At 49.2% G+C, this 60,948-nt stretch overlaps 2 protein-coding genes and 1 long non-coding RNA gene across 3 annotated transcripts in view; 1 reads left to right on the top strand and 2 right to left on the bottom strand.

Moving 5' to 3' along the window:
• The window catches only part of LRMDA (leucine rich melanocyte differentiation associated), a 1,038,561-nt gene extending 1,013,746 nt beyond the window's left edge, over positions 1–24,815 (bottom strand). The window contains exons 1-2 of the mRNA XM_045568897.1: positions 24,712–24,815; positions 18,003–18,103 (exon numbers count right to left, since the gene is read on the bottom strand). Coding sequence (XP_045424853.1) covers positions 18,003–18,103; positions 24,712–24,741 — 131 coding nt within the window. The 5' untranslated portion in view covers positions 24,742–24,815. The remainder of the gene's footprint in view (positions 1–18,002; positions 18,104–24,711) is intronic.
• Positions 24,816–30,878: 6,063 nt separating this feature from the next.
• Positions 30,879–48,130, bottom strand: LOC123649827. The gene is made up of 3 exons (XR_006739154.1): positions 47,935–48,130; positions 41,804–41,854; positions 30,879–31,581 (listed from the first exon to the last, which is right to left on the bottom strand). It is a non-coding gene; the product is annotated as an uncharacterized LOC123649827 (long non-coding RNA).
• A 1,968-nt stretch (positions 48,131–50,098) lies between these two features.
• On the top strand, positions 50,099–54,082 carry ZNF503 (zinc finger protein 503). The gene is made up of 2 exons (XM_045568030.1): positions 50,099–50,860; positions 51,562–54,082. Exons 1-2 carry the CDS (start codon positions 50,549–50,551, stop codon positions 53,185–53,187), a joined length of 1,938 nt encoding a protein of 645 aa, XP_045423986.1. The 5' UTR covers positions 50,099–50,548; the 3' UTR covers positions 53,188–54,082.
• Positions 54,083–60,948: the final 6,866 nt, after the last annotated feature.

Genomic DNA, 60,948 nt, shown 5'->3' on the forward strand with positions numbered 1-60,948 from the left:
ACTCAAAATCATTAAATAAGATATGGAATTTTACTGTGGCATTTGGCTTTCTTAAAATCTTGCTGTAATTACATACTCTATTTAATATTCTAACAACGCTAATAATAATCATGCTTATTTTTTTGCTATGGAAGATTCTGCTTGCTCCCCCCTCCCTTTTAAAACATAATTGAATTGGAAAATGTTATACAGTCTCAGTTGTCCTTGCCCAAGGGAAACCTGGCCACTCAGCCCCAAGGCCATAACCTTGCAATCTACAGCCTGGCAGGAGGCAGACCTCTTGAGAGCCCTAACTCCACAAAACCAAATCTATAAACAACAAATGCCACAGGACCCCAAGCAAAATAATCCTAAAGATAATTCTGCTCGAAAACAAACAAAAGAATCAAAAATGAAATAAACTGCTTTTGGGATATCTGCTTTTTTGGTTCATCTTCTACAGGAACAAAACTCTTTTACATTTAGTATGTCAACTGATCTTCATCATGCTGGTAGGTGAGTGCCCTTATCCCCCATTCAGAAAATGACAACAGATTCAATGGCCGGCCCACTATTCCCACAGATAATTCCTGATGGAACAAAGACTAACACTCAACACTCAAGCATCCTGCTTCATGATCTACTTGCTTTGCCACCAGATCATCCTCCAGCCAGAGCTCCCCTGGTTTCTTGGTCTCCAACAATGACACTGAGCTTCAAGCTAGCAAGAGTTCAATCTCTCATTTAAAAGCAAAAAAATATATAATGACAATAATGTATTAGGGTTATATAGTACTTAGTGATTTATAGAGCATTCGCATTCAAATAAACCTTCTCCTCTGCAACCCAGAGACACCCTGAGGCGTGAGAAAGTAGACAATATTCTTTGTAACTGATGGAAAATGGAGACTTGGGCCTCCTAAGCGTTGTCCAGATAAATAGCAGCAGCATCAGGACATACCCCAGGTGGAACCAGAAACAGTGGTGCATAAGGGAACAGCACAATAAAAGTTAACCCAACCTAATTTTCTACAGACTTTTAAAATACTAACATTTAATGTAAAGCCTCACTGCCTATGGTTTTTATCACCTCCTTGAAAAAAAGAGGAGGTCAAATATAAGTTTGGGAAGAAAACAAAACAACAGCATCCTTGAAGGGGGCAGGTGTCCCCTTTTCATGGGGCTAGAACACAGAATTTTCCTCTTCTCCACCACGTAGTTACTTACCTACACCAGTTTGCCAGATAAAAATCTGAGAGTGCAGGCTTCCCGCTGATCAGCTGCGTGCCCCTGGGAAAGTCACTTAACCTCTGCACACTTTCATTCCCTGTCTTTAAACTGGAAAAGAACATCATGCTTACCATAAAGATTTAAGAAGGTAATCGGGGGAAACGGATGGATGAATGGTAGTTACCAGTACTGCTACCTCTTCTAAAGCAAGCAATTACCATGTTTTTAAAAATCCATTTTGGCAAATGAGAATTTCCCAGATTAGATTGTGTCTTCCTATTAAGGGGCACCTACGTCATGCATAACCCTGCCCTGGGCACTCCTGAAGGAGAAGATGTCAACCAGTCCTGGAAAAGCTTACATTTCATTGGGAGACAGAGTTCCTGCAAAGGCCCTAAGGCATTCACAGAACCAATAATGGACAAATTCTCCCCCGGGGAGAATACACCCCTAAGTGCCGGCCCTGCAGAAACACTGGCATGAAAGAGCGATAATAAATGCATTTTCTGAAAGATGAGGTTTGCCATTTTGGCTCCTCCCCTTCTGAACGAGCACAGGGCCTTGCTGGGTGTGAAGAGGCTCGGCGCGCTCGTAGCAGGAGTCGTGGAAGAACTGCATTAACCGTGACCCTGCTAACAGCGTAATTGCTGCGTATACGTGTCAGCGCCGACACATGGGCCTGATCAGCCTGAGAACGGGCTGCCCTCCACCAGCAGAAGGTGGCCTGTGTCCCCCTCAGTGCCTGTCACTCCGGGGCAAAGGTTTGAGGGGGAGAACCCCCACCTCCTTTAAGTCCTTACGTGACCGGCCTCCCCAGAAGACTCTGGCCTGGCCCACTTCTTCGTCCCAGAACCACCCTTACTCCGCACAGCCGAGGGGTTTGTGTCTCCGTGTGTGGGGAGAAACTTACCCCGTTCTCCAGTTCCTCTCCTCCTGGACTCCAACCAACCGCTGAGGGCACACAGATCAGGGTCTCACCATCCCCATCATTGTGCCAGCCCAGAAATCTTGACACAGCAGCGCAAATCCTGCCTTCCCTCCGGGGTGTGGCTCAAGTCTCAATCTCTTCATGAAGTTTCCTCTGAAGAAGTCCTCCTTTCTGAGAGCTTCTTGGGCATGAGACTCTACTGTCTATTATACTCCTGACACTTAACTGGACTACGCCATCCTGTATTTCACCTGTATTAGCCTTTTCTCCACATTGAGCATGTGAGCTTTTGAATGGGGAAACACCCATTTGGCAGTTCCAGGTGTTGGCCAATATCGAGGCCTTTGCAGGAACTCTGCCTCCCACTGTCTGAAGGTACACAACAGCTATACATCCATAATGCACAGGAGCAGACCTGCAAAGAACAATGGTCCAAGTTCTCAGCCTTTGAGGACATCTCCAGGCAGCTTTGGGGAAAGCATGCTATTCTGAGCAGTCCCCACACTCACTTAGGTTTAAGTGATTAATCTATTGTCATGCCTGTAGGAGCCATTACAAGACCTTGAAGACAGGCTACCAATCCCCTAGGGGCACCCATGGGGGGATCCAGCTGTACATTGCAGCTAGAAAGACCGCTGTAACCCTACTGGCACCCTCCAAGACATAAGTGGCCCCAGGCCTGACTTCTATCCACCAGTTAAAGAGGAAGAAGATAAGAAAAACCTTAAAGTACATGGTTAAATCCCCGTCGTCGTCATTCTTCAGGGCCTTCATGCCAGGAGCTGAACAGTACTCTTCAGAGGCAGAGCACTAAAGAAAATGACCTTCAGGAGCCACTGCCAAGCTCCATGTTTCTGTACCCCAGAGGTCAGCCTGCTTTTTCTCACCAAAGCCCTGCCTCAAAGAACAGAATCCAGGGTATTGGTTTGCTATATCCAATTACAACGGGAAGGATGATCAGGGCTCCAAAATGTGTGCCCAGCTCAGGCATCTGGGAAGGATTCACAAGAGCCAATCAGGGCAGAACCGTGATCCAACTGTCAGCACAGGGGAAGACAGCTGCCCTCCCAGGCTCCATCTCAGGGTCCTGGATCACCTGCTGCTCTTAGGAGGGGCCGAATCCTAAGGAAGCCCTTGGAAAGGACAGGGAATACATTCTGAAAAATAAGCCACTGAAATAAAACTAGCACCCCACCAGGCAATTCCAATGTACCCCCTTAAAGACTGTGCGGGGAATCAGAAAATGATACCCCAAAGTATGGCGCTTTGGCATGCGGAGTGCTTTGAACTAAAGGAGATTTGGAAGGCCTCAGAAGCGGACTCTCTCTGACCTCTCCTGCCTTCCTGTCTCTCACTACTCTTTCTCTCTCAAAGAGAGACATAGAAGCTAGAATTCCTCTTTCCCAAGGGAGATCCACAGAAACTAAAACCCCCTCTCCCCCCAAAACAAGCCATAAAACCTAAAAGTATTACCATAACCTTCCCTCCCACCTTTCTGTGCAGGAGCTGCCCGTAAAGAAATTCTCTGACCTACCTTGTCCTGCCCTGTACCGGGGGGAAGGAACGCTACACAGAGAGGCCAGGAAGAATGCAGACAGAGAGGCCTTGCTGGGCTTCCCTGCCCCTCTCAGTCTATTACCATGAAACCATTCCCTTCTGCCCAATCGCATTTCTACATGGCTGTCCATTCTTCATCGAACCTTAGCATAGAAATAGACAGTTTTCCCTGGGGTTTGGGGTCTTCATTTCGGAAGGCTTCCATGTCACATAAAACTTTGACTGAATAAATCTGTTATGTTTTTCTCTTGCTAAGCTGTCTGTTGTTATACAGGTGTCAGCCATGACCCCTGTGATGGGTGAGGAAAGGGATCCACCCTTTCACCCCTGTAACTGACATGCACATGGGCGATGCCCACCTATCCAGCTCCTCAGAAGGTAGACAGACGGCCAAAGCTCTTACCTCACTCCTTCCCTCCTCACCTTCTGCTCCACCAACCCCACAAATGCATTTTAATAGCTTCAATCAACAGAGCTGATGCAGAACAAATATTAAAAAAACAAAAACCACCAGAACTTCTGAGCAACAAAGCACATCAAAACTCACATATTTAAACCTCTACACGCGTGTATGTCTAAAGTGAAACAGAAAAAAGTCTTAGAAAAAAATGGCACCTTTACAAACATCTTATTTTAAAAGAATACATCTAATTAGTACCCCATGCTCATTTCTTTAGCAGAATAGGGACAAAATAAAGTGAGCTCCAATTGATGCAACTTTACTTTTAAAATAATAAAAATGAAAAGAGGCTTCCCTTGCCATCGTCCTATGTTTTCCCCACTCAGATCTGCTATATATCCTAGTGCCATTCAAGAGAAAAGGCAGCAGCTAGGTAGAGACTACAGACGGGGACAAAACTACTACAAATGTCACATTTTGGTAACAGACAATAGCCAAACAATTTTTCTTCACAAATTTTCTCTTTCTCTCTCTCTCTCTGCCTGTCTCTCCTCCTCTTCCTGCCTCTCACAGGCATCCACGAAGGATGCCCCCTCTGGAGGTATACAATACCTAGAATCTATCTTTTTCTGGGTAAACAAAGCTACATATATGAATCATCCAATTTCTCTTCGACCCTTATCAAACTAAATCAGGCTGAAGTTCCAGTATCATTTCCCCCCTCCAAATACAAAAGCTTTTTCCTCTCATTTACTAAAATAATTTGAGACTTCATCAAAAAGACCATTATGCTTGTAAACTTTAAATAATTTAAATGATTCCTTGTATATAAATATTTCATATCAGAAATTGATTTCCAAATGAAGTGCACACAAAGAATGACCACACTAAACAGTGTCCGAGTACATCCTGGTATTCTAAGATACAGTCAGCCTTTTAATTCCACACGAGGTCATGAAATGATTACATGCACTATATAGAATTAAAATTGCTGCCTCTAACTCCCTTCGAGTCAGACTAGAAACCCACCCAGTGGAATCTTCAGGAAGAAGAGCTAAACAAATGTTTGCTTTGCTAAACTGCTGAATTTTCAGAGGAATAACCTGGGGTTTTGAGAAGGTTGAGAATGGATGCTAGATACTTTAAGAAAAAAAAAAACTGTCATGTCCTGAAAGCATTGAGTTTTAACCTTGGGTAAGATGAGGGTAAGATTTTAAGCAACCGATCCAAAAAAAGGCTCTGTCCACTAGCCCTTACCCTGTGTCAAGAAAAAAAAAAATCCCGTTTCTAAAACTTGTGAGAAAAAAACAGGGCTATGATGCGACCCCAAGTCTCAAAACATGCAGTTTCTCCCGGAGCAGCAGGAACAGCAGTCACGTTGAAAAGGGTGAACAAAGAACAGAGACGCGCGATAAACACCATTAACCAGGGCTCCAGGCAGCGCAGAATAAACCAGCTCGAAATAAATGGGCACTGAGACCCCAACAAAAACTTTCCAGGCAGCCTCAGGAATGTGACAGCCCAGGACCCGGGGCAGCCCTTGAAGTATGGCAAAGAAGGAAAGTGGGCCGAGGGTCCACGCTGGAGCCCCTGCCTCCCCTGCCCTCTCCAACAACACTGACCACTTCTTTCCTACATCTCTTCCTTGGGTACCGAAGGAAAAAGGCGTAACAAGACCAAGTGGGACTGACCGAGTAAAACATGCCCACCTCTTACGCCAAGCCAACAGCACAAAACCGAGAAAATCAGCATGCACACATAACACCCAAATGTACTACACAGTACAGCACCACCTTGCTGATGGAGACTTAGAACATACACACACACACCCCACCAAAAATACTCTTTTTTTTTACCAGAGCAATATCTGAGAAGAAAAAATTATAACTCCTCGAGCCGTAGTGAAAGCTAAATCCTGTCTCGCCTTAGCTGCAGCATTTGGCTTGATGCAGCTAAATTAACAAAATGTTCCCTTGGCATTTAAATTCTCTTTTTCTTTTTTCCCCTTGTAAGCAGAGTGGGGCGGGGGGTGAAGTGTAATAAGTCAAAAGACAAAGCAACTTCAAAACAAAATCAGTTATTTGTAAACAATCCTTGTGGGGATTTTTTTTTCCCTCCTCTCCCCCCACCCCAAGAAAAACAGCCCTGCCAGTTGTAATAGAAAGCTGAGTAAAGATAAATCAATTAGCTTGCTAATTTCTCCCCTCTCATTTATTTAGCTCTGCACTGTATTTGTCGTAATTGACTACAATTATGTTAATTACTAACTCCAGTATAATTACTATATTTATTGTCATTGAGCACGCGATGTACCCACAGCAAAGCTGGCATTTGTCGGGCATCAAGAGAGCAAACTGTCGAGAGGTGATTCTCGGCAAACTGGCGGATGTGGCTTCAGCAAATGAAAGGGCAAAAGAGATTTCATGCAATGTTAGTTTGAAAGCACCGGTTCATTAAGGATATTAATTTTCTGATAACTACACATTTAAGCATGACACACTCAACGCGGTATCTACAGGATTTCGCAATTATTAATGCGTGACAGTTTCAAATGCTAAGTGAATCAATTAAACAGCAGCATTCACAATTTGAGAAGAGATAACTGCTTCATAACTACCTAAGACTACAATTTTCACATGACAAAAAAGAGCCATTGAGGCGCCTTCAAAACCTGACAGGTCAAGAAAGAAGTTTGAAACAAAAGCACCTTACAACCATCATCTCTCCTCTTTACTTGTCAGATCAACTTTGCTAGTGTCTCCCCAGAAACGGCATCACATGCCAGCTGCCACAAGGTGATTTTTCATGTCTTGTCAAAGAAATCTTTTATTCTATTTGCTCTGCATTAACATGTTACATTTATTGATCAAGGGCCTGTTCGGCAGCCACAGCAGGGCACTGAGCTCTCCATGCCTACGGGGCTTTGATGTCCCAGTGACATTCGAGCCCGAATAATGCACATACTAAATGGATTTAATGCAGAAATGTGTTTGGGCCTGACAGTTACATTAATAACAGCCCCTCACACTGATAAATATGCAATTGCTACTATTAAGAGTTACCCAATTATGGGGAAAATATTTCTCTACCTTATAAATAAATCCATCAAGGAAAAAAAAGTTTTAACAATGGTGCATTTTCTTAAAACACTTCTCCAGCTGCAGAAAATGGGGTGGGGGGCAGTGGAGGGAGGGGGCCGTGTGGGGGTTAACACCCCCTCTTTTCTGCCCTCCCCTCCAATTGTTTTTAATAAGTCTTGCTTTATCTCAAGAATGGTTTTGGGGATTTTTTTTTTCTTTTAAACCTCTTTTGTTGGTCTTCCCTGTTCTACGCGTTTCTTATTTCTTCAGAACCAGAGAAAAAGCAGACACCCAGGAGACTGAAAAATTGGGTTCTGTATTAACTCAGAGAGGAGCTTAGGGGAGATGGTGCAGAGGTGGGGGACACGGAGCTGATCTCCGTAATGATGGGTCTAGAGGAGGAGCTTTTTAAAAAGAAAAACAAAACTCTAAACGAAACCTGAACATGTGTGTGTGTCTCTCATTTAAAACCCTAAGTGACCTTGTGCTATGGCAGTGATGGGGGTGGGGGTTCAAAGGGGAAGACAAAGCAGCTGGGATGGGAAAGACCTTTTATTAGAAAAGTCTCAGCCAGGGAGAATTTGTAGTTATTATATCCCTGCAATTAAACACAGACACCCAGCAAAAAGCATAATCGCTCCCCTTTCATCATAAAGGAACAGGGCACAGCTGAAATTACCAACACTAGGGTCCCCAAGGAGAGGAAAGAGGCTTTTCAGACGGCGGCTGTGTGCGTGTGAGTGAGTCCATGTGCAAACGCACACACACCCTACCACCTCTTCTTTCCCCTTCAGACTCAAAACTCAAACACGCAGTTATCTGTCTCGAGGTCCTCCAGTCCCAAGGCTGGGACAACAGTCTGGCCACAGCCATTGCTCAGCCATTTCTCCCCACGTGACCTTGGATCTGAACCACACCTCACAGCCCAAGGGGTGAAGAAAGAAGAGGATGAGTTCTCTGGGAATCACCCCTCCTCCAAGCCGGGCCCGGCCTGCTCCTGAGGTCCTGCCTCGCCAAACTTTCCAAATCAGAAAGGTTTTAGAGAAACAGAAGGGAGGGGGGAATGCAACATATGGGACTCTGAGGCCTCCAGGGTCTTGAACTTGAAGCTGCAGGATCTGCTTGGACCTTACTATAGTGATTTGCACACTTTTTAGTGATTTAAAAAGAAAAAAGAAACTCTTCTCCCACAAGAAAATACAGGCTTAGAAGTGGGGGGGGTCTGTCTTCTCCCACAAAGGAAGCAACAATTTATACCACGAAAAGCAGTTTAGAATAACTTTAAAGTTGAGGCTAGACCACCAGGGCCATCCCAGCTCTTCTATTTAATCATCAGGGTAGTCTTGGGCAAATTACTTCACTTCTCTGGGCCTCAGTTGCTTCATCTGTAAAATGTGGGTAATAATTCCATTCTCAAAATGCTGCTGGGACGAGTAAAAGAGATAACATATCAAGTATTCTGCCCCATCTTGACATGTAGTTAAGTACTCGATAATACTTTATTTCTTAATAAGAAGACAAACATGACTATTAATGTCATTTGACTCTCTGTCCTTGGACTCCTCTGGAGAGTAGAGCCAGTTACCTCTCGCTATTATTGGCAGGTGTGCTTTACCATGATGCTCATCAACAGAACCATTCTGCAAGCTGTCTCCAACAGGGCTCCAGAGGGCTTCCTCAACAAGGTGCAGCTGGCATGGGGGAGGGAGGAGCCTTCTTCTCCAAGGCTGTCCTCTGCCCTGAAAACATTTAGCATCCCTGGCCTCATCCAGCAAATGCCAGTAAAGCCCCCACCCGCAACACTGTGACAACAACATGCCCCCTAAGGTGGCAGAATTTCATAGCTGAGAACTTGGAGGTCCAGCAAGTAGAAAATAAATGGTTAAGTTCTCCAGTTTCCCTCCCTACCCACCCCAACAGCCACCCTGACAACTCAGAAGGCAACATCACCCACATGCACAATGACGTCCTCGAAACAGGGCAGAGGGAAAGGGTGGAGCAGTGGGGCCCAAGTTCCAAACAGCTCTGGGAGAGAGACTTCACAAAGGTAGAAAAATAAACCCCAAGATTCTAGGGGAGTAAAATGGGTAAGATGGGGAATGAAAGGCATTATTAAAAAGTCTAGGAATTTCTCATCCTGGAGGCAAAGGCTGCAGAAAATATGGAGACAATGTTTATGAAAACACTTTATAAATTACACTGCAAGCTATAGGATCATCGTCCATGAGAAGGTGAACCTCAGGAAAGCCCCGTGGCCCCTTAGCAACTCTCTCCAATTGCCTGCCACTTCCTGGCCCAGTCTTGCCAGCCTCCCGCAGTCAGCCAGACTGTTCTGGTGCTTCCACAGTCATGGAGGGCACTCCAGAAAGCATTTTAAGTAAAGGGAATCAGTCTTGCTATGGAGACACTATATATTTCCTGCCACTTCCCACTTCACCTTCTGACTGTATGTTCTGCTGGTAGCTGGAAACACTGGAATGGCCAATGATATTCTTGGAATAAAAGAGGTATTTTTTGTTTGTTTGCAGCATTGCCCAGCTTAGTGAGAACACTGATTCCAACACACCTAGAACCTTGCCGCCTCTGAAGCATTCAGGATTTATCAATGCCCTAGAACTGTAACTGAGAACTCACTGACAGTTTATCTTTCTAAAGCCTGTCTGTTCTACCATTACCTCTTCCTCTCAAGGCTTACTGACACGAGCTCTCTGGCCTCCCTCACCCCAATATCAGCATGCTCCCCAAATAAGACCACTAAGTCTGGGGGTTGAAACAAGTGTGAACAAGGCCCTTGACTGCAAAGACACTGTTTAATGAAGACCCACTGCCAACAGAACATGTCCTTTGAGCTGTTCTCCCGAGAGCCTGCATGGGAAATTTTCTGTCACCCAGACCCACTGGAATATGACCAAATGTATGCTCCTAACTGGCAGGGATGAAAAATACATATTAGATGAGCGGGTTTAGCCTATGAAATATCAGGGACAGTTGGAAAACTAAGTAATTTATATCAGTTAGGATAGGCTAGGTTATGCTGCATTAACAAGTAACTCCAAAATCTTATAACACATTTATTTTCATTCAAAATCTATGTCCAAAATAGATCAGTAGAGGGTTCTGATCATTTGTGGTCAGAATCCAAGACTGACAAAGATAGTAGTAGAAGCCAAAGTGGCAAATCATGCATTGGCTCTTAAAGTTTCTGCCCAGTGGTCATCCCAAAAGGTGCAGAGATATGCAAACATACCATGCGCTGAAAGAGAAGAAATCCTGACTATCTCTGAAGAGCCCCAGTGACTACCAGAGAGTGAAATAACTCCTATGGAGAGTCGAGTCTGGGCTCTTAGCCTCACTAGCACATGTTCTAAGCACTAATAATAACTAACTATGCTCACTGAAGACCTATCATGCACCAGTTAATTTATTAATAGTAGTTACATTATTCACAGCACTCAACATTTCTGCAATTAGCCCAAGGCCAGTTAATCAACCGGTGAGCAACAGAAGCAAGACTTCAAGCTAGGGTGGTCCAACCCCCAAGCTTTGGTTCTTTTCATTACACTGCCCATCTTCCCAAACTGAGCAGCAAGTTAGCAGCCCAGTTATCTCCAGCAGTTCATCACAGAGACACAGAAAGTGTGACATGTCTGTCCTTGAAGCAGCTCTGACAGTGTGCTCGGTGTCTGCCTCACCATCTGCAGCTGGGGAGAGAGGGCAGAGCCACCGTTTCTTTACTGAAGCTGCACGAGCTCCCCGGTCCTTCATCCTCATCCTGGCCAAAGCCAAGGAAGCAACAAGCAAGCTCCCACCTAAGAAATTTTCTTCTGAGCAATTCTCCATCCAGTGCATTTATCAGAGTGATGCTAAATAAGATGTGACTGCAAATAATTTAATTTTTAAAACATAAGCTTCCTGTTGCCATAGATCAATTAAACCCTTTTGCTTTTATTGCCAGATTGACATGGGCATATTTATCACTGTTTGCCATGGGAGCTCTGCTCTGCCCGCTGTGTTCAACAAGCTGAGCAGGCAACCCACTCAAACCACGCAGGGCCTTGGGGGAGAGGAATGGGACCACCACGGAGAACTCTGCCCCGGCCCAATCTGGGGACAGGGTAAACTGAAGCTGGAACAGCTCATTAAAAAGCTCTCTTTGCCTTGAGCAGATGAAGGAACTAACACTGGCTGAAGCATAGGATTCTCTTTACTAGTCTGCAAAGTAAAGCTAAAATATGAACAAGCTCAAGGAAGAATTTGAGACAATGAACATTCAAATACTTTTGGTAGAATAAACTGGTGTAATCTCTCTAGAGGGCAATCTGATATCTGTACCAAAGCACCCCCTCACAATTTTGTCTCCAGGAACTCGTCAAAGCAGCTAATAAGAGACATACTCATCAAGGAGTATTATAAGGATATTTATAATAGAATTACTCATAACAGTAAAAATCTAAAAATAACCTGAATGTCCAACACTAAGAAATTACTTGAGAAACCATTAAAAATTATGAGGTAGTACTTACTGGTATGGGAAAATGCTTCCAACACAATGTGAACAACAGCATCATTTAAAAAAGTATTTGGCATTATAAAAGAGTAGGAAGACAATACAATGTTAATAATGGTGATTTCTGGTTGTTAAGATCATCAGTGATTTGAGAGGAAGACAGTTTCCTTCATACCTTTCTAAGTTTTCTAATATTTCTATATTGATTTTCTCTTATTATAAGAAACATTATCTTCAAAAATAAAGATTGTAAGTACAATTTCATGCAGATGTAGACACTAGATGCATGATCATTAATATAGTCAAGCTCAAGGAGCAAAATGTCACTCCTCCTGGCTGTTTCTTGATTAACTCCCTAAGCCCTCTATCCTCATTCCAGGGTGGATGACCCTGGGAATTGAGTCCAGAGAGCTCATTCCAGTTCACAGTCACTATCACTGACCTGGTTCCCATCCAGTCACTACAGAAAGAATCAGATCTGGGCTGAAAGGGCAAAGAGAGGAATGTTTGATCCTTTTAAGAGAGCCAGAAATTTTATTTGGGCCTGTTTTCTTGCTTCCCTTTCCAACTTCTAACCTGAGAAGGTACACACTGGCTCCAGTAACTTGAATGAAGAGTCATAAAAATAACAGTCTGAAATCCATAACCTTCTTTTTTTTTTTTTTTTTGAGACAGAGTCTCGCTTTGTTGCCCGGGCTAGAGTGAGTGCCGGGGCGTCAGCCTAGCTCACAGCAACCTCAAACTCCTGGGCTTCAGCGATCCTACTGCCTCAGCCTCCCGGGTAGCTGGGACTACAGGCATGCGCCACCATGCCCGGCTAATTTTTTCTATATATATTTTAGTTGGCCAGATTATTTCTTTCTATTTTTAGTAGAGACGGGGTCTCGCTCTTGGTCAGGCTGGTCTCAAACTCCTGACCTTGAGCAATCCACCCGCCTCGGCCTCCCAGAGTGCTAGGATTACGGGCGTGAGCCACCGTGCCCGGCCTGAAATCCATAACCTTCTGCATGGAGAGGTAACTTGTTTACTGTTGGACAATCCAGCTGAGGCAGAGATGGATTCACCATAGTTAATGCAACAGAGAAGATCCTAAAGTGTAATGGGAAGAAAAAAAAAATACATACAGTAACTTCAAACAAAAGTTCAGAACTTATAAATCTATAACCACCTTTCCCTCCATCATGGACAGGTGGCCATAGGACAATCAGCAGAACTATCTCTTTTATGAATGAGAGTAACAATGGTGATGATGTATGGCTAAAAATGAGTGATAAGACAACAAAGAAGGATGTTCCTAAGATAAGTGGTTGAAGTCTTGTACCTCCCTTTTAACTAATATCTTGGCAAGAAGTAAATACAAACCTGGCCACATAAGAAGAAATTCAACATGAACAGATCCATAACAAGTAGGGAGATTAAATAAGTAAAAATCCCCAACAAAGAAAAGCCCAGGACCTCATGGCTTCACTAGTGAATTCTATCAAACACTTAAAGAATTAACATTGATCCTTCTCAAACTCTTCCCAAAAATTGAAGAGGAAGGAATGCTTCTACACTCATTTAACAAGGCCAGCATTACCCTGATACCAAAGCTAGACAAGGATACCACAAGAAAAGAAAATTTCAGGCAAATATCCCTGATGAACACAGACGTAAAAATCTTTAACCATACTAGCAAACCAAATTCAATAGCATATTAAAAGGATTGTGATCAAGTGGGATTTATCTCTGAGATGCAAAAAGAGTTCCACATATCCAAATAAATGTGATATATCACATTAACAGAATGAAGAATAAAAACTATATGATCATCTCAATAGATACAGAAAAAGCATTTGACAAAATTCAACATCCTTTCATGGTTAAAAACTCTCAAAAATTTAGGTACAGAAGAATTTACCTCAAAATAATGAAGGCCATCTATGACAAGCCCCCAGTTATCATCACACTCAACAATAAGAAGCTGAAAGTTTTTCCTCTAAGATCAAGACAAGGGAGCTCATTCTTGCAACTTCTATTCAATATAGTACTAGAAATGCTAACCAGAGCAGTTAAGCAAGAAAAAGAAATAGAAAACATCCAAATTGGAAAGGAAGAAGTAAAATTATCTTTGTTTGTAGATGACATGATCTCACACATCAAAAACCATAAAGACTCCATCAAAAAACTGTTAGAATAAAGAAATTTAGTAAAGTTGCAGGATATAAAATAAACATACGAAAATCAGTTTCATCCTTATATGCTTAAAGAACTACCCAAAAAAGAAATGAAGAAAACAATCCCATTTACAATAGCATCAAAAAATAAAATACTTGGGAATAAATTTAAGCAAGGAGGTGAAAGACAAATACAGTGAAAACTATAAAACACTGATGAAAGAAATTAAAGTATACACAAATAAATAGAAAGATATCCCATATTATCTAAAGCAATCAAGATTCAATGCAATCCCTATCAAAATTCCAATGGAATTTTTCACAGAAATAGAAAACAGTCCTAAAATTCATATGACCACAGAAGACCCCAAATAGCCAAAGCAATCTTGAACAAAATATAAAAAGAACAAAGCTGGAGGCATCATTCTACCTGGTTTCAAACTATACTACAAAGCTATAGTTATTAATACCAAAACTGTAAGGTACTGACATAAAAACAGACATACAGATCAAGAGGATAAAAAAGAGAGCCCAGAAATAAATCCACATATTTGCAGTCAATTAATCAACAAAGGTGCCAAGAGCATACAAAGGGGAAAGGACAGTCTCTTCAATAAATTACGTTGGGAAAACTGTATATCCATATGCAGAAGAATAAAATTGGACCCTTACCTCACACCATATACAAAAATCAACTCAGAATGGATTAAAGCCTTAAATATACATGTAATGTATAGCATGGTGGCTCTAGTTCATATTACCATACTACATACTTGAAATATGCTAAGACAGTAGATTTTTAATGTTCTCACCACAAAAAATGAGGTAATGGTGTGAGCTGATGGATATGTTAATTAGCTTGAGTGTGGCAATCATCTCACAGTGTATACATATATCAAAACATCACATTGTACAGCACAAATATACACAATTATTAATTGCTAATTACACTTCAGTCAAGCTGGAAAATAAGAAATTCACATTAGTATATGCATGGAATATCTCTGGAAAACTACACAAAAACTGAGTAACAGTACTTACTTAGCACAGAAGGGAACTGAGTGGCTAAAGCACAGGTGTAAAGGAGACTTTCTTTGCACTGTTTGTGCTTTTTCCTTCTAAAGGTTGTGCCATGTTCATTTATTAGCTACTTAAAAAAGGAATAAACATAACCCCTTGTCTAAAAGCAAACTGTGGCCTAAAACACAGACCGTCACCGATCTTGCAACCTCGAGGAGTAGAAAAATTTTTATTAGGGGGTATTGTTCTATTTAAAGCAATACCCTGATACGGCTCTTTAGAAGTGAATAGGAAACCTGTAGAGATCTTCTAAAAAGGAGGGGAGAGGGTTGATTTTTCTGTATATAATAAAGGGAAAAGAATTTTATATTTCTGAGGGCAGCTCTGGAAAGAGGGTAAGTGACATGGGAAAGAGAGAAACAGGCCAGGAGAAAGAGGTGCCAGGTCACATGTAGGTCTGACCCTAAAAGATGCACCACCAGAGAGAAATTCTCCATGGTGGGGAGTATCCAAAAAATCTCCAGAAGCAGTGCTATCCCAAACTTGTCTCCTGCTGTGTGCCACAATTACCACCCCCCACACACTCCATACTTTCAAGCAGCAATTCAAATCTATAACACAGAATATTGTAATGGGCTTTGGAGAAATGAAGGGAGTGTCCCAAGGCAGGCTGCTAAGAGGGAGAAAAACAGCAACAGAGCTCAGAGATGGTCAGAGCAGGAGTGAATACAGGCACAGACTGACTAGGACATACGCTCCCCACAATCCCATGGAAATAGTAACAGGGGCCTAGGGAGAAACTTTCTACAGAACATAGGATGCGGACTCAAAATATTTCATTTGGATATCATGACCCCTGAAGCCTAGTGGGCTTGGGTCATCTGTTACATACCCATTTATTTGGAAGGTAGTAAGTTTATGATCTCCTATCTCTTCCCTCCTTCCTATTTCCCCCCTCCCCGTTTATTTTTTTAAGAGGAATTAACTAAACATCTAAAACATCCTCAATTTTGATTCTGCTCAAAGAAGGCAGCGACAGAGACCAGTGCCCGAGTATGCTCAAATCTTCCTCTTAACACCCAAGAGAAATAGTGCCGCCTCTCCTCGTCCCCCAATTAGGTGAATAAAGGAGGTCAAAGGTGATCCAATGCCCAGCATTCCCAAGTCAAGTCACCCCTTCTGAACCCGAGACCTCCATCTCTCATCCCTGCCCAAACTCAGCTGCAACCCGGTGTGGAGCTCACACACCGGCCACAACGTGGCCAATGAGAACAGGCTCCCGGCCAGGTGTGAAAGCTCCTCAAACTCAACACTACAGAATCTCCCTCCTCTCAAAAAAGGAAAATACAAATCTTAACTTCTTCTGAATCCACTTTACAGACCCTCTCACTAAATATTCCTGCATCCAGGGCCTGTCGTTTCCTATGACAAATCCGTACAGATCCAGCCCCTCAGAGCCCACGGCCCCTTCTTGCCTCACATACACCCACCCCCACAAGGTCCTGTCCCTCCTCTGTCAAAGGGAGGCAGGGCCCCTGGGCATGACAAAGGTGGCTCTGTGTCCTCAGACCTGACAGCCCAGGCCCATGACCGTACCCACTGACACCCTCCCTCGCAGGACCCAGCCTCCTCACACCTACATCTGGGCTCCCACCACCCATGTACAAGGCAATCATAACCCCGAGCCATGATGCCCCAACCCCTGAAGGCCAGGGACACAGGAGGATCTCCTTCCAGTGCCCGGACAAAGGAGCCTTCTGCCCGAGTCTGTGCTGGGGAGCTATTCAAGGTGCATACACAACCCAGGCACAGTCCACTCCAGGCCCTGCACTCCGTCCTCTCCTTTTGGGACCAAAACCCATCCTTCATTTCTCTAAGTCAGCATTTGTTTATTTGACTCCTCTCGTCCCTGTGCATTACTTTGTGACTTTTCAGTTTCACATCTCCCCAGATGCATACAAACCCTTTGGGAGTCAGGAAGAGCATGTGGACATTGTTCCCTCTTTACACCACAACCTTCTGGACGCCCTTTTCCTGGAGAGGCGCAGCTCAGTGTGGCCATGTGCCCCTGAGCACCAGCCTGAGAAGCTCTGCTAGCTTAGCTTAAAATTAAATTCTCCTCTACCCCATGGCGCGCCATATTGCCCTGAGTTTTGTCCATTTTCCCTCCAATTCTTCATTCCCAAACATCCTGACTCAGGGGTTGGAAATGAAAAGACTCCAAAAGCCGGAAGCAGGAAAGTGCCTGAGCCCTGGAATGGGATTCAGGCTCCTCATCTCTCCTTCTACCCCATGACAATTTGTCCCAGTCAGAGGACAGCACAGCTCTCACGGAGGGCACTCAGGAAGAAGCCCTTCACGGAACCAGCTTGTCAGGAGGAAAAGCCACCACCCTGACCCTACTCACTTACCCCACTGATAACCTGCTTTCCAAGTACCTCCCTCTTCCCTCCTCCAAGCCCCCAAACCAGTCGTAATTCATAACCTTCTAGGGAGAAACGAAACAACTGCCTGTATCCTCCGTTGGAATAATATACAAGATCACACTTGCCTTTTGCCAAGACTGGAACATTTGTCAGAGAATTTCCCTCCCATCCACCCCACATCAACAGTGTCTGAATTCCTTTGAAACACCATCTGGGGTAAATCATCAGCACAAATATTTAAAGCTCCAATTCATAAAAAGGCAACAGAAAGAAAACACACACATACACCCAGCCTACCTGTGACTCGGCAAATGCTTTGGGAGATGGGTTTATCCAAAAAAGCACACCTAAATGGCCCAAAACACTCTTGTGGGCTCCATCTCAGTCCTTTCCCAAGAGTATTCTGACTTGTCTGCACCAATATCAGTGAGAAAGGGAAAGAACACAGTGAAACTACGACGTCCCCTCCTAGAACTCCTGTGAGATGGATGATGCTCAAATGCTCACTGCCTCTTCAGTGGCACAAAAAGGCCAACCAAGGAATCACTTGAAGCACAGTCCAACCTTTGGGGTGTGATTCCACGTGTCTCAGGGCCCTGCACTGAATAAGAGGACACCCAAAGCAAAGCCGGAATGTTTGACTTTTATCTGCCGCCCCTTAAGTACCCAGAGGAGCTGGGCCTCCCAGGCCTGGCCCGCGTCTCTCGAAGGTTACATACCTCAGGAGGTTAAAGCTCAGATCAAGCCTCTTTGCGAAATGTCCACAGTCCCTGCCAAGGTGCTCTGGAATTTCTCTGCAGTCCTGGCCTATGTAGGACACCTGGAAATTAAATGGAACAGAAAAAATGTGGCAAACAGAAATCACCCAGCTGCTCCCAAACCTGCGTCATTGATCCGATGATTGCTTCCGCAACTTTAAACGCATGTTTCTTGCACACAAAAAGGCCACATTTGTGACTGTTTTCCTGGTCAAATCAGCTTTGGGGGCTTCAGGGACTCCGCCAATAACTCCCTTTTCCTGGTACAGTTAGCATGATGGAGACTAATCCCAGCACAATGGAAATTGGACTAAAATTGACCAGGTTCAGGTATCCCAAAGAAACCCCAGTGTCAGAGCACAAATATAATTGCAACAATCAGCTTCCCGCTTGGGGACCTTTGCAACAGCTGCCCTCTGCCTCTCCTCCACTGCACCCCCTTCCCCTGTTATGCACATAACCTCATAAAACACACAGCAGATGCACTTACCAGCATTCACCGTTCAGGGGCTGGACAAAACAGCCTCCCCAAACCACCAATCCCATCCCATTACCACTGTGTATACAATACCCTCCACACTCTGAAAAAGCTGATTCAAAAGCAACAGAGCAATGACATGTGGCCAGAACTTCCAAACTTCCCTCCTCCAGAGGGCCTTTGCCAATCAACCCCACTCTGTGTACAGAGCTGCCTCCTTGGGCATTCTTCTATTTATTATTAAGTACCAAAAATGTGCCCAAATATTAAATGGTCAAACTGAAATTTGATCCTAGAACTTCTGACTGTAAGAAGGTCAGTGGGCTTTCTCCCTACCCCAACCGCTCAATGTTTGGAACCGTTTTTACAAATAACACCCTGAGGGCAGATTGATCACTAATTCCAAAACCCATAAAAGAAACCCGTAGGTCTGAGTTGGCCAGTGGGCCACAGACATGATGTTTCCCTAAAAGACAACACAGTCAACCCCCAGGTAGAAATTCAGGTCTGTCACCCAGCTATAGCCTTAATCCGGTCTCCCTGCAAATCCACATTCTCCTACACATACACACAAAGATGTCTTGGAATGAGAGAGAGATTTCCATGGGGGTTATGTTTCCTAAGGGGGAAGAGAATATGGTGGCCATCTCACCTCCTTAGATATCAGGTTGAACCATGAGTTACCAATATCAACCATTTTAAAACTATAAAACAGCACTTCCACATGGTTCTACCTAACCCAAGCCACACGGAAGCTTAGCACCCTCAATATCACAAGTCATCACTCAACCTTCTAGCCAGTGGGAACAAACAAGTGACAATACAACATCCTGTATTCACTCTCGTTCTATTTACTGTCCTTCAGTAACTTCATTCCAAGAGGACAGAAGGAACAGAAAGTCACTGACTCCAATAAAATAATTTTGACTCCTGAAGATACAGGCTGCAAAATAAAAGACTCTAAGCTCAATCTAGCAATCTCTCCCCTTTCTCCATGGGATTCACCTCTCTTCACAGCTCCTTGTGTAGTACATAAAATTCTGCTGCCAAGTGGAGATGGAAATCATACACCAAGGAAAGACTGGGGATATGGGGCCCCAGTCAATCTGGGGACTTCGATTTCCCTTGGGACAGCCACTCAATCACAGCAGCATCTTCTGTGTTGTAAGTTCTCATTGACCCCCATGACCATGGTGCTCACTAGAAGGCCCATCCCGTTCACCCCAGCCTGCACCACCATCTTGCACGTATCATCATCATTCAAGACTTCTGCGATATTATATAGCAGAGAGGTTGAACTTTAGATGTAGAAAATGAGCTCTTTCCTCATAGACTAGCCGAGGGCTCAATCTAGTAAGGACTCAGTTTGTCAAAACCCTTCATGTTTTATACAAGGAACCTAAGACTCCAGAGTCCTGCCCAGCATAGCACAGCTCCTTAATCACAGAGCTTGGACCAAGTCCTGCACCACGAATAAGGACTTCCAACATGGGGGCCATAAAGTGCTTACAAATCCACATGTGGATGTGGATTTTCTTGATCAACAAATGCCAATGGTGCACCTATCATCATGTTTTGACATAAAAATGAGTCTTCCTAGCTGTACGGGTGAGAACTGCCCCATGATACCACACTGAAGAAGGCCCAAGAAGAGTGTTAGAGCCTGTGGAAAGAGAGGGACATTTGCTCCCCTTTTCCTTCTGTAGGATTCCCCTTCAGAGGAAATAGCAGCACCAAGAAGAGCTATCGCCAGAAAGCATTCAGATACTCAGAATCTGTCTGATAAGACTTTCATCAGCCTGTTTTATTACATTGTCTTAACTGCACAACATCTCAGGAAAACTAAACACTTGTTCTCATTTCACAGAGATGAAGATCAAGTCTCCAAAATTTAGCATGAGAACCAATTTGATAAGCAATCTGCGTGCTTAGGCCACCTCTGCAGTAAACTGGAAGCTTTTAGAGATGTAAGTTAAGCCAACCAGGCTGAGGGGCTCAACTCGACTAGAGAAGACATAAGAGCAGCAAGCAACCGCGGCCAGGCATTGCAACCAACACTCACAACTAGAAGAGAGACTTAAGAAGTGCTGCTGAGTGGAAGACATTGCCTCTCAGGATGTCAGGAAGCTTCTTAGAGCACAGGACCACCTAATGTAAGATACAAGGCAAGAACAAGACCAAAAATACTTTGCTTCTTCAGCAAATGGGAGAAGGGGTATAGAGATTAATAGATCTTTGGAGGCACAGAAGCAAGGGCATGTCTAGAACTAGAAGTCATTGCATTTAGTCAATTATCTTGATTTAGACTGAACTGAACAAAGATTTGAACTTTTAGCTTTCCTACCTTACATAATTTGTACCCTATGACTTCCACTCTGTGTGGAATGATAATAGGAAGGGACACCATTACCAGGCAAATGAAAACATAGCAAGTTGAAGACCTCTATGAGAGGAACACCAGAAAGGGAAAGGAGAATCGGAGGGATCCTCACTCACGTACACACCCAACCCTCTGAGCAGAAGCTGCAGGAAACAACCAAACTGCTGGTTTCTCTTTGCGTTGGGACTGCCTGGCTCCCAGGGCATTTCTGAGAATGGTGGGTTTACCAGTAGTCAAACTGAGAGGAGATTGTTTTATGATGCCTGCCCCTAACCAGGGGTGGGGGATCCTCGATTTTAAATGTGTAGTACTAGAAGCTCTGTCGGAGCAGAAACAACCCTAGGTACAAGTTTGAGTCCCTGGGCTGCTACTTACTAGCTGCCATTGTCTTGGATGAGTCACAATCTCTCAAAGTCTCTGTTTCCTCTTCTGTAACTAATCTAACACTAACTGCCTCCAAAGGTGCTAAAAATAATATAACAACTAACATTTATTAAATGCCCACCATGTGCTTGTTATCTATTCAATCCTCCTATACAGCCCCATGAGCCACATATTATCCATGTTGTATTTATAGGAATGAGATAACATATTAAAAGCACATAGCACTGTCCTTGTCACCTGTGGCCACACAGTTAAATAGTTGTTGAATCAGATGAATATCCCTACAGAAGGGATTTGTGAATCTTGAGTGCAAGATTTCAGTGCCAGAATCCCAAGTTTGCATCTGTGTCTATAACCATATTGATGCCACTAAGCTAGTGGAAAAAGAAAGAGGACTTAATGCTGAACATCAATGATGTATTCAAGCCACGAGAAGCCAAATGAAGTCAGACTCACGTCAAAGGAAAAGATTTTACAGAGAGCAGTGATGGGAAGACTGCAATGTCCCCAAGCACAGCGGTGCCACAGGCCTATAGAGCTCCTAAAGACCAGTTGAATAGCAGCCAGTCCACAATGGAGTTCAAAGCAGTGACCTGGCTTCAGCCGAACATCACCCGTCTCATTAAATTAATTTTATTGGGTTTTTGCTTTGCACTTAAACCATCCCTTCAATAAAGACTTATAGGTTTCTAAATATGAGAAAGTTATATCTGGTTTTATGTTTTCTACATTTGAATAACACTATAATAAAAACTATATCAACACCCTGGGTTCGTGGGAAGTCCCCAACTCTTTTAAGGCAGCTCTACCAAAATTTTAAAAGTACCGTGCTACACACATGCAAGGTGCTACTTCTTGTAACAGCTGGCATTAGAAACGGCCTGGGGCAGAGTGCTAACAGATACCCTAAGGCAGGAGGGGAGCGGAGCAGGCACTCAAATCCACCGGCCTAGCCGGTTTAGGAAACGGGGCACTAACACCCCATGGGCGTTTTCCCAGCCGGCCTTCTTAGCTCCTCCTCCCCAGGCAGCTAATCTTTGTCAACAGTCCCCAGGGCCCAAAATGTCTGACCTACACTTCAGCAAATGCCTCTGGGCTGTTTGGAGTAGGCCAAGAACCAGGAGTGTAGGAAAAATCAAGTTTGGGAAATGAGGGAAGAGAAAAGGAAAAAGAGGCCCACAAAAGTTCTCAGCCCCCTCCCAAGTCCTCCATGAATGTGGAAGAAGCTACATCCAGAAAATGCTGGATCTGAAAATGCAGAGACTTTGCGTCTAGGGGGAAGGGGATCCTCCTTCTTGAGCAGATATTCCAAGACAGGGCAGAGATCCTCTCATCCAGACCCTCCCTCTAGGCAGTCATGCTAATTCCCAGAAGCCCCTTTTCCCTGATAAGTCCTTTTTATTTTTGATTTTTATTTTTTTTTTAGAAGCAGGGTCACCCAGAGCTGGAGTGGAGTAGCATGATCATAGCTCACTACAACCTCAAACACCTGAGTTCAAGCCATCCTCCTGCCTCAGCCTTCCAAGTAGCTGGGACTACACGTGTGCACCACCATGCCTGGCTAAAATTTTTTAAGAGATGGGATCTCACTATGTTGCCCAGGCTGGTCTCAAATTCCTGGGCTCAAGAGATCCTCCTGCCTCAACCTCCCAAAGTGCTGGCATTATAGGCATAAGCCACCACACTCAGCCCAACAGTCATCATTTTTAACCTCTCCCAAAGGCCAGTACCTCCCGGGCCCATTCATATCTGAATTCTGGACCTTCTTCTAGCTCTCTCCTCACAGGCTGTGACTCTAAGGACAGAACCAGAATTCCCAGGCAACAAAATTCTGTTAAATGGTGGGTACAGAGACAATGGAAGGGCTAATTTCCAACACGAGGCACATTGCCTGGCACATAGTAGGCACTCAATAAGCATGTATAATTGATGAAATGACAGGATTCTGGAAAAGAAACAGGCAGCGGCCAGTTGGATGGGATGCACAGTTTGCCCTCATCACATCTATAGAAGTTATAAAACCCCTAGAACCTCCTCTAAGGGGGAATCATTCCCTTTAGCCCAAAGTAATCTCAAAATCCAATTGCACCTGACATTACCTGCCTTAGGCAATCCAAGGGGAGAGCTTGAAAAACTCAGAACTGTTTCTCCAGGGTGTGCAGGAAAAGGTAGGAAGTAGGAGGGTTGGCTTAATCAGAGAGAAGAGGTTAAAGATAGAGACTTGGCTTTTCCAGCAGGTAAGACACCTGGTCCCAGTGTGGCTGAGTTCATCCCTCCAGCAATGACTAAAAATACCTGAGGCTTCACTATAGGGCTGAAAGCTTGTGAAGCAGGATGCCTATCACCCAGGGTGGAAATCGGAGTGTTGCCATGCCCTACAGACACCTGTTCAAGAAATCAAGTGCAGGTGGCACAGTGGCTCATGCCTATAATCTCAACGACTCAGGAGGCTGAGGTGGGAGGGCCAGGAGTTCGAGACCAGCCTGATCAATATAGCGAGACCCGTCTCTAAAAAAAAAAATAAGGAAAATTAGCCAGGTGTTGTGGCAAGTGCCTATAGTCCCAGCTACTGGGAGGATCACTTGAGCCCAGAAGTTCGAGGCTGCAGTGAGCTATGACCGTGCCACTGTACTCCAGCCTGGGCAACAGAGATTAGTTTCATGTAAGTTTACTATGGAACCAGCAAGGAAACAATGTAAGCAATATGAGTTCAAGAGGACAAATGACCATATTTTTCTATTTAGTGCTTCCATTTGTTTTTCTTAGAGTCACACCCAAAGCATAGTATAGTCTGTGCAAAGTAATGAATATACCAAAGTCCAGAACCACTTAATCTTTTACAAGGTTTTTATACCTCGTAGGTATAGGTTTTATTTGCTAAAAAATAAATAAGAAATCAGATGTGGAAATCAAACTGTAGAGACAGTGGCCCTCCACCAGCCTTGGGTAAAGGAGCCAGCCCATGGTCATGACAGAGCCCAACACCACCCTCCCCGCAGGGATACACTGTGACTTTGGTGGCCCTAGGCACTTCTGCCTTCATGGGTCCCTTCCTTCATTTGCAAATAAATTTATATTTTAAAACTGCATTGGCATAAAGACAACTATACTAATGTTATATATTAAAACGTTTTAACAAAAAGTTCTTTTTAAATCCGGATGACGAAAGAAATTAAAACATTTTCTGTGGGCTCTCAAAAGCCCAGTGAAGAAGTTGCCCAGCGGGTCCTGCTCAGTGAAGCGCTCCGGACACAGGGAAGTGGAGGGGACCGAGGGACCTGGGGGTCTTTTCTTCCCACACGGCCAAGAGGTGTGCCAGGCCCGAAACGGGGTCTGTCCTCACCAAACTAGGGCAAGCCTGGGCACCTGCCACGCACCACCTGCAGACCGTGCCCGGGGCGGGGCGGGACTGGCTGGGGCGGACTTACTTGAGTTCCACTGACCACGAGCCCGGCCATGGCGGCCGGGGCGGGGCGGGCGCGGCGCGGGGAACTGGCGCGGGGCACCGGGCGCGGGGTGGCGGCGGCGGGGCGCGCGGGCCGGGCGTGCAGTTCCGCACTGGGCGGTCAGCTGACCTGGCGGAAGCCGGAGGCGCGGGCGGCCGCTCGGCCCTGGGTTCAGCTGCGCGCCGCCCCCGCCCGCGCTCGGCCCGGCCCCGGGGCAGGTGAGCCCGGACCACCCGCACCGCCCGCCGCTACAGGTGGCCCCCGCACGCAGCGCCCCCGTGACTCCGTGACTCCCGCGCCGGGCGGCCCGGAGTCCCTTCGCCCCACGAGACTCCACAACGCCATGCCCACAACTTGATCGCGTTAGTCGGGGCCAGGCTTGGGAGGGGGCGCTCCTATGGGGCGCCCCATCTAAGCTGTTAGCCGGGGTGTAGAGAGCGGGGCCTTTCCTACATTTCGCAATCTCGGTTACATAACTTGTCCTTAACTGCAGGGGGGATGGGCCTCTTGGCCCGAACTCCCCTACCCAGCTTTGGTGGGGAGCGGGGAAGTCAGAAGGTTGAAAGACTCCTGGGGCAGCAGAGGTTTCCATTTGTAGAGGGGAAGGTGGGGGGAGTTGGATTTCTCTATAAATAAAGTGCTGCCTTGGCTGAGAGCCCCCCCCCACCCTCTCCATGTGGCCTCCAGAAGTTACCAGTAATAAGCCATGTGGAAGTAGAATTGGATGGTGTCCCCAAATTTCAGGCTTCCGTATTCTCCCCCTCCACAGAGGGCAAAGATATTTGTGATACTTAAAGTTATCAGTGGGGTCAGTCACTGCCCCCACCCCCCACCCCCATCTGGAAGTAAGAGGCGGCCATTGCTGCCCCTGTCTGGATGAACTCAGGCCCAGTGGGCAAGTAACTCCCTAAGCTCATGCCTGTTCTGCTCTGGAAGGATCCGAATTCTCTCCCTGCCTATTCTTGCCTTCCCACCCTCCGCCCCCAGGATGCACAAAGCTGCTACCAAATGGTTGTCATCACTCACTCCCCATTGCAGCTAAGAGCCAGCCCAGCCTTAACTGGCCTCTCCACCCTGCGCCTTTCATACCAATGGGTATAGGCACCAGTCAAATGGAGAAGGGGAAATTGAGTCCTAACATGCCAGATTCCTGGTCTCACACACATTGCGATTACCTCAACTCAGTGGGCCTATTGATCATTGTAGCTCCCCACCTCCATGGAGGGGGATGTTTGCAGGGCTTTTGATTTCTTTGTTCCCTGTGTCTAAACAGCACTTAGAAGCCTCTGGTTGAGCTGCTGCTGATGACAATTATAACTATGGTTAAGCATTTTGTGCTTATCATCATTGTCTCTCAGACAGCCCCGGTCCTAACGCATTGCTAGGTAGGCCCATGTCTGCATGGTGATGAGCAGCGTTGATCGCCTGTCCCTCTCTCAGCTGGGAGGAGCGGATTCAGCAGAGTGGAGCTGTAAGAATGCAGACTTGACTGTGTTTATTTTGAGGGGTTCCAGGAAATGCTGCAACAAAAGGTCCTGCAGGCCAAAAAAGAAAGCCTACCCTCCAGAGATAAGGGGATCAAAGGGAACCTTCCAAGGCCTGCTGCCCCAAGGACCAGCTCCCCCCGCCTCCTCCCTCCTTCTCTGCTGGACGCACCCTCTCGCGTCCATTGTCCACTTTTGTTGGCCTTTCCTGCCTGAAAAGGAGGAAGCGGGCCCAGGCCCGGACAGTCATGATACTCTGCCCTCCCCGGCCACCTTTCACCTCAGCCTTCCTAGAAGGGCTTCGACTGATAGAGGAGGACTCGTGGAAGCAAGCCCAAACCTCCTCAAAGATGAAACTGGAGAATCCCCTGTTCCCCCACCAGAATGGGGTTACTGGAGGTCATCTCATCCATGCCCCTGCCTCCGTACACGGCTGTGTCTTCTGAGCATAGGCTGTTCTACAGGCACTGCCAGTGACACCCGAGCGGGCAGGGATCTTCTCCCCCTTTCTAGACTCCCCACTACTGTTAACTCCTCCACATATCCCCAGGGTGACCATTCTAAAACCTAGTTTGACTCTACCTAAAATCTTTCAGTGGCTCCCAATTGACTAATAACACAGTCCAAAATTTCTAGTATGTCCCTCAAGATCGTTTATAATCCCGTCAATCCTTGCTAGTCCGTCATCTTCTCCCACTTCTCCCATCCGCTGCTTGGCTTTATAGGAGCTGCTAGTTTTGCCTGGAAATGCCTCCCCACTCCCTCCCATCTCTACTCAGTGAGCACATCGACAAGGCCAATTGACTACATGGGGAAGGATCATGTGGAGAAATCACAAAGAAATAAAGTTTAGGATAGCTCAGATTGAGGTGGGCTTTAGTGTTAGAAATGTAAACTGATAACAATAGGGAGCTATTGAATGTTCTTGAGCAGAGTAGTTGTCTTAGTCTATTAGGGCTGCTATAACAAAATACCATAAACTGGATGGCTTATAAACAATAGAAATTTATTTTTCACAGTTCTGGAGGCTGCCAAGAGCAAGGCAATAGTGATTTATTGTGTGGTGAGGGCCCATGCTCTGGTTCAGACTACTGTCTTCTTGCTGTGTCCTCACATGGCAGAAGGGGTGGGCTGGCTCCCTAGGGCCTCTTTTATAAAAGCACTAATCCCATTCATGAGGGCTCCACTCTCATGACCTAATCACCTCCCAAAGGCCCCACCTCCTAATACATCACCGTGGGGGTTAGGATTTCCACACATGAACTTGGGGGCAGGAGGAATACAAACACCCAGACTATAGCAGTAGTAATCTCTTGAATGTAGTTGGGGGAAGACTCCAGCAGAAACAGACTGGATTCGCCTCTCCTTACTCCCCTCAGCTTTTGAAGTTAGTCTGCAGCACAGAAAAATAAGGAGTAGGAGGGGAAACGTAAAGAAGGACAAAGAGAGGGGGAGGAGAAAGGAAAGAAGGGGAAAAGGAGATGGAGAAAAAGAATTCGTGTCCTTGGACCAAGGAAGATTGAAAGAGGGGAGGAGGAATCTGTTTACCTCCTGATCACCTTCTTGAACAAAAAGGAAAATTGAACAGAAATAGTAAAGGTAAAGTTCTTCAGATAATGCGGCCATCCCTGGGGGAGGGGAGAGAGCAAAAGGGCCCTGAGATAAGGCTGACCCAGGAGGTAGACAGATGATTCCTTTGGAATACAAGGAGTTTACAAGAAGGAGCACAGGAGACAAGTCTTGTCGGGGCTTCGTCTTGAACACAGCTCTTCCTGCCCCTGCCCCAGGAGCGCTGAGGGACAAGGAGGGCTCGTGCCATCATCCAGGTTCTTCCTGGGTGCCCTCACCCCACTCCATGACAGATGGAAAGTGAGCTGCACGCATCCCCTACGCTGCCCACCTTACTCCGCAGCCCCTCTGCCCTGTGCTGGGCACTAGGGATGGACAGGACTGATACACAGGAGAGATGGTCAGACATTTGCAGTGCTGTGTTGGCAAGAAGTGCTGTCATTGTGATCCTATTTTCCGAACCCACAATTGAAGCATGTAGCCCAGGTTGTACAAGTGCACTCAGGAGGACCACAAAACAGAAAGGTCACATCAGACCTAGGCTGAACATCCTGGGCCTGTGAATTCTGGAGCTCTAAGAGGGGCTCACAGAGAGCGAGGAGGTTCAACACATACAACTGGACCTTCCCCTTTCACGCTCCATGAAGAGGGCAATATTTTATTCCTACTGTCATCATTGTTGTTGTTATTATTCTTTGGCAGAAGTGGCCGTTTGCCTAGAGTCCTTCCTCCATCACATTCCTGGAGACAAAAAGGAAGATCCTGTTTATTTCCAATCAAGGGAGTTGATTCTGGGGTCGGCCAGAACCAGTGAAACAGGAACTGATTCCTTAAATCTTCCATCTCTATTTATGAGCAGCTGAGAGAAAAGCAGGGCCGGTGGATGATGGTGTGTTAGCATTCCTTCCAGTCCTCAGCTGAATTTCTCTTCAGCCTGGCCTCGTTTCTCCCAGGCCCAGCCTCTGGGCAGGTTAAGGTGGTTGCTGTAATTAATCATACCCCAGCCCCTAGTTCAGACTCACCACATTCAGATTTCAATTAAAAAAAAAAAAAGTTGGACTTGTGCATATGAAATGCTCTTTGTTGCTGAAGCAACCTCCTTTTGGCTGAAGGAGAGAGTATAGAAAGCACAAGAAAGAGAAGAGGTTTCCAGGGCCCTTTCCAGAGTCTTTGTATGCATGTGAGGGGATTAAGCGTGATCTATACTCAGACCCCTCCAATGTCTCCCAATCAGAACAAACTGAATTTTTTGAAATGCATATTAAATACCATCACAGTATCTAGCATGAGTATTCATTCCACAAATGTTAATTTATTACTTACTATCATAATAATTATTACTATTATTAATTCTCAGTGCCTGGAGCTTTTCTTCTTTTGGGGTTTTAACAGGTTTTGTTGTTGTTTCTTTATCAAAATGCGAACATCAGCTGGGAGTGGAGAAGGGAGTGGGTTTGGGGAGCTGGGAGTGGGAAAGGGGCTTCTGCTTTTCACCCCATTTCTTCTGTGATTTGTGTAACATGTATATGCTACTTTTGTAATGAAAAATAAGAAAAGAGGAGATTGGCATGGAAGGGGCAGGGAAAAGAGAATTAAAACTATTTGCTAATCACTTCGCATTATTTCAACAAATCCTGTAAACAGCAATGAGAGACAAATCTTATTTCCCATTTGCCTAGAACTTGCAGAAAACTCCAAGTCCCTGGCTTGGAGGGGACTCAGGAAGCAAGTCATCTCTGAGTGGGAGAAGAGGGGTCCATAGCGAACCCACCCTACTATATATATTTCCAGTGGGGGCACCCTTCCCGAATCCCAACCTGACTTGGAGAGGTTCTGCTACTTGGAAGTGGGAGAGAAGGGCTCCCCCCACCCTCAATTAAAATATATGGAACTTGGCAGACGGTTCAGTAAGCTGGTGCCCTAGCGTCTATATTTTTCTCAGGTACCCCCAAAGTTGATGACTGATGATCATCCAAAGCTCACTGTTTTAGAAGTCATCTACTCCAACTACTGAGTGGGGAAACTGAGGCCTAGAGAGTAGAAGGGACTTGCCCAAGGTCACCCAGCAAATGAGCAGGTGACCCCAGACCAGAAAAGAAAACAGGACTCCCCCTGTGCCCCACTAAAAACATGATGAGGAGGCTGGGAGGAGCACCTGAAAGATGCCATTTCACATCTAATCGCTTCTTGTCACGTTGTAACCATTTTCCTTATGTGGAGCCCCACACTGATGGATCAGAAATAACATTTTCAAAGTTATATCTGCAAGGAAATGGCTATTAATGTTCTTCCTCTCCTTTTACGGCACTGAGGAATACATATTAATTTTCTCTCTACTTATATTGCCTATTTGCAAATTGTATTCACTACCCAGCGCTCCAATTTGTCCTACCCCCAAAGAGATTATGATGAATAAATGTGTTCCTGGAAATAAAATAAAATAAAAATTTGTCACTGGGATTTATTTTTATAATTATTTACCAGGATTGTTTTAGGATATATGGGGGGGCAATAATAATACACACACAAGGGTTCTGGTGTGATTTACCAGTATTCATTCCAAGTCTCCCCCCCCACCCCAGCTTCTCCGAAAGGAGCCTGGGCTCTCTTCACAGCTGTGAGTCAGGGGCAAAGCCAGTGTCAATGCACCTGGCACCACCAGTGCCAGAGGCTGAGGGCCAGATGAAGGCTGACCCTGATCATGCCTTATGGTGGCTGGCACCCTGGCCTAGGAGTTTAGGGTTCAAGACCCATCTTTGCTACTAACTTGCTGGGTGCCCGTGGATGAATCCACTCTGAAGGTCTTCAGTTTCCTCATATACAGACTGGCTGATCTAAGGAGAGTTTTGGTTACTAAAATAAAAATGCAAGTAAGTATGCACGTCTCCCCAAATCTTTTGTGTATTTCAAAACAGAAGAGAATAATTCTAATGTTTCTAGCATAAAGAAAAGACAAATATTTAAGATGGTAGATATCCCAGTTACATTGATTTGATCCTTACAAATTATGTGAATGTATTAAATTATCACATGTACCCCCAAAATATATACATCTATTATGTATCAATAAAAAATATGAAATAAAAAGAAAGAGAATCCACTCACTAGTAGATGTTTATTGAGCACCTGCTATATGTCAGGCATTGGGGGGACGGCAGGAACAAGACAGATACAGTCCTTGCTTCTGTGAGGCTTACATTGTGGTGGGAGGAGACAGGTAACAAGTAGATAAATAATATAATTTTAAGTATATAAAATACATCATTTCAGGTAGCACCAATACATGCTATGAAGTCAAAAGTGGACAATGTGAGAGCAAGTATGGGAGGTAGAGGGTGGTAATTTAGGTACAGTGTCCAAGGTCTCTGCCTACACTTCAGAGGCTTTCTTTTATGAAATCCTTGAGGAGCACAGCATGGGCCAGATGTTGGCTGCACTCACCCCCTCTGCACAATGCTTTTGTGATGCACAAACTACACATCCTCAGACAGCTGTGGAATGTTCTGGGAAGGCCTGTCTCAGGGGAGCAACATTCATGCTGAAGCCTGGATCATGTGATGGAGCTAGCCATGGGAAGACCTGGGAGAAGGGTTTTCCAGGCAGGGGGAACAGCAAACACATTCTCTTAGTCACATGTTGTCACTTTGCTTATGCTTGAGTGGTGAACTTGAACTCGAGTGCTTCCAAAGGCAAAGTGTCACCCAGCCAGAAAGAGGAGTATCCCAATACAGCTGCACCTGGCTTTGATTTGCTCCTCAGCTCCGAATCACAGGTGGGCTAAGGCCTCGCGATGCAGCAGCTGAAAGCAGATTCATTCACGGATACACAGAGGTTCTATAGCCCAAAAAAGCATATGCAGTTTTTCTTGGAGAGGGAAACAGGATTACTGGCTCTTACACATGACTGCACTGGCACAGACTCTCGCAGACACACGAAAGCACACAAACATACGTGTAAGTGCACAGACATATGAGACACATGCCAGCCCTGGATCCATGTGTTCCATCTCATGCTATGGTCTGAACCCTGCAGCCCATTCCTGGGCACACCCTGGTCTCCCATCTCACTGAAATAGCTACTGGTGGCTGGTAGAGAATGCAGACATTTTTAGACTGTCAGTACTTCCTCAGACCCCAAGAGGCTTTATATAATAGCTTACGCTGAGGTGCTAGAAATTCATTTAGTCAATTCATTCATTCGAAAAATATTTGTTGAGCACCTACTGTGTGCCTGACATGAATCTAAAATCTGGGATCACAGCAGGGAAGGGAAAGAGAAGTGCCAGGGTAGATAGGGTGATCTGGGAAGGCCCCACTGAGAAAGTGACATTGAAGCTGAGACCTGCAGGAACCGAGAGAGAGACAAGTGGACATCTAGGGGGGAAATGTTGCCAGCCATGGGAACAGCAAGTGCAAAGGCCCTGAGGCAGGAGGCTACCTGGCAAATCTGGGCCCAGCAGAGTGGCTGGAGTGAGTGAGAGGGAGAATAATGGTAAATGAAGCCACAGGTTGGGGGATGGAGGGCAGATCATGTAGGGCTGGACAAGCTGAGATTAGGACTTGGGTTTGTGCTCCAATGAGATGGGGAGTCTAGAGCAGAGGATAGGCACAATCTGACTCGCATTTTGTAAAGACTGCTCTGGCTGCCGTGCTGAGAACAGACCATGGAGAAGGAAGGACAGAAGCAGGAAGCCCAGACAGCAGCAGGCTGTCACAAGAATTCTACAGACAGTGAACAGCACCTGGCTATATTTTAAAGATGGCACCAACAGATTTTTCTGAAGAACTGGACATGGAAAGCATGAGAAACACAGGAGTCAAGGGTAACTGCAAGGCTTTACCCTGAGCCACTGGAAGGATGGCATTGTCATACGGAGATGGATGAGAAAATGGGGAGGTGGAGGGGGTCAGAAGGTCATTTTTGGACCTGGTAAGTTTGGGATGACTTTGAGGCCTACAAGTGGAGATGTTGAGGAGAAAGCTGGATACATGAGTGTGGAGCTCAGGAAACAGGTCTGGACTAGAGTTAGAAATTTGGGGAGTCCTCAGCTTTTAGATGGCATATAAAGCCAGAAGGCAGGATGAGAAAGACATGAAGATTGGGCCCCAGAGCACTCCCACGGTTAGAGGTCAAGGATAACAGAGGAACCACAAAGAGACTGAGAAAGGGCAGCTGGAGAGGTGAGGAAGAACCACAGGCCTGGAAGCAAAGAAAAGAAAGTGACCAAAAAAGATGGGTTTCCAATGTGATGACCTGTTCAGCCAAGGATCATCAGGAGGTGTTGAAAGCACCAGTGAATAGGTAATGTACATGGTCTCAAAGTATCACCCCACAGGTAGCCTATAAATGACAAAGGGGAGAGTGTACTTTTGCAGTGGGGAGATCTCGCAGTCACAGCCCTAACCCAGAGCTCAGACTCAGCACCTCCAAGGGCGCTACACCCTGACTTATGGGCCTCCGACGGGATTCGATGGGAAGTACACACCACCTGCGTGCTATTCTTGCCAACAGTGTTTAACCAGAATCCACTCACGAGGAAACAGACGAATCCAGAAAGTGGGATATTTTATAAGACAACTGGGCTAGACTGACAAAAATGTCAATACCATGAAGAAAAAGGGGCTGGGAGGACCGTTCTAGATAAAAATGGACTGAGGAGACATGACAACCAAGTGCAAACCATGCTCCTTTATTAAACACTAGAACTGGGCCTGGGGTCGGGGGCTGACAGCTAAAAAGACATGTTAGGGACAATTGGGAACACTTAAATGTGAACTGTTTGATGATGTTACTGATGATATTGAATTAGCATTACTTTTCTTAGTTGTGCTAATTGTGTTGTGGTTTTGTAAGAGAATATCCTTTTCCTTAGAAGATGTGGGCTGAAGAAATTGGAGGTAGACATCAAGATGCCCACAGCTTTCAAATGGTTCCAAAAAAGTGTGTGCGTTTGTGTGTGTGCGTTTGTGTGTGTGTGGGTGGGTGGGTGTGTGTGTGTGAGAGAGAGAGAGAGAGAGAGAAAACCAATGTGGCAAAGTGTTAACAGCTGGTGAGTCCAGGTGACCAGTACTGGGCACTCATTGTCTTATTCTTTAAATTTTTTCATAAGTTTGAAAATTTTAGAAATAAAATGCTAAGGACCAAAAGGAAGAGGGCATGATCAGTGTGTCCAGTGCTGCTTAAAGCCAAATGAATTGAGAACTGAGAACTAACAGGATTTAACAACATGGGGTCATTGATGACCTTGACAATGTGGACAGCAAACGAGGTAGGCAGGGGCCAGATGGCAAATGCCTCACTTTGAGGGCGATGGGAGTGAAATAATTACATTTGTGTTTTAGAGCAACCAGTCCAACAGTTATGGGGAGGATGGCTGAGGAGGGGGAGAGTAGAGCCAGGAAAATGTCCTCACAGGCTCTGAAAGCACGCCCCACCCCCGACCCCCATGAAGAGAGGTGAGGACCTGAAGACAGAGCAGCAGCAGGGATGCAAAGGGAGGGATGGTTGCAAAGACATTGCAGCCCAATTGCCTTGACTTAATGCCTGGGAGCAGAGGATGGAGGAGCCAAGACAGTGTCATTCACCAAAATACTGGATGCAGGGGCTGGGGTAGGGAGCAGGGCACGATGAGTTCTGTTTGGGACACGATACCTTTTTAAAAGTCTTCATGCTTTGTGCCCTTCTCTGGAGGAAGCAGCAGATGGGACTCTCTACGACCAACAGCAGCACGTTCAGGGGCCCTGTAAGTTGTTCCCACACTGCACTCTGTGCCTCTGATGTTTGAGCCCAGCTCAGAGTGCTGAGGCCACAACTTTGGGTGGGAAGGTGACCTGATGATGCCTTTGTTCACTATGTCTCCACGTCCTGGGAATCTCTCAGCCCAAAACCCTTTCCAAGTCCTGCTTGCCCTGTGGACAAGGTTCTCCAATGGTCCAGCCTTCAGTGACTGGCTCCAGAGTGTGAAATATCATTTTAATGCCTCTTCCACGTGCCTAGCATTGATGCCTGCTCTTTGGTGGTGTCATGTACATTCACCTCTGTTCCTGACTTCCCAACTAGGTGGTAAGCTCCTTGAATGAAAGGAGCCCAGTTTATATCTCAAAATATTCCCAGCCTTGCCCAGAATAGATGATCAATAAACTGAGGAGAGAGGGATACAGAAGAGGAGGAGGAGAATGAAGGCCATAAGTTAACACTCTTTATCCTAAACACACCCTAAAAGCTCACTGCGCTGATTTCCAAGCCATGGGGACCACTTCTCCCTTCTGTCAGGGTGGGGGTGGGGGTGAAGTTACTTGGAGACCAATGCTGCCAGCCCCCCTAATTCCTGAGTTAGAACCCCTGGTAGGAAGCCTCCCTGAAACAGCCCACAGTTTGCTTGCTCTCAAAGCTGTTTGCAGTGACTCACCCAATTAAGAGCATCTACATAACAAAGCCTCACCGGGCTGCAGAGGTCACAGAGACTGTGAAGTGTGTCTTTAGTGTGTGCCGCAGAGAAGGTTCACTAATTACCAGTCATTTCCACCCCTCAAGAGCCTGTCAGCCTCTGAGATGCAGGGCATAAAAGAATCCCCAAATTCCCACCCCACACCAATCACTGCTCCCTCCCCAACCCACCCCTGCATTTCAAACCTGTGACTAATAAGTGCCAGGGATGGGTCTCTGCCCACCTGGCTCAGAGCGAGGAGGGAGGAAGGGAGAGGAAAGAGGTTGCCTTGATTCCATGTTTTAGTAAAAGGCAACTGGGGGGCCTCTATCGTTGTCTCTGTTAAAGTAAGCAAACAAAACTTGTATTGTTTTTTCTCTATTTGTAAAGGTAATAAATGTTTGTAGTCGAAATTACAGGTGAGCAAGAAGTAAGTTAAAATGACCCAGAACCCCACTGCTAAGATGACCAATAGACCCACAGATGCCTTTGCAGCAGCTTTCTAGGCGACATGCATTTACTGTGGGTGTGTGCATGCCCTGCTCTTTCATAACCAACTTTTTCCATTTAGTGATCTATCTCCAACATCTCTGCCCATGAGCACATGGAAAGAATGTGAGAGCTGTCAGTGATGCTGAGCTGGGTTGGCAGAGAAGGTGTGTTTTGGTCATTAGAGCACGAGAGGGAGGCATTGCCAGGATTTCTGAAGGCTGAAGGAGGCTCTTGGGAGGCTGTAAAGAGCCCTGACCTTTGGAACTTGAGCACGTGATTTCCTCTCTGTGAATATCAGTTTCCACATCTGTAAAATGGGAATAACAGCATATGCCTTATACGATCGTCGTGAGGATGAAGGGAGATCCTGCTTGTGAAAAAACCCATACAGGCATTGGATGTTTTATTACACAATTTAATAAGTGTTCATTAATTAGTGCCTGCTTTTTACTTAGCCCTCTGCTAGTCTGTGTTGAGGATATAAAGAAGGCATCTGGTTCAGGCCTGGAGGAGCTTAAGATCTAATTGGAAAGTTGAACACACACACATAAACAAAAACACAAAGTTAAACAATAAGAATTTAAAAAGCTAATAAAATATATCATCAATTAGTAGATAATTAAGTGCCAGATGAATAGCATAGACAGCACTCCAGGGGTTCAGAGGTAAGAAAGAACATAGGGGGATAATAATAATAATAATAAGGACCACTTTGAGCACTTTCTATGTGCCAGGCACATGCGTTGTCTCATTTAATTTACCCACGGACCCTAGGAGGTAGAGACCATTATTACATCCATTTTGCAGAAAAGGAAATTGAAACTTCAGAGAGGTTAAGAACCTTGCCCCAGGTCACGCACCTAGTAAAAGTGGTAGTGCTGTTCTTTGGAACCAGGCAGTCTGACCCCAGAGCCCCCACGTGCTGAAGCACCATGCTCTGCTCTGACAGAGGCCCGGGTGCAGTGGTGCAGAGCCCCGAGCTGGATGGTACAGGAGGGAGCCCCGTGAGCAAAGACGGGACTGAGGGGGCATGTTGGTGTATGTGGGAAGACCCCAGGCTGGCCAGATGGCTGGCCCAAGGGCACAGTGGAAAGCAAGCTTTGACGTAAGACTGAAGGAGAGGAGCTGAGGGGTGTTTAATACTTTGTGGTAGAAAATAAATTGTCCATGGGGGTTTGGGGCAATATGGGGTCCAATCAAAGCAGTGTTTGGGAAGGTGGGGCTGGGGGGAGATACCTTAGGAGGATTTTGGACGGAAGGTGAGCAGGAGCGAGATGGAGGCAGAAGCATCCTTGAGAAGGTGGAATGCCATCCTCCCTAGAAAGTCCTCGTTTCTCTACTTTTTATCTTTGTGACATTTGGGGCTAATCTACTGGTTCCCATGACTGCTAACCTCATTCTTGCATGTTTACTAACTCCGTTCACATTTGGGTTCTGTAGGCAGCAGCTCATTCATTCATTCCACAGGTGCTTACGGAGCTCTCATTTCAAAGGCAGAATGAGTTGACACAATCTGGGTGCTAATAATTATTAAGGGGGAAGGAGGTCAAAGATGGTGCTAGTGCTCTGACAGAGCTGATCCCACTCCACATCAGCCAGCTCCTCGGGTCACTGCTGCCACTTCTCCCCCAACACCGCTCATGCCCGCTGACACGGCCGGTCCTCACCAGTGGGTGGCAGAAAGGTCCCTTTTCTTCTGAAGAAGCAGGGCAGGGAGATTGAGAACATGACAAGGCCTTAGGCTCTTGAAGTGAAACGCCATGTGGTAGAGTCCCTGGAGGACAGAGTGTTCAGTAGCAAAGGTGGGGACAGAGAAAGAAAAATCTTCGAAAATGTATTCATGTAACCGATATTTATTGAATATCATTGATGTACATGGTAGACTCTTCAGGGAATAAAAGTCAGATGACATTGTTTGTCTTAATTCATCTTAATTCATGCTTGGAAAGGGTATGGGGAAAGGAAGGGCAGATGTAGGGGTAGAGACAGAAAAAGAAAAAGAACAATAAACACTGAGCCCAGAGACATGAAGCATCTAGGCCATGCACGGTGCAGTACAGAGAGAAAACCTTCTACCTCTTGCCTCATGCTACCCCCATAGTCACACAAGACAACAAATGCTCCAGGCCACCACCTTCCCAAGAAAATGTAGCCTAGAGGTGTTTCTGTGCCATTGATTGCATCCCACAAACATTTTTTTGAGCACACCAAGGTACCAGGCAATCAGAGTTGACTGTTACTTAAGGTGGTCAATCTGGACAGTGTCTTTTGATGCCTTGGAGACCTTAATCAGACATAGTGAGTGCTGTCCAGGCTTGTAGGAGGATAGGGCTAGAAGTAAAGGGGAGAAATTCTATACATTCTCAAACCAGAGGGGCAGAATAATTCTTTCCTTACCTGGCTTTGGTAAGAGGCGAATAAGGTAATGTAAAGTTACCTAGAACAGCGTGCAGGACACAGTAGGCATTTGATAAAACCAAGGATGATCCTCTCAGTCAGTTCTGGCATGACCCATTCTCTTTACTGAATTGACCAGTTTTCAGCTGAAATCATTACCTGGCTGGGTTGGTATTCAGCCAGGCTGTTTGGTGTCGTGGTCTCACATTAGGACCCACCATAGGAGCCCACAGGTGCAACTAGGAAGTAACTACCATCAGGCCTGTTTAGAAGTCACCTGAAGAGCCAGGCTTAGCAAATCATTTGATAATGTTAGTTATGAGTGACAGAAACTGGCTCTAGCTAATTTAAGCAGAAAAGGAATCTATCACAAAGACATAAGAAAATTCATAGAATCAGTAAGAAGACAGGAGACCTAAACTTGGGACATGGACAAGAACTGACAGTGGCTGGGAAGTGGAGATGCACTTGGTCATGTCACTGGAAGAGTCTAGTTAGGCCACTGCCTGAGCGGCTGCCATTATCACACTAGACATGGCACCAACTGTCCTCTCTTCTCTGCCTCTCCTGGAGAGTCAATGCCATTGCATTGGGCTCACTGCTGCTGCGGGCTCTCAGAATCTCTGCTGTTGCTGCAAAGTGTCTCCAAACTCCCCCAATCCTCTGCTCACCCCCTTGAGAGTCAGAGACCCAGGTAGGACATCCCATTGGTGGAACCTCAACTGCTAGGGTGGGGAGAAGGAGGATGTGGCCTCTTCAGCTTCCATAGTTGGAAGCAGGCCCTGCTTTCCAACAAACAAGAAGGGGACTCAGATGTTAGGCTGGCAAAGGAAGAAAAGAAAAAAAAAAAAAACTACCTAAATGTTTGTTGTATAATACTTTACTGTAGCACTGAAGGTTAAAGGTGTTACCACACTTGATTTCAAGTGACTTTTGACTAGTCTAAAATACCAAAATCACCCTGTAAGAATATTTGCCTGCTTCTGAAGCTATTTCAAAAACTACACTTGAAGGCAAGTCTTTCATATAAGTTTCTAGAGCTTTTGGGGACCACTGTGGAGGTATTCCAGTGATGGTAACACCATTGGAAATAATACTTGCTAAAGGGGAAGGTTAAGGATATGTTTGGCCAGAAATACAAAAATTCCCAACTTCACTGACTTAAAATAGTGATTTTATTTTTCTAACAAAATAAAAGTTTTGGAGGAGGATTACTGGAGAAGGCTGTGTCCCAATGATGCCAAGATTACGTCTCTCTTTGCTATCCTTGTGGACTTTTCCTCATAGTCACAAGATGGCTACCACAGCTCCAGATATTATATCCAAGTTCATACAAGGAAGAAGGGAGAAAGAGGGGAAGGGGAAGGGTCAAACCACCTGCATCATCCCCTTTGATCATGAAAACAGAGTGTTTCCCAACACTCCCCTCCTGCTATGCCACCCCTTTACTTCGACTTGTTCCTCATTTGCCAAAACTGGCCATCAAGTTGCAGAGATGCAAGGATGGTTGATGGTTAGGAGAAACGAAAACAGGATTGTCATGATTAGTCTATGTCAGTCATGAAGCACTGCCTGGGCCTGGTACATTACTACAATGTTAAGGTGAGGAAGAAGGAGGGAGGTGGATATTGGATCACAGATCTAAATTCTGGGATCAGATTTGGTCATTGCAGGATTGGAAGTTGTACACACAAACACTGGAGACAAGGGCTTTCCAGGAGAGGAGACAGAAGGAATGGGAAAACACAGGACATGTGAGGAGAACAAAGAAATTTGATTTGGCTGATGTGTAGGTAGCTGTACTTTTGGCAATCTGGCCTATAGAAATAAAATCACTCATTGCAAAGACATAGACACAAGAAATTTTATTAGTGAAAAAAAACTAGTAACAACCTATATGCCCATTAATAGGGGAGTGGTTGGGTAAGTTTTAGTATATACATCCTATGGCTAAAAAATAAATTAGCTCTATATCTGTAGAGTCACCCATTTATTTTCAAGAAAGAATGAGCAAGTTGCAGAGACCCCCAAAACAATCCTTTTTTATATAAACAAGCAATAATATAACAGCCCCACATATATGAGAGTAGTTTACATGAGCATAGTTTATACAGAGCATGGTGACAGGGGTAGAAGGTACAGTCCAAGACAGTAACACTGGATGAGGAGATCTTGGAGACTTGGTGGGAAATGGTGAGGAGGTGTGGAAGATGGTGAAGGCTTTTCTTTGTATACCTTTGAATATTTTGCTGGTTGAGGTGAACATATGTTTCTTTTGTAATCTTGGGATGCAATTTAAAGCTTTTAAAAAGTAGTTTGGACGTAGATTATGAAGAGTCAAGTGTCCCATGTGGATAGTGGGGAGCCACTGCAGATTTTTGAGCAAGGGAACCATGTGGTCAGGAAAACTAACCTGGCAGGAGTATGTACAATGGATTAGAGGCAGGAGAGGTGGAGGATGGGCAGAACAATTAGAAGGCTCTTATAGCAGCAGCTCAGTCAGAAACTAATAAGAACTGAACTGTAACAGCAGTAAATTGAAGAAGTGGAAAGGGGGCATGTTTTTCCATTAAATTGTGTCAACCAACACATCTTACACTTTGAAAGCCTGAATAAATGGCTGTAAAACCATAGGTATTTCTCTTCTTCAACTTCCTCCAGCACCCACTTATTTGACATTTACAATAAAAACATTCAAAATAACCATTATATCTTTTCATGGGATTTGTGTTATCTTTCTCATTACTTTGAAAACATCTTGGGATGTGGGACTATAGAGAATACTTATTGGTAGCCTCCAAAAGTGCAGTGAACCCCATAAGTAATAATTCATTAATTCAGCACAGTTGATGATACAAATAAATGCTCTTTCTTCACTCATTCCTTGAAAGTGCTCCAGTCCTGTCCCCTGGGAGTTTCCCATCCAGTGAAGGAGACAGACTCTCAACAGGAAATCCTATTCTGGGAGAGGGTTACAGGAGGTGGGAGGATGCAGGGAAGTGAACCATAAACTGAGGCCTGAAGGAAGAGGAGTGAACCAGGTGAAGAGAAGGACAGAAAGTCATTCCAGACAGAAGGAAAAGTATTAGCAAAGCCCTTGAGGTGGGAAGTAGCATGGCACATTCCAGGGAACCAAAGGAAGCCCGGGATAGCAGGCGCTGGGGGCCAGGGGAGGAGGAGGCAGACAAAGGCAGAAAGGCAAGCTGGGGCAGATCAAGCCACTACCGCCAGCCATGGGAGGCAGGCTCAACTTGATCCTAAGAACAATGGAAACCCAGATGTTTTTAAGCAGAAGAGAAACATGGTCTGATTTGCTTTTTTTTTTTTTTTTTTTTAAGAAAAAGCACTCTGGCTTCAGCTAGGACTACAGGGGAATAACAGGGGAAGCTCAATGGTCCTGTCTGCCCATTAGGCTGGGAGCCAGCCAGAGGCTGAGTTGAACCTGTCCCATTACACCTTCCTCCTCTGTACATACGCCCTCCCACTGCAAGTGGCTATGGCCAATAGACAGACCCATAATCTCCGTGTCAGGGAACTAAAATGCCCCCCAACCCCAACTCTTTCCCAGAGTAATGGGTTGGGATGCTGGGGAACAGAAGAGAAGAAGGGATGAGGATATGGATGGGATGTGGAAAAGGCAAGGCCGATTTCTTCTTTCCGTGCCTCAATGATTTTATCTATAAAACAGGGCATTCATTGTACCTACCTTAGAGAGTTGCTGTGAGGCCATAATGCATGTAAAGTTCTCAGATAGCACCTGGCACAAAATGAACGATAAAAAAGTGTTAGTTTCTGTTTTGTTCCTCCTGATAAGATAAGTGGGACCCCATGAACACGGACTGTATTCCTGACCTCTAGTCGGATCCCAGAGAAAGTGTGAGAGCCCCTGGCCCAGGGAGCCTCAGGACTACCAATGACCAAAGTTTGAGCAAATCTTACATGCAAATTTGGGCCTGGGTTGCTAGTGTGTAGATGCTTCTGTTCCTATGACTTAAAAAGAAAGAACCCCCAAGCGGGGAAAAGGGAGCTGCCCACCGCCACTCCCCGCAAAACGCAGGTTAAGCCCCAGGCCTCTGGCCCAGGCATGAGATCCCGCAGCCTAACCAGCGGGGGCGGAGCTTGGCGAGCCGGAGGCGGGCCGCCGCGGAGGGGCGGGGCCTGTGCGTCAGCCCTCAGCCCCACCCCCAGCGGAAGTGCCGCCGGGCCCGCCTCTCCCTCCGGAGGCCGGTTCCCCTTGCCCCTCCCCTGGCGCGCTCTCCCCGCCGCAATTCGGCTACCGGAGCTGGTGCTGCCAGGGCCACAGCACCCGTACGGAGATGAGGCCCCGGGTCCGCACACCTGGCTGCCGGGCGGTGTTCTCTGTCCCTTCCACTCCCCAGCCCTCCCTTCCATTGCTCTGTTGCCGGCGCTGCCGCGGGCGCCGCGGGGGATCGCACAGGTAAAGTCTCGGCAAGTGACGGTGCAGGCGTGGGCGCCTGCTGCGCCGGACGGGCAGGGGAGAGGCCGACTGCACGTGCCCGGCTTTATTTTTTAAACAGCGTTGGTGCTGATAGTGGGTGATCCGGGAGGGCGGACGCGGACGAGGGAAGTGCTGCAGTGCACAGGGAGAAGAAGGGGCGGGACTGGAGCCCCCGGAGCTTGGGGGCCGGGTCATTTGTGGCCTTCCGTCTTGCGCAGGCTCCGTTGTGCCTGGGAGGTGGTGAGCTGCTTGGGTGAGGGCGGGTCGGGGCCGCGGTGTAGGAGGATTGTCCCCCACCCACTCCCTGAGGTGACTGGGTTTTGACAGCCACCCCGCCTGGGCGCGCACAATCCCAGGTTTGCAGAATGAAAATGAATAAAATCGATGCAATGGCAAAGAACACGAAACATGTTGGGTTATTATTATTTCAGTTTGTTAAATTCTTTTTTTTTTTTAACTTCGTGGAAAAGGTGGCTTCAGCTTAGATCATGGCCTCAGAGAGGGAGGGACGCAAAATATTCCCTGGTCTCCTGGCAGGGGACAGAGGCTTGTCTTCGGTCCCAAGCCACGAAAACTTCCCCAGGCGGGCTTGCGGGGTCCACTGGCGGGAGAGAAGCCCCAGGGTGCGCTCGGTTTCCGGATAAGACTTTTCCCCGCGCCTCATCATCTGCCCTTTAGGGAGAGAGCCCCCTCCACAGACATTTCCCCGGCTCACCACCCCCACGCCCCGGGGGCCGCGCCTCCTCCCCTCCCCCGCGCTCTCCCCGGCGCTTTAAATAATGATATTTGCATGCAGGGAGCGATTCATAAATATGTCAGGGCCGGTGAAATATAGGCAACATTTCAAACTTTCTATTTAAAAAACATGAATTATGGCCGCGGAAAATGTGTTCCCATTTAAAGGCGATACGAAGTATTTGGTGTCTCGTCCCCGGGCCCATCCATCACGCAGACAATAAAGAGAGTTTTTCGCCCTGACACCCGCGATTTATGGGCGCCCTTCTCTGCCCTCATCACTCACCCGCCGTGGCCGGCCCGGCGACAGGCCCTGCGGAGAGAGACTGGCGGCCGCCCCCGCGCGGACTCGCGCGCGCACTTTGCGCCCTAGCCGGCCCCCCAAGATTGTGGCTCTCAGGGGGAAGCGCCAGCTCCCGGGAGTTGGGGGATCTGCCAGGAGGGTCTGGGCAGCCAAGTGGGAGCGGAAACCACACTAGTCCTCCCACCTCCGCTCAAGCCTCTCTCAGGGCTGGGGCCCAGCGCACCGAGGAGCGGTCTTGTGGACCCCCTCTGCGTCCGGGCCTCGCCCGCCGACCGCGGCGCCGCGCGGGGAAGTTTGCATCGCAAGCGGTGGTAGGTTATTTAAGCCTTGGTTCGAGGTGAGGGCAGAGAAGTGGGCAGGGAGTTGGCCACCTTGGCCGATTGTTGGCCATTCCGCCCCGAAAGGAAGCCAGGTCTCAAGCTTTTTTGAACCCCGCCGGGCCGACCATTATGGGTGAAGCTCTTTCGGCAACTTTTCCAAAGCCGCCTCTTCCCCACTGTGATCCCTGCAAACACATCCTGAGCGTCCGAGGCAGCTTGGAAACTATTTTTACCATTAGGGGCATAGGAGTTGCCCAGAAATAAGACGAGGCGCCTTTCCTAGCGTTTCGCCTCCAGCCAGGCCCGGCCACCCAGTGCCGTCTTCACTCCCCTTCCTCCGCCCCACCCCGCACGCGCTCACACTAGCGCACTGTCCTCCCAGAGCCTCCACTCAATCTCTGTTGCTAACTTGCGTCGGAGAAAGTTCGGGCTACCTCTGCAGGGGAATTTGCTTTCAGTTTCGCTGCGGACGGACTTGGCCAGGCGGCTTCCCCAAGCACCCGCAGAGGTGGGGGGTGCCAGGCACTGCCGGGCAACGAGAGACCACTGGACCTGGGGGCGCAGCTCGCCCAGACTTCCTCAAAGGCCGGACGCGCAGCCGGCCGAGCACGAGGAGCCACCTCGAGTCCTGCGCTGGGCCGAGGCGTCTGCGTGCACGCGAGCCAGGAGCCGTTTCCTGCCTGATGCCGGCGAGCTGGATTTATTCGGATAAATGCAACGCAAACGACAGCCAGAGAAATCCTGTCGATTCTAAAAATGACAAGGTTGATTTTATTAGATCGAGATGCCTATGTAAGTGCAGGGAGATGAAAATGATACAAACAGCTCCATGTCCAGTATGAACACCACTGATTGCTTTCAGCTTCAAGGCATGTAACATAACACATCTGAATTTTAGATCTAGAGAGGGATATAAAATATTCTTAAATTCTCCATGTGTGCACATATAGTTAAATTGGAAAATTCTAGAGCAAGTATCTTTTTATAGCCCCTGCTTGGGTGTCAATCTGGGTTCAAGATAGAACTTATGTCCAAATAACCATCCAGCAAATATTTCCCGTAGCCAGAGTGAGTCCCGCATTGTTGAGGGGTGCGGTATCTACAGCTCTTTAAATATCTGCTACGTGGCAGAAGTAAAATAAAGACATTTAAGACAAGCAGGCGCAAAGGTAACTGAGCCACTGCATCAATACAATATTTCTGGGCATAGAAATAAATATTCCTACAAGATCGGCTGTGGAGAGTGCAGACCACCTGAGTGGTTTTCGGGAACCCTGTGTGGGGGCCATGGGTCCTGTAGCCTGGTTTGCCAAGTACGCCCAGGTGCGTGCTATTCAGTACCTGCGGCTTTGGACCCTGGCATGACTTCTGGGAGAGGCTAGACCCAGACACCCAACACGCAGCGCCCTGGGGGTTGTCCGGTATGCAGGCGTGGAAAAAAAGGCTTCCCTGGGGCGCTGAACCCCGCATGGTACATAAGGTATCAGGGCCTCGGGGCCTGCGGGCAGCCCTTCCCCCTCAGACACTTAAGCCACCCTTCAATCCTGGCTCCACCCAGCTCCAGCAGTGGCCACTTGGGTCTATAGATTTGGAGGAAGAGCGCAGAAAAGGGCGGGTCTAACTCGTTTCCGAGGCATCCCAAAGCGCCAAGAGGAGGCCACAGGGAAGAAGGCCACGATTTCTGCGCCCTCCAGGAACCAGGCCCCACCCAACCCTTGGGGCTCCAGTTTGAGAACAGAAGCAGTTATCTGGGTGTACTTACTTATGAAGTATTAGGTAGCCCCTCACATACTCAGTACTGAGGCCCGGATGCCCCATAAGTCTTCTCCAGGTATTTATTTGCAAAGCCCAGGCAACGCCAACAGTGATGTCGGCAACGTTGCAGCTGTAAAATTCCAAGACCAAATACTAATTCCAGAATAGGGCACTTGCAATTGCGCATCCATCTCACTGCCCCAGTCTCTTTCTCTCTTTTCCCTTCACCCTCCATACGCACCCAACCCTTAAACAGGCGCAGAGCTTCTAAGAGCCCCTGCTTCGAGAGAAATTAGGGAGGAATTTGTCATGAGTGTCTGGGAATTGCACATACTCCTGAAGCAACCCTGCCGCAGGAGAAATAACCCGGCCCCTGAGAATGCCCTACTCCAGAGAGTGCGACTGCACACCGAAGTGCTTTGGACGGTATACCGAGAGGAGGCAGCGAGAAGAGGAACTGTGCCCTGGCAAACAAGAAAAGGTAAAAGGAAGAGGAAATGAAGAAAAAGGGTATGAAGCCAAGAAAGAAGCCAAGAGGAAAAAGGAGAAGGTAGAAAGAGAAAAGAAATAGGCAGGGGAGGCAAGCCGAGAAGAGCGCAGGCCGTGGGGTAGCCTGGGGACCAGGCCAGGCCGCGGCTCCTGCATGCCAGGTTCCAACCCCCGCCCCGAGAAGCGGCGAGGGCCGCGCGGGACCGTCCCCCGCTGGCCCCGCGAATCTGGGCCCCGCTCCCAGGCGGGTGGGGCGGGCCTGGGTCCAGCGGCCTGCGCGCGCTCTTTCTCTTCCCCTTCCTGGGGGACCGCAAAGCGGGCAGGACCGGGGTGGGGAGGCCCCCGGGGGCGCACGCCAGTCCGGGACTGTTTCGGCGCTCTGGGCCAGGCTTTCCAGCTCGCCGGGCCTGACCTGTCAGGCGGATTATCTTCGAGGGAGATTAATAGGGGAGGCGGGCTGCAATAATAATCGTTTTGTTTGATGTGACAACTCTGATAGGCGTTGATTTACTTACAAACTGATAGGCTTTTAATTGAGCGCCTCCGCCGAGCCCGAGATGAAAGGGAAGCGGCGGTGAAAGGCGGCCCGCCTGCCCTCCGGCCTCAATACTGATTAGCCATCTCGACAGTGAATAGTTCAAGGCGTTTTCAAACTTTTTTCCTCAGCTCTCTACTCTTCCTTCTCCTCCTCCCACTCCCTCCTCAAATATCTGCCATGCCCACTCCTTTTTTAGAGAAAACAAATCATTTCCATTGTGTGCAAATAAAATCCGCAGGACATCCGCGCCAATCGCTGCTGGGGGTTGGAGGCATTAGGCCTAGCGCAGAGTAATTAATAACCCCCCACCCCCCCCACCCCCGGCCTGCGCGGCCTTCGGGGGTTTGGCCTTGGGCATGAGGTGCGCAGGCTCGGACGCTGGCGCCTCTCAAAAGCCCGGGGCGCGGAGGCCCCTAGGCGCCCCCGTGCGCTCGGACCTTCGGAGTTGAGATTCGAGAAGAGCGACTGCTCGCTGGCTACGACCCGCGCCCACGCTGCACGGCGCAGACCCCCGATCGTGAGCGGCCAAGCCCGGGAATGCTGGAGCCACTCCACGGCTCCCCCAGGCTTTAGGTGCTGGGGCTGCCTCCCCTGAGCCGCCTAGTGTAGTAAGAAAGCTGCTGGAATTAGAGCACAGGGAAAAAGATGCATCTGGAGACTGGGGTCGAGGGTGGGGAGGGACGCCCCTGACCTGCGGTCACCCCCAGCTCTGCCGCAGCTGCCAGCACTCAGTGCCCGGGCCTCGCGGAGAGGTCGCGGCGACACTCGGCCCAAGGCTAGGCTGGCGGCGCTGCAGTTGGTCTGAGTCGCTACCTAGACGGCCGTGCACTCAATGACACAGGCAGACACTAACACACCCGAAGGGGAAGAGCGGCTTCACAGACACGCTGCCCTGCAGAGGCAGCTTAGGACTGAATCGCCCTCAGACACGGGCACCTGGGACTCGCTCCCGGAAGATCCTTCAGACAACCTTTACACCCTCGCGTGTGGCCTCGCCACCGTCTCGCCTTCCTCAGTTGTCACACAGACTACAAGCCCCCTTGAGTGCAGGTGTGTTCTTACACACTCACACTGACAAACACCGGCCCAAAACACACACCGCCTCACTTCCCTCTTCTCTCCTCTCCAAATTACCTTTAGTCAAGTTACCATTTCATAAAGTTTGCCAACCTGGAGAATCAAGGGATAAAATTAAAACGCAGAAAAAGAACGCCTACGAGAAAATTCTAAAACTCACCCCAGAAAGTTCCCGGCACCCGTGCGGAGTGGGAGACGGAGATGGGAGGGGGGAGGGGAGCGGGATGGTGAGAGGGAGAGGGCGAGCGGGCCGAGGGCAGGTTCCAGACCCGGTTCAGCGCCGGGTGCGCGCCGGTCGAAACCAGGTCTCCAGCCTCGCCCCCCACCCCCCGCGCGGGCACAGGCTGGCTCCCGGCTCCCAGCGCTTCCAGCCCCACCATTTATCAAAAGGACTTGACAACAAAAGAAGAGCCGGGGCGGAAAAGTGGGGGAGGGGAGATTCAAAGTGTTCCAAGTCGGTCCAAGGAAGGGGGTGTGTCCTCCTCTCACCCCTTCCAATTTCTGCCAGTTTCTGGAGGTGACCCTCGAACTCTGCCCGGACGCTAGGTACCAAAGCCCTGAGAACTCACAGAGCGGTACAGGCATACATACACACTGTGCACCCATATCCAGGTACACAGTAGCACGCTCAGCGCTTCCCCTCTTCTTTCAAAACAACCCGAGTGACGGTGCAAATCGAGGGGAACGCGGCAGTTTCGGTCCGCTTCCCTGGAAGAACCCGCGTTCCCACAGGCAGCCGCCCCCTCCTTCTCTCGCTCCTTCCCCGGGCTTTCCCAGCACAGGTCAGTCCCAGCTCTGCGTGCCACTAAATTCGAGAAAGCAGCCCTGAGAAGCCCGGGTTCCCAAGTCTGCTGGGATGGCGCCGGGCGGGTGGTGGGGGAGGACTGGGGAGGCGACTTGAGTGAGCCTGGGACGTTTCTCCCCCATACACCCACGGCCAGGCCTCTTCCTCTGAGCCCTGGTTACGGTCCCAGGGGGGTCAAAGAATTGAGAGGGGCTTACCCCACCATTGACCCACAGGACTCAAGGTTAGTTGGTGGCGTGGCTGTTAGAAAAGTCGCCGAGTTTGGGGTCGGGGAACTACTGAGGGTAGTCGACCGCAGCAGGGTGGCAGCCTGACTTCCGCACGCTATACGCCCCCGAGGGACTGTGAAAGGAGGTGGTGATGGGAAGTTTCTCATGTTAGACGTCGCCGCTGCCCGTCTCAGGTACCGAGAGCCGCCCGAAACTCCGCGACCCCGACGGACCGAAGCCCCGCTAGGTGGAAGGGTGTGTATCTCTCCGACGCCCAGAGGGAAGGCGCGCACCCCAGGCCTGCGCGCCCCTCTCCGCGCCCTGGGCGCACCTGCAGACTTTCCTCCCACATTGCATGCATTTTCCTGACACTGAGCGCCTCTTTCCCGTCTTTCATTCTTTTTCCTAGCGGCCCCCCTACACACCCCATCCCAGGAGGCTGCTCCTCTTTCCCCCTCCTCCGGTTCCCTCTCGGTCTCTTCCTTCCTCTCTGTCTCTCTCTCCCTCTCTCTTCTCTCTTCAAGTCGCACCCGCCTTGTAATCAGCAACAAAAGCTGACATAAATCACGGGCGGATTGACAAGAGCTGACAAATAACTGATTGATTGCGGTCGAGGAACATTGACAATTGATGGAGGGGTGGAGATGCCCAAAGAACGGGCGGGGGGGGGTAGAGGAAAGAGAGGGTGGAAGGGGAGAGTAAGAATGGGGTGGGGGGAGAGACCGAGTGTGAAACAGAGGAAACATGTGACCCCTGCTCCAGCCCCAATCTACGAGTCCGGGAGAATCACGTGGCCGGGTAGGGCGGAGAGCCGGGCGCGCACCGCCGTGCTAGCAGCCGCCGCCTCCGCTGCCCATCCAGTTTCTGGTTTCTCTGTCGCCGAATCTCAGGAAATCGAAGCGGGCGGGCGCACTTCCTCCAGGACCGCCTCCCCACCTTTCCATACCCTGGTGGTCGCGCCGCGCGGGATCTCAATTACTGAGGAGGAAAGAACATTTGGTGTGCGGATCTCCTGCGCGCCCCTGCAGTTGACAGTCCGGCTGGTGTCCACCCTCTCGCCCCTGCTCCTTCAGGACACCCCCTCAGTCTGTTCCTCACGCAAACCCATCTCCAAAAGGAGGTTTCAGTTTATTTTCGAGCTGGGGAAAGGAAGAACGACGAAGAGGAAAAAAGAGGGAGGCGGCGGATGACAAACGTAGAATAAATGTCCATCTAGTCCTCGCAGCGAAATCGAGGGAGGGGACACGCAGGGGGGTGGCGAGGAGAGAGCTGCCCATTAATACTAGCTCCGAGAGTCTTGGCGGCGGCAGCGGCAGCGCGGGACGCGTCACATCCCCTTGACCCTCCAATCACCTCGGGCTCCCATTTGATTGGAAGGCGGCAAAGGCTTTAATCTCCCCCTCGGTGCAGCTGCTTTTGAAGTGAGTTTCCTCGCCAGAGCCCCGGCTGGACACGCAGCGGCTCACATCGCAGAGCGCAGCGCCGGCGCGGGGCCGCGAGAGCGCAGCGCAGGGGAGCAGCCCGAGGCGGACACCGCGAACCGCCTGGCACTCCCGCGGTCCAGCCGGCTCCTCCAGCCCGGCCACGGCTCCGCTGCGGGCCATCCAGGATTACTCGCTTCTGGCTCTAGGCGCCGAGAAGGCTCGCTGGGCGCCCGTGGCCGCCGCGCCAGCTCCTCCTCCTCCTGCTGCTCCTGCTCCCCGGGCGAGCGCGCAGCCCCGGAGCCCTCCCCCCGCTGCTCCCATGCGCGCGGGTGGGTCATGAGCACAGCGCCCTCGCTTTCTGCCCTAAGAAGCAGTAAGCACAGCGGCGGCGGCGGCGGCGGCGGCGGCGGCAGTGCAGACCCTGCCTGGACCAGCGCGCTCTCTGGAAGTAGCTCCGGCCCCGGCCCAGGCTCGTCCCCGGCCGGCAGCACCAAGCCTTTTGTGCACGCCGTGCCACCCTCTGACCCCCTGCGCCAGGCCAACCGCCTACCCATCAAGGTACTGAAGATGCTGACGGCACGGACTGGCCACATTTTGCACCCTGAGTACCTGCAGCCCCTGCCTTCCACGCCCGTCAGCCCCATCGAGGTAAGGACCCTCCCTCTCCCTGGATCGCGCCAGGACCACTACCCCAGCTGCAGCCCTAGGGGGTTTCTTGTTCTCGGGATCTGGGATTGGGGGGTCGGAGTGATTCAGCTCGGCGATAGGGGAAGAGGATAGTGCTTCAGCACCTCAAAACTAGGGCAGAAAGGGGGAGGAGGTGGAACTGGGTGTGAAGGCTGCCAAAACCTGTTTCTCCTTTTGGTGTTAAAGCCCCTACCCCGACCCTGGCCCCCTCACTCGGCACCGAGGCTGGCGGAGGTCTGAAAAACGTTTCCAAAGTCGCCGTCCTCCGGCTCCCCAGAAGCTCGTATGGGTACCCAGCCTCTGAGGCGCCAGCCGCCCAAGCCCTTACTCTGAAAAATTAAGGGGTGTGGGGGGAGGGGTGTAGTTCTGGGTCTAGGAGACGAAAACCAAAACATTTTTGTTTTTTTAAAAATCCATTTAGCTCTCAGGGCAAGGAAGAAGCTGATGGTGGTTGGGTGGGGGGGGGTATCTGCCGCTTTTCCCAAGGGCGAGAATGTTTGTTGTTTGTGGGTGAGCGTGGAGCGGGGGTGCCGCTTAGAATTGCGCCTCGGGGCGGGGAGGATCTTCGTGGGCTGATGCGGAGGGGCATTTGAACCCCAGAAGCCAGGAGTCTAAAGGGTTTCCCTTTTTTCTCTGTGTGACCCCCACACCCCACCCCGCAGCTCGATGCCAAGAAGAGCCCGCTGGCGCTGTTGGCGCAAACATGTTCGCAGATCGGGAAGCCCGACCCCTCGCCCTCCTCCAAACTCTCCTCGGTCGCCTCCAACGGGGGCGGCACGGGAGGTGCCGGCGGCGGTGCCCCGGGAGACAAGGACGCCAAGTCGGGCCCCCTCAAGCTGAGCGACATCGGCGTGGAAGACAAGTCAAGTTTCAAGCCGTACTCCAAACCCGGCTCGGATAAGAAGGAGCCGGGCGGCGGCGGCGGAGGCGGCGGCGGCGGGGGCGGTGGCGGGGGTGTTTCAGCGGAGAAGTCGGGATTCCGGGTACCGAGCGCCACCTGCCAGCCATTCACGCCCAGGACAGGCAGCCCGAGCTCCAGCGCCTCGGCCTGCTCGCCGGGAGGCATGCTGCCCGCGGCCGGGGGCGGCCCAGAGGGCAAGGACGACAAGAAAGACACCGACGCGGGCGGCGGCGGCAGCAAGGGCGCTGGGGGCGCCTCAGCGGAAGGGGGACCCACGGGGCTGGCGCACGGCCGGATTAGCTGCGGCGGCGGGATTAATGTGGACGTGAATCAGCACCCGGATGGGGGCCCGGGGGGCAAGGCTCTAGGCTCGGACTGCGGCGGCTCATCGGGCTCTAGCTCTGGCTCCGGCCCCAGCGCGCCCACCTCCTCCTCAGTGCTGGGCTCTGGGCTGGTGGCACCCGTGTCACCCTACAAGCCGGGCCAGACAGTGTTCCCTCTGCCTCCCGCGGGTATGACCTACCCAGGCAGCCTGGCCGGGGCCTACGCTGGCTACCCGCCCCAGTTCCTGCCACACGGCGTGGCACTCGACCCCACCAAGCCGGGCAGCCTGGTGGGGGCGCAGCTGGCGGCGGCCGCAGCCGGCTCTCTGGGCTGCAGTAAGCCGGCCGGCTCGAGCCCCTTGGCTGGGGCGTCGCCGCCATCCGTGATGACAGCCAGTTTGTGCCGGGACCCGTACTGCCTCAGCTACCACTGCGCCAGCCACCTGGCAGGGGCGGCGGCCGCCAGCGCGTCGTGCGCTCACGATCCGGCCGCTGCGGCCGCGGCACTTAAGTCCGGATACCCTCTGGTGTACCCCACGCACCCACTGCATGGTGTGCACTCATCGCTAACGGCTGCCGCTGCTGCAGGCGCCACACCGCCCTCCCTGGCCGGCCACCCCCTCTACCCCTACGGCTTTATGCTCCCTAACGACCCGCTCCCCCACATCTGCAACTGGGTGTCGGCCAATGGGCCGTGCGACAAGCGCTTCGCCACGTCCGAAGAGCTGCTGAGCCACTTGCGGACCCATACGGCCTTCCCCGGGACAGACAAACTGCTGTCGGGCTACCCCAGCTCGTCGTCTCTGGCCAGCGCCGCCGCAGCCGCCATGGCTTGCCACATGCACATCCCCACTTCAGCCGCGCCGGGCAGCCCTGGGACGCTGGCGCTGCGCAGCCCCCACCACGCGCTGGGACTCAGTAGCCGCTATCACCCCTACTCCAAGAGCCCGCTCCCCACGCCCGGCGCCCCCGTGCCGGTGCCGGCCGCCACCGGACCCTACTACTCCCCCTACGCCCTCTACGGACAGAGACTGACCACCGCCTCTGCGCTGGGGTATCAGTGAGGGCGCCGGCAGGGCTAGCGAGGGAGAGAAAGGAGCTGGGGGGAGGGGAGGAGCCGAGGGAGGGGCGGGATCGCGGCCGGGGCTGCAGACATCCGCGCGCAGGGAAGACCCGGGCCACGAAAGGAAAAAAATACACACCGTATCTATCTACCCGATAACAGCGACCGAGACCCGGTGGGAAACTCCCACCTCTCACCTCCCCACCCAAACTTTGTAAAAGTTGAAAAAAATATCATTTGACTTTTTATAGGAAAAGAAGGAAAAAGTAATTGAGACAGTGTTCATCTGAGGACTGCGTCGGTGGACACTGGTATTTATTTATGTTAGCTCCAAGCGGACCCGTGGTTCAAAAGTGCATTATTTAGTTTGAGCTCCGTAGGTAAAAAGGAGGGGAAAGAAATTAAAACTTGAGGGTAAAAATGTGGAAAACAAACCCTCCCATCCCTTGTAGATTATAAATAAAAGCAAAACCGCCACAGAACTAGAGGTCTTCTCTTTAATGTTACTTTAAAATTGCTATGATTGTATTGTACGTTATTTAATGTCTGATTGAAACAAATTTACATGCATGTTTGTTACAAAAAATGAAAAAAACGAAACAAAACAAGTCACAATTTGTCAGCTCTGATTTCAAATTGCAATTATTTTTAAGGTGTATACCATCGAAAGAGAATGGGTATTTTTTTGTATGTATTCTGGAAGAAAACAACAAAAAAAAAAGGAAAAACAATTCTATTCCAAAACCTCATTTGCCTTATTTTGTTCTTTAAAAGGAACACTTAACTATTTTTAATTTTTAAGTCCACCCGCTGAGAAGGGGACAAGGTTTACGTCATGTACTAAAATAATAGACAATGTATCGCTTTAAAGATTAAAATTCCGTATATTTGATGTATTAAAAGGTTTTACTTCTTCTTCTTATCTTTTTTATTTTTTGGTTAAAAAGAGCATGGCAGAACCCGAACTGGGTTCTCAGGGCCGTGGCCGAATTTCCCACTGCTTTGTTGTGATTTTCTGGAAGAGGCCAAGGCGTTGGAAGGGCCGGCCAGCCGCAGGGTTGGCCTTGGGGAAAATATTTTTAAAGAGGAAATTTCACAATTTGGAAAGATAGTGCCCTTCGCTATCAATCATTTCGTTTTTATTTACATTTTCTCTTAGCAGTCGCTTTGTTAGAAGTGAAAGGAGAGGGGGAAAGTGGGTTTTTTGTTAAATTTCCCTCTTGAGACTTTTGGGCGTTTGGGTTTCGTTTTGTGCAGGGAGCGGAGCAGGCCGGGACTCGCCGGCAGGGCCCGGGCCCGGGGAACGTGCGGCTGCCCGCTGTCCCTCTCTTCGCTGTCGGAGCAGCCCCTGCCCCTGGCGGGCAGCAGGGATAGTTTGGGGGACGGAGGGGCGCTTGGAGAACCTGTTTCCCGGGCCTGGGGAGAGTGCGCCGGAACCCTCTGGTCCCTTGAGGGAAAGTGAGTTCTCTTTTCTTCTGACTGCCGCGGGCCAGAAGAACCACCTCCACCCTCACCCCCACCCAGGGCTGCTTCCTCCCCCCGGAGTCCGACCCGGGGCAGGCCGGCGCCGCGGCTGCTTTTCCCCGCGTCCTGATTGCTCCGCAGCCGGCGCTCTATTCCAGTCTGCGCCGCAGGAGAGCGCGCAGGGGCAAGGGACCCGGAAGCCCCTTCAAATTCGGGCCCGCTAGGGTCCTGGAGCCCACGCTCGGCCTCTCTGGGGCAGGCAGATGGGCACTGAGGGCCGTTCCGGGCGACCAACTCCGCACCGCAAACGCCGGCGGGAACCTGAGTCCCCGCGCGGATCCCCGCGGCGCGCGCCGATCCCTTCTCCCCAGCTTGGGCCGCAGGACTGAGCTGCCTGAAGCGCCGACAGAACCACCCACGGGAAAGTGCTAGTCGCTTTCGGGGAGGAGATGGGGGGTCGGAGACCCCGTGCCGCCTCACAGACACTCCAGAGCTGGGCGCCAGCTCTGGTCTTCTGGTTTGGAAGCTCTGATCCCAGAGCGCCCTTGGGGGATCCAGGGACCGTGCAGTCGCGGCGCTGAGCGCGCACCCCAAACTCCCCTCTCCCCGCAGTCCGGCCGCGCTGGGCTCTGAGTGTCGGGCTTCCCTAAGCGCTCAGCTCCCACTGTTGCCTCTGGGGACTCACTGCCGCGCAGAGTCCGCCTTCAGCCCTCTCGGTCTGAGTCTGACAGCCGCGCGGCCCCTGCCTCCCTGTGCACAGGGGTTGGTGACTTTAAGATTTTCCACCCTCCTCCTAGCGCCTGCCTTAAGGCTGCGGGGCCTTTTCCCGGGTTGCACGCAGAGCAAACCCAGCGACCTCCGGGACGCCGCCCGGAGAGGGCTTAGTGGAGACTGTGGCTCCACCGTCACCTCTACCGAGGGGGTAGCTTCCGGTGCCTCTGACCCTGATGCCAGTGCGCCCCGAGACCCTGGGAACGGGAGCTGGCGACCAGGAGGACCCCGGGGACGCCGCAGCCCCGCTCCCACTCTGGTCCAGCCGAGAGAGTCTGGGCTGTACCTGGGTCCTCGAGAATCCTGACCGACGGGACGGCTGGCCACCCCCAGGCTCTGGGACAGACACCGCTGCCCCCACCCCCGCCAGGTGGGAGGGGAGGGCGTTCGCGGAGGTGGTGCGGCCAGAGTCCCACTCTCCCGTGCCCGCGGCTTGGGACCTGAAAACCAGCCTACTGCTCACCGTCTCACCAGCACCAGCCACATGCTCCCAGCCACTGTGACTCACAAGCTTTGCCCTCCTTTGCCTGGCGTCTTCGGACAGGGGTCCTCGGGCCACCACAGCTCGCCCGCTAGGACCTGCTCGGGCAAGGGAAGACCTAGAAATTCCCCTGCCCTGGAATTCAGGCCTGGGACTGGCGGGAGACGAACTGTTCGTGCCTTCATGCCCCCTCTTGGTATTTTATGAACAAAACCCAAAACCCAGTCTCTTCCCTTAAAAGTTTAATGAGACCCTCTTCCCGGAGAAGCTACGCAGAGGCAGCAAAATTCTGGAGCTGGGGTGCTAGGGGTCGAGGGCAGAAAGGATTCCCCGACGTGTTGGAAGGAGCCGAGTCACCCGCGGTGCGGGGTTAGTGAAAGGTGGGTGCCAGTATGTGCCGCATGTCCAGGCGAGGTGCGAGCCTCCGGGGAGGGACAAACGCCCCTCTCCAAGGTGCGCCCCCAGCTGTCTCCAGCTTTCTCCCGTGCAGCCGCGAGATCCCAGGCGCGCTGCGGGCGGCTGGAGTCCCGGCGAAGCGCCGCGTGTCCGCCAGGCGGCGCTGCGGAGCCCGGAGGAGCGGGAAGGAGACCCGGAACCCGGGCCGTGCGCAGGCCGCCGGCAGCGCCTCCGCTTTCGCACCGATTCTGGGGCAGTGTCCGGGAGTCCCCTGCCTCTCTTTCCTCGCTCTTCTCTCCTGCTGCGAACCGTCTCCCCTGCTCTTCTCCACCCGCTCCAGCTTCTGCCTTTGTTTTCTCCTCGCTCCCTTTTCCTATCCCAAAGGGGTTAGTCCAAGTGCCACGAGTCCCTTCCCAGGCCGGGGAGCTCCCGCCACCACTCTCACGGCTCCAAGTCACCTTGTCTGCCGTACTGAGATGGTCCGCACACGTTCATGCATTCTTCACCCCCAAGCTGACTGATTATTTCCAAGGGCCTACCCCTGGCCAAGGGCTGCCCATCCCTTTCCTTGCCCCAGACACAGTTGGAGAAACTGAGGCCAAGTCCTGGAAGCCAGTGGCAACGCCAGCGGAGAAAACCCAGGCCTTTCCCTCCGTTCAACGCCCTCCCCCTGCCCATGTGCCCCTCTGCTGGTGATACTTAGTGACCGTCGTGTCCTTGTGCTGAGTGACATCGAATAAATTCGGAGGAATGTGTACCTCCAAGATATCTCCAGAAGAAGGATCAGCTGCTGAAATCTGTCATAAGCCTGTGGACCTATAGGTGAGCACAACCAACACAAACACAGATGTCTGTCAACACGCGTGCTCACTCATGGCTTGCGTGTCTGCACACATTCGCCTGACTTTCACAGAAATAGTCCACCTGCCCAGGCACACCTGGGTATGTGTGGCACACACACTTCAATGCAGAGGCGAGAGGGAAGGATGCTGAGCTTGGTCTTTAAGCAGTTGGGAAAAGCAGATGAAAAGGCCCCTCTAGGCGATGAATTCTTTGTGCTTTGGAAAACTTGTAAAAGTTGTCCAGAAGGTGGGGCCTGTCCCCTGCCAGGCCATCAGCTGGCCTCTGCTGCGCATCTTGGTTTAGGGTTCCTCCCCAAATGTGGTGCTCAGAGTGACTGCAAAGCCCAGGATGACTTGCTCACATCCGTTATACACTGTGTCTAGCCCATATTATCCTATATTATCCCGTTTAAACTTCACAACAATTCTGTGAGGTCATTAGAATCTTCACCCCATTTTTCAGATGAGGAAACTGAGGCTCAGTAGGACAATGCCTGGGAAGTAGAGATTCCGATTCAGCTGGGGGAGGGTGTGGTGAACATAATTGGGTTTTTTTAAAGTTTCTGGTGGTATTATTTTACTTTTTATTATGGAGATTTTCAAACGCATAGAGGGACAAAGAATAGTGTTCTGGAACTCCATAAACCCATCACCCAGGGTTAACGATTATCAGTTCAGGGCAATCTTATTTCCTCTCTATCCCTCCACATTGTCCCCCCCCCCCCATTATTTTGAAATGAATAAAGACATCTTATCACTTTACCTCCTCAGGTGTCTGTCACTTCCAGCTCGGGTTTCAGTCTGGGCCTGGGCTGGCTCCCAATCCAGGGCTCCTCCCACTGCCCCGCCTGAGTAGAGGCTGGGTGCACAGCTAAGCTGGGATTCGAACCCACTTCTATCTGACCCAGAGGCCAAGCACTTACGGACAACTTATGTTCGTAAAGTCTGGATTCTGAGTTACTGAACACTACCCTATGTTGGGGGTCCCCAAGAGTCTAAGGATACTGAGCTCTCCCTGCCCAGTGTGGATATCCAGACTATGAAAAGTCTCTCGAGGCCCTGGCTAGGCAGCAGCACCTGGCTGGGACAGCTGCAGCAGGAGGGATGTTCTGAGAGTGGGAGCAGCGTAAAGTCACGTGGTGCAGTGGAAAGCGCACAGACGGGTTCAGACCAACCTAACTTTTAGCTCCACCACTGCCTCAACTCTGTGGTTCTACTTCTCTTGACCTCACTTTTCTTGCCTATAGAATGGGGGCACTGATACCAACCTAATGGTGGTCGTGAGGCTCAAATGCAATAATAAATTTGAAAATGCCCAACCTACTGCCTAGCTCATACTGGCTCTTAGTAAAGACAGGTTTCTTTCTTTCTTTTCTCCCCAAAGTCTCAATTCTTTATAACCATCCCTCTTGCTCAAGAACTTCTTATGGCTCCCTCTGGCCCACTAGCTCAAATCTTCACTCCACCACCTGGCCATTAGGGCGCCTGTAATCACAGGCCATCTTCTGATGTGGCCTCTCTTTGTCTATCCTACCTTGAGTCTCACCAATCCCTATGGTTCAAACCCTTTGCTGGCCAGCTAGTCCCTCCCCCAATCCATCCCCAACACCTTGGTTGATGGTGCCCATGATACACTCCTTCCCTGGAATGCCTTCCTCTCTCCCCTTCCCTCAAAACTCTTTTAATACTCACCTCTTCCAGCAAGCCCTCCAGATTCTCCCCCACCACACACCGATTTTTCCCTCACTTTGCATCCTCTTGGCACTTAAAGCAAAGGCAGAGGGTAAAGGTATAAAGGATACGGGACCAGGGATGAGGATACTTGGTTTTGAGCAGTGCCTTTTCTTAGTTGTGTGACCATGGACAAGTCACTTATGTCCTCTGTGAAGCTTCTCTCCAAAACTGATACAGAGCCGTGAATACCATGGGTAAACAGCACATTGCCAACAATCATAATGTTAATGAGTAGCGTGTATTGAACACTTACTATTCCGTGTACTCATTAATTCATATTACTATTACTATCCCCATTTTACAGGTGAGGAAACCGAGGGCTGGAGAGAAGTTAAGTGTCTATATGCTGGTCCCTGTGCCTGGGATTTGTCTTCTACCCTCGTTTCCTTATCACTAGCAACTCAAAGCTCCTATTTTAGATCTCAGGCCAAGTGTTACCTCCTTCTGGAAGCCCCCCCACCCCAGGCCCTGTCCATTGGACTTAATGCCCTTCCCTTTGCTGCTGTAGCACCTGTCCATCCCACCATCATATTTTCTTTCTGTTGTCTGTAAAGTCTGGATTCTGAGTTACTGGGGAGAAAGGACTATGTCCTATACCTATGTCTAATCCCGGCAACTAGCATGGTAGCTGGAATATAGTAGATGTTCAATAAATATCAGAAGTAGGGAGGGAAAAGGAAGGAAAGAAGAGAAGGCAGGACAGAGAAGAAGACAGAGAAAGGGAGAAAAGACAAAAGGGAGATCAGGTGCAAATAAACTGAGCCCTCTTGGGTGAGATTATGTTTCCAAAGAGGAGAGGATAGTAGGAAAAGTAGCAGTGGTCTTAGACGCACTTTGAACATCTTTGCCTACGGCTCAAAACTCAGGGCCAGGTAACCGTCTATGCATCAGTTGGGAATTGCATTTGCTGACAATAACAAAGACCCCTAAACAGTGGCTTGTGAAAGGAAAATGTTCTCTCAGGCTGGAGGTGGGCAGTCCAGTCTGGGGGTGGCCCTGGGTCACCAGGGACCCAGGGTCCTTCTGTCTTTGGGTCTGCCAGCCCAACCAGGAAGTTTTCATCCTCACGTCCTCTCTGAGCCCAAGGAGGCTGCTTGAGCTCAGCTACCATCACCTCAGTTTCAAACAACAGGAAGAAGGAACAAAAGGAGGTCAAAAGTTCCTTCCCTTTTATTGGGTCTTCCTGGAACCCACACAGCTCTTCAGCTTGTGCCTCACTGTGTAGAACTTAGTCACAGGGCCATGCTTAGCTGTCAGAGCTAAGATGTAATGTTTAGTCGGGCACACAGCTGCCTCAGGTAAAGTCAAGGTTGTTATGGACTGAAGTATGCCCCTGCCCCCAAAAAATTCACTATCCCCCAATGTAACTGTATTTGGAGACAGGGCCTTTAGGGAGGTAATTAAGGTTAAATGAGGTCATGATGGGGCGGGCTAATCTGAGAGGGTTGGCGGCCTTATAAGAAAAGGAAGAGATGCCAGAGATATCTCTCTCTCTGTCCCCCCCCCCTACACACACACAGAGGAAAGGCTATGTGAGGACACAGTGGGAAGGCAGCTGTCTACAAGCCAAGAAGAGAGCCCTCACCAGAAATTGAATCAGCTGGCACCTTGATCTTGAACTTACACCCTCCAGAACTGAGAAATAAATTTCTGTTGCTTAAGCCGCTGACCGATCTGTGGTATTTTTACAGCAGCCCAAGCTGACTAATACAAAGGGCTCTGTTGCTAAGGGGGTGAGAAAGATGGGAGCTGGAATAGAATATTGACAGACCCCCTGCAATCCACATTGAGGTCACTCAGAACCAGAGTCCGGAGAGAGCCCTGGTGGCCTTCCAGAGGTCACTGGATGGTGACTTCTCCCTTTGAAACAGATCCTCATTGCTTAAGTGGGCAAAGTGGTACTTAATAAGCCCTCAGAAGTTGTAACTCAGGATTGGTGTGATTTAATTGTCATTTTAGGTGCCTGTAGTTGTATGATGCAATGATGTAGAGTGGGATTTGTCAAGAGTAATTTTTACTCCTATAAATGAACAAGTCTTTGGTTAGAGACCTGTTCTTTTGACCCTGTACTAAG

Source organism: Lemur catta, chromosome 14 (genome assembly GCF_020740605.2).
Source record: "Lemur catta isolate mLemCat1 chromosome 14, mLemCat1.pri, whole genome shotgun sequence".
In the NCBI taxonomy this organism is placed as follows: domain Eukaryota; kingdom Metazoa; phylum Chordata; class Mammalia; order Primates; family Lemuridae; genus Lemur; species Lemur catta.

Excerpts from the sequence above, each read along its gene's own strand:
- ZNF503 (XM_045568030.1), top strand. The coding sequence starts at position 50,549 with ATGAGCACAGCGCCCTCGCTTTCTGCCCTAAGAAGCAGTAAGCACAGC. Across the intron at positions 50,861-51,561 it reads CGCCCGTCAGCCCCATCGAG|CTCGATGCCAAGAAGAGCCC; the intron begins GTAAGGACCCTC and ends CCCACCCCGCAG.